The sequence below is a fragment of the Hyperolius riggenbachi genome, unplaced genomic scaffold, assembly GCF_040937935.1.
Source record: "Hyperolius riggenbachi isolate aHypRig1 unplaced genomic scaffold, aHypRig1.pri scaffold_166, whole genome shotgun sequence".
Lineage (NCBI taxonomy): Eukaryota > Metazoa > Chordata > Amphibia > Anura > Hyperoliidae > Hyperolius > Hyperolius riggenbachi.
Genome location: NW_027152377.1, coordinates 114,360 through 186,448, shown reverse-complemented (window position 1 = coordinate 186,448; position 72,089 = coordinate 114,360). Strand labels below are relative to the sequence as shown.

The 72,089-nt window shown below is 52.4% G+C and overlaps 1 protein-coding gene and 1 long non-coding RNA gene across 2 annotated transcripts; one reads left to right on the top strand and one right to left on the bottom strand.

Annotated features, from left to right (window-relative positions):
• Positions 1–17,628: 17,628 nt before the first annotated feature.
• Positions 17,629–56,410, bottom strand: LOC137543690 (SUMO-interacting motif-containing protein 1-like). The gene is made up of 3 exons (XM_068264812.1): positions 56,252–56,410; positions 25,153–26,454; positions 17,629–18,780 (listed from the first exon to the last, which is right to left on the bottom strand). Exons 1-3 carry the CDS (start codon positions 56,292–56,294, stop codon positions 18,407–18,409), a joined length of 1,719 nt encoding a protein of 572 aa, XP_068120913.1. The 5' UTR covers positions 56,295–56,410; the 3' UTR covers positions 17,629–18,406.
• A 27-nt stretch (positions 56,411–56,437) lies between these two features.
• LOC137543691 (uncharacterized) lies at positions 56,438–68,376 on the top strand. Its single transcript, XR_011025568.1, has 3 exons — positions 56,438–56,548; positions 68,153–68,214; positions 68,290–68,376. It is a non-coding gene; the product is annotated as an uncharacterized lncRNA (long non-coding RNA).
• The last annotated feature ends 3,713 nt before the right edge of the window (positions 68,377–72,089 follow it).

Genomic DNA, 72,089 nt, shown 5'->3' with positions numbered 1-72,089 from the left:
TGCAGGATCAGTACAGCCCCAATGAGATTACTGACAAGTCATTGGAGGGTCTCCTAGCTGCATGCACAGTAGCATGGAGCCACTGATGTACAAGCAGCTCAGGCTTACTGCCCAGGTTCTGCTGTACTTGTGCAGGATCAGTACAGCCCCAATGAGATTACTGACAAGTCATTGGAGGGTCAGTGAGCTGCATGCACAGTAGCATGGAGCCACTGATGTACAAGCAGCTCAGACTTACTGCACAGGTGCTGCTGTACTTGTGCAGGATCAGTACAGCCCCAATGAGATTACTGACAAGTCATTGGAGGGTCTCCGAGCTGCATGCACAGTAGCATGGAGCCACTGATACACAAGCAGCTCAGGGTTACTGCACAGGTTCTGCTGTACTTGTGCAGGATCAGTACAGCCCCAATGAGATTACTGACAAGTCATTGGAGGGTCAGTGAGCTGCATGCACAGTAGCATGGAGCCACTGATGCACAAGCAGCTCAGGATTACTGCACAGGTGCTGCTGTACTTGTGCAGGTTCAGTACAGTCCCAATGAGATTACTGACAAGTCATTGGAGGGTCAGTGAGCTGCATGCACAGTAGCATGGAGCCGTTGATGTACAAGCAGCTCAGGCTTACTGCACAGGTTCTGCTGTACTTGTGCAGGATCAGTACAGCCCCAATGATATTACTGACAAGTCATTGGAGGGTCAGTGAGCTGCATGCACAGTAGCATGGAGCCACTGATGTACAAGCAGCTCAGGGTTACAGCACAGGTGCTGCTGTACTTGTGCAGGATCAGTACAGCCCCAATGAGATTACTGACAAGTCATTGGAGGGTCTCCGAGCTGCATGCACAGTAGCATGGAGCCACTGATGCACAAGCAGCTCAGACTTACTGCACAGGTTCTGCTGTACTTGTGCAGGATCAGTACAGCCCCAATGAGATTACTGACAAGTCATTGGAGGGTCAGTGAGCTGCATGCACAGTAGCATGGAGCCATTGATGTACAAGCAGCTAAGACTTACTGCACAGGTGCCGCTGTACTTGTGCAGGATCAGTACAGCCCCAATGAGATTACTGACAAGTCATTGGAGGGTCTCCGAGCTGCATGCACAGTAGCATGGAGCCGTTGATGTACAAGCAGCTCAGACTTACTGCACAGGTTCTGCTGTACTTGTGCAGGATCAGTACAGCCCCAATGAGATTACTGACAAGTCATTGGAGGGTCAGTGAGCTGCATGCACAGTAGCATGGAGCCGTTGATGTACAAGCAGCTCAGGCTTACTGCACAGGTGCTGCTGTACTTATGCAGGTTCAGTACAGCCCCAATGAGATTACTGACAAGTCATTGGAGGGTCACCGAGCTGCATGCACAGTAGCATGGAGCCACTGATGCACAAGCAGCTCAGGATTACTGCACAGGTGCTGCTGTACTTGTGCAGGTTCAGTACAGTCCCAATGAGATTACTGACAAGTCATTGGAGGGTCAGTGAGCTGCATGCACAGTAGCATGGAGCCGTTGATGTACAAGTAGCTCAGGCTTACTGCACAGGTGCTGCTGTACTTATGCAGGTTCAGTACAGCCCCAATGAGATTACTGACAAGTCATTGGAGGGTCTCCTAGCTGCATGCACAGTAGCATGGAGCCACTGATGTACAAGCAGCTCAGGGTTACTGCACAGGTTCTGCTGTACTTGTGCAGGCTGAGTACAGCCCCAATGAGATTACTGACAAGTCATTGGAGGGTCAGTGAGCTGCATGCACAGTAGCATGGAGCCACTGATGCACAAGCAGCTCAGGCTTACTGCACAGGTGCTGCTGTACTTGTGCAGGATCAGTACAGCCCCAATGAGATTACTGACAAGTCATTGGAGGGTCAGTGAGCTGCATGCACAGTAGCATGGAGCCACTGATGTACAAGCAGCTCAGGCTTACTGCACAGGTGCTGCTGTACTTGTGCAGGATCAGTACAGCCCCAATGAGATTACTGACAAGTCATTGGAGGGTCTTAGAGCTGCATGCACAGTAGCATGGAGCGACTGATGTACAAGCAGCTCAGGGTTACTGCACAGGTGCTGCTGTACTTGTGCAGGATCAGTACAGCCCCAATGAGATTACTGACAAGTCATTGGAGGGTCTCCGAGCTGCATGCACAGTAGCATGGAGCCACTGATGTACAAGCAGTTCAGGCTTACTGCACAGGTTCTGCTGTACTTGTGCAGGATCAGTACAGCCCCAATGAGATTACTGACAAGTCATTGGAGGGTCTCCGAGCTGCATGCACAGTAGCATGGAGCCACTGATGTACAAGCAGCTCAGGGTTACTGCACAGGTTCTGCTGTACTTGTGCAGGATCAGTACAGCCCCAATGATATTAGTGACAAGTCATTGGAGGGTCAGTGAGCTGCATGCACAGTAGCATGGAGCCACTGATGTACAAGCAGCTCAGACTTACTGCACAGGTTCTGCTGTACTTATGCAGGTTCAGTACAGCCCCAATGAGATTACTGACAAGTCATTGGAGGGTCAGTGAGCTGCATGCACAGTAGCATGGAGCCACTGATGTACAAGCAGCTCAGGGTTACTGCACAGGTGCTGCTGTACTTGTGCAGGATCAGTACAGCCCCAATGAGATTACTGACAAGTCATTGGAGGGTCTCCGAGCTGCATGCACAGTAGCATGGAGCCACTGATGCACAAGCAGCTCAGGGTTACTGCACAGGTTCTGCTGTACTTGTGCAGGATCAGTACAGCCCCAATGAGATTACTGACAAGTCATTGGAGGGTCAGTGAGCTGCATGCACAGTAACATGGAGCCACTGATGTACAAGCAGCTCAGGCTTACTGCACAGGTGCTGCTGTACTTGTGCAGGATCAGTACAGCCCCAATGAGATTACTGACAAGTCATTGGAGGGTCAGTGAGCTGCATGCACAGTAACATGGAGCCACTGATGTACAAGCAGCTCAGACTTACTGCACAGGTGCTGCTGTACTTGTGCAGGATCAGTACAGCCCCAATGATATTACTGACAAGTCATTGGAGGGTCAGTGAGCTGCATGCACAGTAGCATGGAGCCATTGATGTACAAGCAGCTCAGGCTTACTGCACAGGTGCTGCTGTACTTGTGCAGGATCAGTACAGCCCCAATGAGATTACTGACAAGTCATTGGAGGGTCTCCGAGCTGCATGCACAGTAGCATGGAGCCACTGATGCACAAGCAGCTCAGACTTACTGCACAGGTTCTGCTGTACTTGTGCAGGATCAGTACAGCCCCAATGAGATTACTGACAAGTCATTGGAGGGTCAGTGAGCTGCATGCACAGTAGCATGGAGCCATTGATGTACAAGCAGCTCAGGCTTACTGCACAGGTGCTGCTGTACTTGTGCAGGATCAGTACAGCCCCAATGAGATTACTGACAAGTCATTGGAGGGTCTCCGAGCTGCATGCACAGTAGCATGGAGCCACTGATGTACAAGCAGCTCAGGCTTACTGCACAGGTTCTGCTGTACTTGTGCAGGATCAGTACAGCCCCAATGAGATTACTGACAAGTCATTGGAGGGTCTCCGAGCTGCATGCACAGTAGCATGGAGCCACTGATACACAAGCAGCTCAGGGTTACTGCACAGGTTCTGCTGTACTTGTGCAGGATCAGTACAGCCCCAATGATATTACTGACAAGTCATTGGAGGGTCAGTGAGCTGCATGCACAGTAGCATGGAGCCACTGATGTACAAGCAGCTCAGGCTTACTGCACAGGTTCTGCTGTACTTGTGCAGGATCAGTACAGCCCCAATGAGATTACTGACAAGTCATTGGAGGGTCAGTGAGCTGCATGCACAGTAGCATGGAGCCACTGATGTACAAGCAGCTCAGACTTACTGCACAGGTTCTGCTGTACTTGTGCAGGATCAGTACAGCCCCAATGAGATTACTGACAAGTCATTGGAGGGTCAGTGAGCTGCATGCACAGTAGCATGGAGCCACTGATACACAAGCAGCTCAGGCTTACTGCACAGGTGCTGCTGTACTTGTGCAGGATCAGTACAGCCCCAATGAGATTACTGACAAGTCATTGGAGGGTCTCCGAGCTGCATGCACAGTAGCATGGAGCCGCTGATGCACAAGCAGCTCAGGCTTACTGCACAGGTGCTGCTGTACTTGTGCAGGATCAGTACAGCCCCAATGAGATTACTGACAAATCATTGGAGGGTCAGTGAGCTGCATGCACAGTAGCATGGAGCCACTGATGTACAAGCAGCTCAGGGTTACTGCACAGGTGCTGCTGTACTTGTGCAGGATCAGTACAGCCCCAATGAGATTACTGACAAGTCATTGGAGGGTCTCCGAGCTGCATGCACAGTAGCATGGAGCCGCTGATACACAAGCAGCTCAGACTTACTGCACAGGTTTTGCTGTACTTGTGCAGGATCAGTACAGCCCCAATGAGATTACTGACAAGTCATTGGAGGGTCTCCGAGCTGCATGCACAGTAGCATGGAGCCGCTGATACACAAGCAGCTCAGGGTTACTGCACAGGTTCTGCTGTACTTATGCAGGATCAGTACAGCCCCAATGAGATTACTGACAAGTCATTGGAGGGTCTCCGAGCTGCATGCACAGTAGCATGGAGCCACTGATGTACAAGCAGCTCAGGGTTACTGCACAGGTGCTGCTGTACTTGTGCAGGATCAGTACAGCCCCAATGAGATTACTGACAAGTCATTGGAGGGTCAGTGAGCTGCATGCACAGTAGCATGGAGCCACTGATGTACAAGCAGCTCAGACTTACTGCACAGGTGCTGCTGTACTTGTGCAGGATCAGTACAGCCCCAATGAGATTACTGACAAGTCATTGGAGGGTCTCCTAGCTGCATGCACAGTAGCATGGAGCCACTGATGCACAAGCAGCTCAGGGTTACTGCACAGGTGCCGCTGTACTTGTGCAGGATCAGTACAGCCCCAATGAGATTACTGACAAGTCATTGGAGGGTCTCCGAGCTGCATGCACAGTAGCATGGAGCCACTGATGTACAAGCAGCTCAGGCTTACTGCACAGGTGCTGCTGTACTTGTGCAGGATCAGTACAGCCCCAATGAGATTACTGACAAGTCATTGGAGGGTCTCCGAGCTGCATGCACAGTAGCATGGAGCCACTGATGTACAAGCAGCTCAGGGTTACTGCACAGGTTCTGCTGTACTTGTGCAGGATCAGTACAGCCCCAATGAGATTACTGACAAGTCATTGGAGGGTCTCCGAGCTGCATGCACAGTAGCATGGAGCCGTTGATGTACAAGCAGCTCAGGCTTACTGCACAGGTGCTGCTGTACTTGTGCAGGATCAGTACAGCCCCAATGAGATTACCGATAAGTCATTGGAGGGTCTCCGAGCTGCAATGGGGGACCAGATCGTTCCATGGGATACCTCATTAGGATCCAGAGGCTTAGGTAAGTATGTGATTTTGTACTCAAACTTCAGCTCAGTGGAATGAAACTTCCCATACAAACTACAACCTGTAGTCCGTATTCCTGAGAGCTCCCCGGGGTCTGCTGTAAGAAGTGCTTGAGCCTTAGCTAAACTGACAGGGATTTGAAGGCTGCCATGTATATTTCCTTTTAAACAATACCAGCTGCCTGGTGTCTTGCTGATCTTTCATACATCAGTATTGTCTGAATCACACCTGAGCCAAGCATGTGGCAAATGCTACCAGAGCTGGATAATACACAATGTTTTATACATACCTGGGGCTTCCTCCAGCCACATGCGCACAGATCACTCCCACCCCGCCATCCTCAGTCTTCCTGCAGCTCCGATATTGGGACCTCAGCTAGTCAGGCCAGTCTATGCAGGAAAATTGCTGCTGCACAGATACGCACACAGCACACTTCACTTACGTCAGACTGGCTCCGACTGGCTGAAGTGCGCCCTCTCCACATCTCTCCAGCGGCTGCTGCACAGATACGCACACAGCGCACTTCACTTACGTCAGACTGGCTCCGACTGGCTGAAGTGCGCCCTCCACACATCTCTCCGGCGGCTGCTGCACAGATTCGCACACAGCACACTTCACTTACGTCAGACTGGCTCCGACTGGCTGAAGTGCGCACTCCACACATCCCTCCGGCGGTTACTGCACAGATACACACACAGCACACTTCACTTACGTCAGACTGGCTCCGACTGGCTGAAGTGCGCCCTCCACACATCTCTCCGGCGGCTGCTGCACAGATACTCACACAGCACACTTCACTTACATCAGACTGGCTCCGACTGGCTGAAGTGCGCCCTCCACACATCTCTCCGGCGGCTGCTGCACAGATACGCACACAGCACACTTCACTTACGTCAGACTGGCTCCGACTGGCTGAAGTGCGCCCTCCACACATCTCTCCGGCGGCTGCTGCACAGATACGCACACAGCACACTTCACTTACGTCAGACTGGCTCTGACTGGCTGAAGTGCGCCCTCCACACATCTCTCCGGCGGCTGCTGCACAGATACGCACACAGCACACTTCACTTACGTCAGACTGGCTCCGACTGGCTGAAGTGCGCCCTCCACACATCTCTCCGGCGGCTGCTGCACAGATACGCACACAGCGCACTTCACTTACGTCAGACTGGCTCCGACTGGCTGAAGTGCGCCCTCCACACATCTCTCCGGCGGCTGCTGCACAGATACGCACACAGCACACTTCACTTACGTCAGACTGGCTCCGACTGGCTGAAGTGCGCCCTCCACACATCTCTCCAGCGGCTGCTGCACAGATACGCACACAGCACACTTCACTTACGTCAGACTGGCTCCGACTGGCTGAAGTGCGCCCTCCACACATCTCTCTGGCGGCTCCTGCACAGATACGCACACAGCACACTTCACTTACGTCAGACTGGCTCCGACTGGCTGAAGTGCGCCCTCCACACATCTCTCCGGCGGCTGCTGCACAGATACGCACACAGCACACTTCACTTACGTCAGACTGGCTCCGACTGGCTGAAGTGCGCCCTCCACACATCTCTCCGGCGGCTGCTGCAGAGATACGCACACAGCACACTTCACTTACGTCAGACTGGCTCCGACTGGCTGAAGTGCGCACTCCACACATCTCTCCGGCGGCTGCTGCACAGATACGCACACAGCACACTTCACTTACGTCAGACTGGCTCCGACTGGCTGAAGTGCGCCCTCTACACATCTCTCCGGCGGCTGCTGCACAGATACGCACACAGCACACTTCACTTACGTCAGACTGGCTCCGACTGGCTGAGGTGCGCCCTCCACACATCTCTCCGGCGGCTGCTGCAGAGATACGCACACAGCACACTTCACTTACGTCAGACTGGCTCCGACTGGCTGAAGTGCGCCCTCCACACATCTCTCCGGCGGCTGCTGCAGAGATACGCACACAGCACACTTCACTTACGTCAGACTGGCTCCGACTGGCTGAAGTGCGCCCCCCACACATCTCTTCAGCGGCTGCTGCACAGATACGCACACAGCACACTTCACTTACGTCAGACTGGCTCCGACTGGCTGAAGTGCGCCCTCCACACATCTCTCCGGCGGCTGCTGCACAGATACGCACACAGCACACTTCACTTACGTCAGACTGGCTCCGACTGGCTGAAGTGCGCCCTCCACACATCTCTCCGGCGGCTGCTGCACAGATACGCACACAGCACACTTCACTTACGTCAGACTGGCTCCGACTGGCTGAAGTGCCCCCTCCACACATCTCTCCAGCTGCTGCTGCACAGATACGCACACAGCACACTTCACTTACGTCAGACTGGCTCCGACTGGCTGAAGTGCGCCCTCCACACATCTCTCCGGCGGCTGCTGCAGAGATACGCACACAGCACACTTCACTTACGTCAGACTGGCTCCGACTGGCTGAAGTGCGCCCTCCACACATCTCTCCGGCAGCTGCTGCACAGATACGCACACAGCACACTTCACTTACGTCAGACTGGCTCCGACTGGCTGAAGTGTGCCCTCCACACATCTCTCCGGCGGCTGCTGCACAGATACGCACACAGCACACTTCACTTACGTCAGACTGGCTCCGACTGGCTGAAGTGCGCCCTCCACACATCTCTCCAGGGGCTGCTGCACAGATACGCACACAGCACACTTCACTTACGTCAGACTGGCTCCGACTGGCTGAAGTGCGCCCTCTACACATCTCTCCGGCGGCTGCTGCACAGATACGCACACAGCACACTTCACTTACGTCAGACTGGCTCCGACTGGCTGAAGTGCGCCCCCTACACATCTCTCCGGCGGCTGCTGCACAGATACGCACACAGCACACTTCACTTACTTCAGACTGGCTCCGACTAGCTGAAGTGCGCCCTCCACACATCTCTCCGGCGGCTGCTGCACAGATACGCACACAGCACACTTCACTTACGTCAGACTGGCTCCGACTGGCTGAAGTGCGCCCTCCACACATCTCTCCAGCGGCTGCTGCACAGATACGCACACAGCACACTTCACTTACGTCAGACTGGCTCCGACTGGCTGAAGTGCGCCCTCCACACATCTCTCCGGCGGCTGCTGCACAGATACGCACAAAGCACACTTCACTTACGTCAAACTGGCTCCGACTGGCTGAAGTGCGCCCTCCACACATCTCTCCGGCGGCTGCTGCACAGATACGCACACAGCACACTTCACTTACGTCAGACTGGCTCCGACTGGCTGAAGTGCGCCCTCCACACATCTCTCCGGTGGCTGCTGCACAGATACGCACACAGCACACTTCACTTACGTCAGACTGGCTCCGACTGGCTGAAGTGCGCCCTCCACACATCTCTCCGGCGGCTGCTGCACAGATACGCACACAGCACACTTCACTTACGTCAGACTGGCTCCGACTGGCTGAAGTGCCCCCTCCACACATCTCTCCAGCTGCTGCTGCACAGATACGCACACAGCACACTTCACTTACGTCAGACTGGCTCCGACTGGCTGAAGTGCGCCCTCCACACATCTCTCCGGCGGCTGCTGCAGAGATACGCACACAGCACACTTCACTTACGTCAGACTGGCTCCGACTGGCTGAAGTGCGCCCTCCACACATCTCTCCGGCAGCTGCTGCACAGATACGCACACAGCACACTTCACTTACGTCAGACTGGCTCCGACTGGCTGAAGTGTGCCCTCCACACATCTCTCTGGCGGCTGCTGCACAGATACGCACACAGCACACTTCACTTACGTCAGACTGGCTCCGACTGGCTGAAGTGCGCCCTCCACACATCTCTCCAGGGGCTGCTGCACAGATACGCACACAGCACACTTCACTTACGTCAGACTGGCTCCGACTGGCTGAAGTGCGCCCTCTACACATCTCTCCGGCGGCTGCTGCACAGATACGCACACAGCACACTTCACTTTCGTCAGACTGGCTCCGACTGGCTGAAGTGCGCCCCCTACACATCTCTCCGGCGGCAGCTGCACAGATACGCACACAGCACACTTCACTTACTTCAGACTGGCTCCGACTGGCTGAAGTGCGCCCTCCACACCTCTCCGGCGGCTGCTGCACAGATACGCACACAGCACACTTCACTTACGTCAGACTGGCTCCGACTGGCTGAAGTGCGCCCTCCACACATCTCTCCAGCGGCTGCTGCACAGATACGCACACAGCACACTTCACTTACGTCAGACTGGCTCCGACTGGCTGAAGTGCGCCCTCCACACATCTCTCCAGCGGCTGCTGCACAGATACGCACACAGCACACTTCACTTACGTCAGACTGGCTCCGACTGGCTGAAGTGCGCCCTCCACACATCTCTCCGGCGGCTGCTGCACAGATACGCACAAAGCACACTTCACTTACGTCAAACTGGCTCCGACTGGCTGAAGTGCGCCCTCCACACATCTCTCCGGCGGCTGCTGCACAGATAGGCACACAGCACACTTCACTTACGTCAGACTGGCTCCGACTGGCTGAAGTGCGCCCTCCACACATCTCTCCGGCGGCTGCTGCAGAGATACGCACACAGCACACTTCACTTACGTCAGACTGGCTCCGACTGGCTGAAGTGCACCCTCCACACATCTCTCCGGCGGCTGCTGCACAGATACGCACACAGCACACTTCACTTACGTCAGACTGGCTCCGACTGGCTGAAGTGCGCCCTCCACACATCTCTCCGGCGGCTGCTGCACAGATACGCACACAGCACACTTCACTTACGTCAGACTGGCTCCGACTGGCTGAAGTGCGCCCTCCACACATCTCTCCGGCGGCTGCTGCACAGATACGCACACAGCGCACTTCACTTACGTCAGACTGGCTCCGACTGGCTGAAGTGCGCCCTCCACACATCTCTCCGGCGGCTGCTGCACAGATACGCACACAGCGCACTTCACTTACGTCAGACTGGCTCCGACTGGCTGAAGTGCGCCCTCCACACATCTCTCCGGCGGCTGCTGCACAGATACGCACACAGCACACTTCACTTACGTCAGACTGGCTCCGACTGGCTGAAGTGCGCCCCCTACACATCTCTCTGGCGGCTGCTGCACAGATACGCACACAGGACACTTCACTTACGTCAGACTGGCTCCGACTGGCTGAAGTGTGCCCTCTACACATCTCTCCGGCGGCTGCTGCACAGATACGCACACAACACACTTCACTTACGTCAGACTGGCTCCGACTGGCTGAAGTGCGCCCTCCACACATCTCTCCAGCGGCTGCTGCAGAGATACGCACACAGCACACTTCACTTACGTCAGACTGGCTCCGACTGGCTGAAGTGCGCCCTCCACACATCTCTTCGGCGGCTGCTGCACAGATACGCACACAGCACACTTCACTTACGTCAGACTGGCTCCGACTGGCTGAAGTGCGCCCCCTACACATCTCTCCGGCGGCTGCTGCACAGATACGCACACAGCACACTTAACTTACGTCAGACTGGCTCCGACTGGCTGAAGTGCCCCCTCCACACATCTCTCCGGCGGCTGCTGCACAGATACGCACACAGCACACTTCATTTACGTCAGACTGGCTCCGACTGGCTGAAGTGCGCCCTCCACACATCTCTCCAGCGGCTGCTGCACAGATACGCACACAGCACACTTCACTTACGTCAGACTGGCTCCGACTGGCTGAGGTGCGCCCTCCACACATCTCTCCGGCGGCTGCTGCACAGATACGCACACAGCACACTTCACTTACGTCAGACTGGCTCCGACTGGCTGAAGTGCGCCCTCCACACATCTCTCCGGCGGCTGCTGCACAGATACGCACACAGCACACTTCACTTACGTCAGACTGGCTCCGACTGGCTGAAGTGCGCCCTCCACACATCTCTCCGGCGGCTGCTGCACAGATACGCACACAGCACACTTCACTTACGTCAGACTGGCTCCGACTGGCTGAAGTGTGCCCTCCACACATCTCTCCGGCGGCTGCTGCACAGATACGCACACAGCACACTTCACTTACGTCAGACTGGCTCCGACTGGCTGAAGTGCGCCCTCCACACATCTCTCCGGCGGCTGCTGCACAGATACGCACACAGCACACTTCACTTACGTCAGACTGGCTCCGACTGGCTGAAGTGCGCCCCCTACACATCTCTCCAGCGGCTGCTGCACAGATACGCACACAGCGCACTTCACTTACGTCAGACTGGCTCTGACTGGCTGAAGTGCGCCCTCTACACATCTCTCCGGCGGCTGCTGCACAGATACGCACACAGCACACTTCACTTACGTCAGACTGGCTCCGACTGGCTGAAGTGCGCCCTCCACACATCTCTCCGGCGGCTGCTGCACAGATACGCACACAGCACACTTCACTTACGTCAGACTGGCTCCGACTGGCTGAAGTACGCCCTCCACACATCTCTCCGGCGGCTGCTGCACAGATACGCACACAGCACACTTCACTTACGTCAGACTGGCTCCGACTGGCTGAAGTGCGCCCTCCACACATCTCTCCAGCGGCTGCTGCACAGATACGCACACAGCACACTTCACTTACGTCAGACTGGCTCCGACTGGCTGAAGTGCGCCCTCCACACATCTCTCCGGCGGCTGCTGCACAGATACGCACACAGATACGCACTTCACTTACGTGAGACTGGCTCCGACTGGCTGAGGTGCGCCCTCCACACATCTCTCCAGCGGCTGCTGCACAGATACGCACACAGCACACTTCACTTACGTCAGACTGGCTCCGACTGGCTGAAGTGCGCCCTTTACACATCTCTCCGGCGGCTGCTGCACAGATACGCACACAGCACACTTCACTTACGTCAGACTGGCTCCGACTGGCTGAAGTGCGCCCTTTACACATCTCTCCAGCGGCTGCTGCACAGATACGCACACAGGACACTTCACTTACGTCAGACTGGCTCCGACTGGCTGAAGTGCGCCCTCCACACATCTCTCCGGCGGCTGCTGCACAGATACGCACACAGATACGCACTTCACTTACGTGAGACTGGCTCCGACTGGCTGAGGTGCGCCCTCCACACATCTCTCCAGCGGCTGCTGCACAGATACGCACACAGCACACTTCACTTACGTCAGACTGGCTCCGACTGGCTGAAGTGCGCCCTCCACACATCTCTCCGGCGGCTGCTGCACAGATACGCACACAGCACACTTCACTTACGTCAGACTGGCTCCGACTGGCTGAAGTGCGCCCTCCACACATCTCTCCGGCGGCTGCTGCACAGATACGCACAAAGCACACTTCACTTACGTCAGACTGGCTCCGACTGGCTGAAGTGCGCCCTCCACACATCTCTCCAGCGGCTGCTGCACAGATACGCACACAGCACACTTCACTTACGTCAGACTGGCTCCGACTGGCTGAGGTGCGCCCTCCACACATCTCTCCGGCGGCTGCTGCACAGATACGCACACAGCACACTTCACTTACGTCAGACTGGCTCTGACTGGCTGAAGTGCGCCCTCTACACATCTCTCCGGCGGCTGCTGCACAGATACGCACACAGGACACTTCACTTACGTCAGACTGGCTCCGACTGGCTGAAGTGCGCCCTCCACACATCTCTCCGGCGGCTGCTGCACAGATACGCACACAGCACACTTCACTTACGTCAGACTGGCTCTGACTGGCTGAAGTGCGCCCTCCACACATCTCTCCGGCGGCTGCTGCACAGATACGCACACAGCACACTTCACTTACGTCAGACTGGCTCCGACTGGCTGAAGTGCGCCCCCTACACATCTCTCTGGCGGCTGCTGCACAGATACGCACACAGGACACTTCACTTACGTCAGACTGGCTCCGACTGGCTGAAGTGCGCCCTCCACACATCTCTCCGGCAGCTGCTGCACAGATACGCACACAGGACACTTCACTTACGTCAGACTGGCTCCGACTGGCTGAAGTGCGGGGACCCGGTAGCGGCGACAGAGAAGACTGAGGACTGCGGCGTGGGAGTGATCCCTGCGTATGGGGCTGGAGGAAGCCCCAGGTATGTATAAAACATTTTATATTATCCAGCTCTGAGTCCCTTTGTGTCAAACATCTGATTTGCATGCTTGTTCAGGGTCTATGACGTAAAGTATTACAGGCAATGGTTGAGCAGGACATCCAGGCAATGAGCATTGTTTAACCAGCTCGGGACCACAGAAGTTAAAATCTATGCCACATCTGTTGCTCTCTAGTTTTGATGCAGATAGGTTCCACGGTTTTCTACAGTCCCAATCTGGTCACTGCTCGCTGAGGCTTCCTCCTATCGGTAAAGAGCCAATCACAGTGATCACTCAACGGCTGCACGTAAAAAAAAAGCTCTGGTCCTTAAGGGGCCAGATAGATAAATGTATACTATTACCTGTGTCCTTGTATCAAGCTAGTTGGCAAGTGACAGGAAACTCTCTTCTTGTCATAGCTCACGCCTCCTCCATCGTAGACACGCTCACATAGCAACGGCTGATGCACCCATTCAGAAACGGACCTAAAGTTTGTGGCTTGCCACTGCCCCGATAACGCTGTCAGGTACTGTGACATCAGTGCTGTTGGGCCAGTGGGAAGCCACATGGTTCATGTCCATTTGTCAATGATGTTTCTCTATGAAGGAGGAGGCAAGAGCTATGATGAGAGAGCTTCCTGTCACTTGACCACTTCCTTGATAAAGGCAATGTACAGGCAATGGCACAGGTAATTGTATGAATGTATTTATTTATCAAAATAGTTGTTAGGGAGAACTATGTTACACTAATATTCTGGATTTTTCAATATGCAATTTCATCCCACTTTAAAGGACCACTGAAGAGAGAGGGATACAGAGACTGCCATATTTATTTCCTTTTACACCATGCGTATTGCCTGACTGTCTTGTCTCTCATACATTTAGCCACCGACCCTGAACAAGCATGCAGATCAGATGTCTGACTTAAGTTTGACTGGCTTTGCTGCATGCTTGTTTTCAGGTGTGATTCAGACACTACTGATGCCAGAAAGATCAGAAGGGCTGCCAGGCAACTAGTATTGCCTGACTGTCTTGTCTCTCATACATTTAGCCACCGACCCTGAACAAGCATGCAGATCAGATGTCTGACTTAAGTTTGACTGGCTTTGCTGCATGCTTGTTTTCAGGTGTGATTCAGACACTACTGATGCCAGAAAGATCAGAAGGGCTGCCAGGCAACTAGTATTGCCTGACTGTCTTGTCTCTCATACATTTAGCCACCGACCCTGAACAAGCATGCAGATCAGATGTCTGACTTAAGTTTGACTGGCTTTGCTGCATGCTTGTTTTCAGGTGTGATTCAGACACTACTGATGCCAGAAGGATCAGAAGGGCTGCCAGGAAACTAGTATTGCCTGACTGTCTTGCCTCTCATACATTTAGCCACCGACCCTGAACAAGCATGCAGATCAGATGTCTGACTTAAGTTTGACTGGCTTTGCTGCATGCTTGTTTTCAGGTTTGATTCAGACACTACTGATGCCAGAAAGCTAAGAAGGGCTGCCAGGCAACTAGTATTGCCTGACTGTCTTGCCTATCATACATTTAGCCACCGACCCTGAACAAGCATGCAGATCAGATGTCTGACTTAAGTGTGACTGGCTTTGCTGCATGCTTGTTTTCAGGTGTGATTCAGACACTACTGATGCCAGAAAGATCAGAAGGGCTTCCAGGCAACTAGTATTGTTTAAAAGGAAATAAATATGGCAGCTCCCACATCCCTCTTTCTTCAGTTGTCCTATAAACATGCAAAGGCTCAAGAAGTTTTTACAGCAGACACAAATGAAGTTGTCCCTCACACGAAGGGCTGGTTCATGCTGCAAGAGCTTTTGAAGCGCTAGTGATATGAAAAGCACTTACTAATGCAATGCTATGCGGGATTTTTACAAAATCACATATTTGAAGTGAGAACACACATGCAGGATAACATTATATCACAAAGTGCTCAGAAAATCTCTCAGCGTGACGAGCCCTAAGGGCCTCTTTTTGTTAGGGCCAAATAAGGCCTGAATCGGCAGCATTTCCCCACAGGTGAGTCAGACGGTGAAACGCTGCCTATACTTTCAATTGTTTGCCGCCTGAATGGCACTGTGGTGTAATTTTGGACGGCATGGTGCAGATTTGCAGCACGCACCTGAATCGCATAGCCATGGCAAGCGATCCTGAAAGACACACGCCGGATAGTGGAAACCTTAGCAGATGAAGACATGCAGACACTCTGTTCCCCTGTGATGTCATCCCCTGATCCCTGCAACAGTGCAGAGGCCAGAGGACAGACATGGAAGAGGGTATGGCACCATCATTGCCAAGTCCCTATAACTGCCTTCCCAGTGGGGACCAGACAGGGTACATATTGTTTTCCATAACAGGCAGTAACAGCATAACGGCTCTCTTCAGCCAACAACAGATTACCAACTGGTAAACTAAAACATTGATAGGTAACATTTTATGCAGAAAACCTTGTCTTTGTTTTTACCTTCTAATCCTAAATGGAAAAGATACCTGGACAACTTTGTGCTTTTTTTTCAATATGTCCTTCAGTTATTTATTTATCAAGTGCAATTCAGGCTAGTGATGGTCGTGTCTAAGAGAAATCCCGGAGAAGCATGTGATCATCAGTTTGGTCAGGTGATAGATATGTAAGTCTCTGATTTGCTAGTCAAGATTATGTGCTAAAGCAGCATGTGATCCCAGCAAATCAGAGCTTTGTAAATCTATCAGCTGAACAAACAAATCACATGCTTCTCTATGACTTCTCCTAGACACGACCACCACTAATCGAGACTCAGTTTTCTTAACCAGCTGAGCGGTCTGGACGAGCTCAGCTCGTCCAACACCGCCAAAGGCTGCCGCTCAGGCCCTGCTGGGCCGATTTTCACCAAATAAAAAGCAGCACACGCAGCCGGCACTTTGCCAGCCGCGTGTGCTGCCTGATCGCCGCCGCGTGCAGCGGCGAAAGAGGGTCCCCCCAGCCGCCCGAGCCCAGCGTAGCCGGAACAAACAGTTCCGGCCAGCGCTAAGGGCTGGATCGGAGGCGGCTGACTTCAGGACGTCGGCTGACGTCCATGACGTCACTCCGCTCGTCACCATGGCGACGAGGTAAGCGAAACACGGAAGGCTGCTCATTGCGGCCTTCCGTGTTACTTCTGGCCGCCGGAGGCGATCGGAAGAACGCCTCCGGAGCGCCCTCTAGTGGGCTTTCATGCAGCCAACTTTCAGTTGGCTGCATGAAATAGTTTTTTTTTTTATTTAAAAAAAACCCTCCCGCAGCCACCCTGGCGATTTAATCAGAACGCCAGGGTGGTTAAAGTACTTCCCCCACGGCTGTGGTGGGATCCTCAGCCGGGAACATCCTGGGTTTCCCATATATGTATGCCCAGAACTGTGCACGGCCATTCAGGCAAGTAGATGGCACACGGATAGAGAAAAAGCATACAACCCACTCCAACTGGGTTTAGTTGGAGCTCTGAATGGGGGGGCAATACATGCAAAGTGGAGGGGAGGCTGATGAAACTGAGAGGTCGCAGAGCTTATGGGGCACCAAAGAAGCCACAGATATAGGCAACTCCTATATGTTTGCTTAGTTCAGGTACCATTTAAATGCACTGAAAGAGAACCCGAGGTGGGTTTGAAGAATATTATCTGCATACAGAGGCTGGATCTGCCTATACAGCCCAGCCTCTGTTGCTATCCCAAACCCCCCTAAGGTCCCCCTGCACTCTGCAATGCCTCATAAATCGCAGCCACGCTGCTGACAAACAGCTTGTCAGAGCTGGCTGTGTTTATCTCTATAGTGTCAGTCTGCTGCTCTCCCCGCCTCCTGCAGAACTCCAGTCCCCGCCTGCATCCCTTCCCTCCCTGCTGATTGGAGGGAAGGGACGGGGGCAGGGACCGGAGCTATGCAGGAGGCGGGGGAGCAGTTGAGACTGACACTACAGATGTAAACACAGCCTCACAGCACGGCTGTGATTTATGAGGGATTGCAGAGTGCAGGGGGACCTTAGTGGGGTTTGGGATAGCAACCGAGGCTGGGCTGTATAGGCAGATCCAGCCTCTGTATGCAGATAACATTCTTTAAACACACCTCGGGTTCTCTTAAACAGAATATTATTTAAAACCAATTATGCATTAAAGGAGTTTTAGAAGAAACACAGTTTTGACGAAATAAACTTTAATACTATATCTGCTGAACCAATTCAAATACACTCATCTCCTCCTCAGTGACTTACAGCTGCCTGATCATCTCCAATCAGTCTAAACCACACCCCTTCCAGTCACATGGACATGCAGGAGAGTCATGGTGAAGCCCCGCCTCCCTACTGGCCAGACTATTCTGGCTGTCAATCTATCAGAGAGAGGTGTGGTTTCAGGGTGGCGGACCCGTGAACTGGTATTATCCTATTTTATTTGCATATATCGCAATACTTACACAACTTTTAGTTCATTATTAATTCAAAGCCCAACTTCAGGCACCGTTTATATGCAGGTAGATACATTTAGCAGATTTTGTTATATGAATTATGCATATACAGTAATACATTTTGTAAAATGCAGGTTTTTTAGTAGGGAAACAGCTGCTGTGGCAATGGAAAAATTCTCATTTGCTCAGCAATCTCCTACTGCCTGCCCACTCTCTCTTCTAGTCAGTGTCAAGCTATGATAGGCTACCCATCAGCAGAGGGGTGTGGCTTCAGATTACAGCACTCTCACTCTTTAGGAATAAAGGGGGAGGGGTTCAGACTGGCTGGGTGTGAGCTGGCGTCTGTCAGTCTATGAGATTGGCATACTCCTTTAGGAACTAATATTCTTTATGCATAATTCATTTAAAATAAAATTGCACCAGATGCATCTAAGAACGGTGCTTGAAGTTGGGTGCTGGAATGGCGCCCTTTAGTGTGGCGGCAAATCGCTCAGGAAGTCCCACATACTGTCCTATGAGATCTGGTTCATCTCCTCCTGCCGATTGTTCTCCTCCTGCAGCTGCCTGCATGTTTCCTGGAGCATTCGGATGTAGGCGATGGCGTTCCTCAGAATGAGGGTGCGAGAGGCCCGCTTCAGACCTGCGGTCGCTGGAATACTTTGCTTCAGCAGAGCAAACCTTGCCTTGAGCTCTTGATTGAAGAACCACCCATTGGTAAGTTTGGCAGTGGGAGGAGTCTGCGGCACCACCCCGGGCTGAATGATAGGATGCTCTGTGCCACCTGCACTAGCCTGCTCTACAGCGCCCGCAACTGATTGGGAATAGAAGATATTCTTCAGCATTTGACTGGGAGTGTCACCACCTGAACGACGAATGTCCTGTTCACCTGAAAGGATGAAACAAACAAGCAGGTTTATTACAATGGGCTTGGTTCACAAAAGGGTGCTAACTTAGCACGCCTAAAAGCCCCTTAGCACGCCTAAAGCCCTTTAGGGCACGCTAAGTTTTGCGCGCTAAGTTTAGTGCTGCCCATAGCTAAAGAGAAACGTTGCATCGGGTGTGCCAAAAACATTGCACCGGGTGCGCCTGAAACTTCACACTATGCGACGTTTCGGGCGCACTCGGTGCGACGTTTTTGGCGCACCCAGTGCAACGTTTCGCGCGATACGGGCAACGCTAAAGTTTGCGTGCGATCAATAAAAGCTTTAGGCGTGCTAACTGCTTAGCACCCTTTTGTGAATTGAGCCCAATATCTTTTATAAAACTTGTGCCATTTGTATTCACTCTGACACTAACAGAAACTTCTCAAATACTTCAAAGCTTCAATACTTTCTGCAAAGACAAGAAGTTTTAAACCAGGATAATACCATTTATTGGCTAACTAAAAATGAATAAAAATAAGCAAGCTTTCGGCCTTGCAGCCTTCGTCGGGCTTATATCCTGTTAGTTTGTAGGCTGGTGGTACTGACAGCTATATACATGCAACATCAAAAGGGAAAACAGTTTTTTTTTCAGCATAAATACATGTCATTAAGATGCCTTAGAAACTTTCTGCTACTACTTCTGCAAAGACAGTGATGTTATCTACCCTGCAATGCTACATGTCTTAGTCATCAAAAGTAGGTAAATTTTGTTGCCCGATTATTGGCAATCATTTTGCGGAAATGCATGCTGCTATTTGCCCTTCTGCAAGCCCCGGCACCCGGGATTCTATCAGGCGACAATATTTAAAATGATTGCCGGGAAAAAAGGCTTTCTTTCCTTCCAAAATGTACCTACTTTTGCAACATATCGCTGCCTCGCAGGGGGAAGTAAAGGTTTAGGGGTCAATAGGAAGGGGGGGGGGGGTAGGGACCACTAGGGGATGTCTTAGTATTAGGCACCACGGGGGGAGGGGGGTGTTAGGTAAATCAAGGAGGGTCTTAGGGTTAGGCACCACCGGGGGAGGGGGTCTTAGGGTTAGGCAAATGCAGAGGGGTCTTAGGGTTAGGCACCACTGGGGGGGGGCGTCTTAGGGTTAGGCAAATGCAGAGGGGTCTTAGGCACCACTGGGGGGGTCTTAGGGTTAGGCACATCCAGGGGAGGGTCTTAGGTCTAGGCACCACTGGAGGGGGTCTTACGGTTAGGCAAATGCAGAGGGGTCTTAGGTTAGGCACCACTGGAGGGGGTCTTAGGGTTAGGCACATCCAGGGGAGGGTCTTAGGGCCAGGCACCACTGGGGGGGGGGGGGGGGTCTTAGGGTTAGGCAAAACCAGGGGGATCTTAGGTTTAGGCACCACTGGGAAGGGGGGGTGTTAGGGTTAGTTATTGGTAGAGGGAGGGGCCTGTGTGAGTGTATGGTTAGATTAGCCATAGTAAAGTATCGGTAAACATTAGTGATATTTTACTATCAGAATCCAGCAGTAGAATATCACTAACATTAGCAAGATTCTAGTAGCGGCAATCCCCTGCACTCTATTTTCCAGGCACCTTTTTTCATGTGGAGTGAGGCTCTGCACATTACTGGGACACAAGAAGCTGAAAAGGTTTTGCTTCAAATATTTGGTAAAACAAACCTCTCTCCAAACATCTTACATTTCCCAAAATGATCCTACCTATGTCTGACCCAAAGTAATGATCCTACCCTGTAGCCTCTAAGTAATGTCATCAGTGTAAAACACAAAGGCACAGCAAACCATTCCTCAGTGTAATAACAGCCTGGTGGACCCCTCCCCCCAATGCAGAGTAGGGCAGCTGAGCACACATACCTGCTCTAGTATCAGGTACTCTGCTCTACAGCTACTCACCCTACTGCAAGCATAAGGCTTGCAATGCATGCTGTACAATGGTAAATGCCATCATAGCATGCATTTTGTCAAGACATGGCAGGGGTGAAGGAATACAACTGATGGCTGGATGGTGTAATGGTTAAGGGCTCTGCCTCTGACACAGGAGACCAGGGTTCCAATCTCGGCTCTGCCTGTTCAGTAAGCCAGCACCTATTCAGTAGGAGACCTTAGGCAAGTCTTCCTAACACTGCTACTGCCTATAGAGCGTGCCCTAGTGGCTGCAGCTCTGGCGCTTTGAGTCCGCCAGGAGAAAAGCGTGATATAAATGTTATTTGTCTTGTCATGTCAGAATTTTGACCAAAAACATAGACCTAAGTAAACCCTGTAAATTAAAAAAAAAATGCAGGGGTTTGGTGAGATCCGACAATTAATTGAAGGATCCTTCCAGGGTACAAAGGTTGAGAAAGCCTGGGTTACTCACTATCGAGCCACATGCCCAACCTGTTTTTATTGCTGGAGGCCTGGAAAACCAGCAGATCTTCCAGAGACAGAGAGAAAAGTGCAGGAGAAACCAGGAGCTCCTTATAGTGTGCTATGTTATTGCTAGGTACACAATATTCAATGTGCCATCAGATCCACAGGTCCAAACGATTATTTCCGACATGACCGATCAGATTCTGATCAACAATGGGATAGATTTTGTGCAGTAGTGATCTGAAAATCGACCATAATTGACAGGGCTATGGAGTCGGAGCAATTGTGGGTACCTGGAGTTGGTGGTTTCAATAAACTGAGGAGTCGGATGATTTTTGAACCAAATCCATAGACTTTGTAAAAATTAGACTAAGGAGTCTGAGTCGGTAGTCAGAGCAATTGTGGGTACCTGGAGTTGGAGTCGGTGGTTTCATAAACGGAGGAGTCTGAGTCCGATGATTTTTTTTTACCGACTCCACAGTTATTGATCAGGAGTAGATCGGAAATGTTGGAAATTATCGGTACGACCCGTCAATCTGACGAAAAACAATACAAAATGGTACTCACAAATTCAGGTTGGGTAACTGCAACCACTTTAAAGGCTTGGGTGTGGTGGCTCTGACCATCCCAATAGGTTTGGTGGCGCTACAGAAAGGCGCATAATTGGGGTCAATGAAAGGATGAAAACCGCAAATGGCCTGTAACGATCGGTGTAACACAGAGAGGGTCTGATTACCGGTGATCTGCAGTATCACCGAGAATGCAGATATATACCCGATTATTGATGATCTGCAGTATCACCGAGAATACAGATATGTACCTGATTATTGATGATCTGCAGTATCACCGATAATCAGATATATCTCTAACCTCTGGACACCTGAGTAGAGAGAGTGTTTGGTGCAACAGTAATACTTTGAGGACTGCACCTGAGACGCAGATGCACAGCAGTAAGGAGTACTGCACAAACGCACTTTCCTTCCGTTAGCCTGGACTCTCCCGGGGGAGGAGTCAGGCTGAGCGTAGGAAGGACGGAACGTGAGTGACACCAATGAGGGAGTGTCACTAACAGATTTGGGAACTGTCTCTGACAGAGCAGACAGGTTTCGAGGTCGAGCAAGCCAGGTCGTTAACACACAGACAGATCAGGTACAGAATCGGGAGACAGATGTGGAGTCCAATGGACGAGCAGAGTTTGGCAACAGAGTATCAGAATAACTAGGTACAGAATCAGGAGGCAGATGCAGAGTCCAGGAACGAGCAGAGTTTGGCAACAGAGTATCAGAGGAGCAAAGTACAGAATCAGAGTTCAGAAGAATGGTCAGGTAAGCAGAAGGTCATAACAGATAATCACAATTCCTAGACTAAGGTGTGAGATCCTTGGCCGTCAACACCTAGGAAACTGGTCTAGATACAAATACAGATAATAACAGAATCACTAGACTAAGGTGTGAGATCCTTGGCCATCAACACCTTGGGAACTGGTCTAAATAACAACACTGATAATAACACAGAACTGACAAGGTCTGAGTGCTACCATGTAGTGATCACAACGCCAGACACCAGCTGAATGACCAGCACCCAGTATATATACTAGAGCGCTCACCAGCACCTCCCCTAAGTGCTGGACCAATGAGAAGTGGTGGAATTGTCAGCTGACCAGCTTGGTCAGCTGACCTTCTTCTGACTGTCATATAAACTCTGCCTCTCGTCCTTCTGAACCTGTGTGGACTATCAGTCCCAGCCACACCAGACATGTTTTGCAATGTATCCGCTGACTCGGGCGCGGGACCCGCCGCGCTGCTCTCCAAGCAAGCGGCGGCCTCCCCGTGTCCAACCACACTGTCAGTAACATTGTCATGCGCACAATCTGCCGCATCCAACGCGGACTCCACCGCTCTGCCCATGCGGCATGCGGCGGTTTCTCCGCGTTGTGCCGCTATGTTGGACGCGGAAACAGCCGCCTCACTCTGAGTACTTGCGGCGGCTTTTCCGCGTTTCCTCACATGGCCCAAACGAAGCAGTTTTTCAATTTTACCCCTACCGTTTCACCTCTTAAAGCGGTATAAAACCCCGACATAATATTCAATAAAAACATGTTTTCCTACTTTTTATTTGCTATATGGTTATCGTATTTGCTTTTGTGCATTAGTATTATTATTCATTTAGAAATGATACATTCCTAAAGTAGAGACAAAAAACACAAGGACGTCGGGAGCCCACTATCGTGTATTATCGTACGACTAGTTGGTTTAAAGAATAAGTATTTAGTATTATACTCACAAACGTGGGTTGCTTTTGACGGCAACCACTAGACTGTGCGTGTGAAGAAGTACCGTCTCCACTCGGCCTTGTCAGTCGCAGCTCCGGAAAAAACTCAGCCCTAAAGCTGTAGTGGCGAGTACCCTACTAAGTAGGGTGAAAATCAGCAACAGACACTATTGGAGGCGCCCTTAGGAGTTATATAAATCCAAATTTATAATGGTAGCAAACGGTAAGAAGGATGATTTCTTACCTTGTAAGAATACTCATGGGTCAATTAAAAATCGAACAATTTATTTATAATTGCACAGACAACGCATTTCACAACCTTACAGTTGCTTCATCAGGTCAAATAAGGTACTTTAGGAAAAAAAGAAAGAAGATGGCGCTCAGGCTAAATTGAGTGTTAAAAACAGCATCTAAAAGAGCCCTACTTTCCTAAAGTACACTAATGTTACTCTGAGAGCTGACTTTGCATTTTATTTATAACTGCTTTATTCATCCTCTAACTTAATCAGAAAGCATTTATGCTTGTCTCACAGTCCTTGTGAGACCCTGTGGTGTGAGAGAAGCCTTTGTTTACATTCCTGACTTGATACAATTAAACACTAGATAACATTATGTAGTTTCGGAAGCGGCCAGCTCTGAAGGCATTGAAGCTTCTAAAGCCTGTGTTAACCCTTTGAATGCAGTTCTAGTAAAAAAAAATTGCTGGTTGTGTATAATATGCTGTAAACAATCTATTAGAGCAAAGTAGAAATGCTGGATTTCATTCCGCTTTAAGGTAAGTTCCTCTTACCTTTTACACTGTTTTAAGTGTTTTATATTTAAGCAGCACCCCCTTCCCTTCCAATGTTTTTTTTTTTTTTTGTTGTCTTATTTCCCTATTTTGAAAATGTTCCTGACTTCCTGCATAGACATGTCAAAGGCAACAAATTATAACAAATTTTTGTACAGTGAGAAAGAGTTAGAAATTTTAAAGGAAGCGTCAGGCAATCTATGCTCCCCCCAGATCTACTTACCCGGGGCTTCCTCCAGCCCCTCACAGCCGACATGTCCTAGTCACAACTCTGCTCCCAGCCGCCGGCCCGGGTCCACGCCAGTTCAGAGGCCAACCTCACAAGGTCGTCCTTTACTGCGCGGAACACTCCAGCCCACAGGTGTGGGATTGACAGCAGCGCTTGCGCAGTAGAGGACGACCTCGCCCTATGCACCAACAGGGACCCCAGGCCAGTGGCTGGGAGCAGAGCTGCGATGAGGGACATGTCGGATGCAAGGGGCTGGAGGAAGCCCCGGGTAAGTAGATCGGGGGGTAGCATAGATTGCCTGACGTTTCCTTTAACAAATGTGTATTGCAGTCCCCCTTTTCCGGTTTTAAATATAAACTCACAAAGTTTTGTATAGATAGATCCGAGACAGAAGGCGAGAGAAAATATCTTCAGTGAAAACACAAACGACAATAATTCTAACATTTCCATGTTAATCAAAAAAAGACATAAAAAATCTGGTCAATCATTACTTTTATTTACAGTAATCACCGTAAGTAAAAAAATAAAGTTGTACATTTTCTAAAAAAGGGTTTTCTCTGAAGTTCTACTTTAGAGGTTATTATTGATTTTTGTTGTCTTATTTCCCTATTTTGAAAATGTTCCTGACTTCCTGCATATACATGTCAAAGACAACAAATTACAACAATTTTTTGTACATTGAGAAAGAGTTAGAAAGAGTTGTCAAAGAACATTTGATACACATACCTGATGGCATAGCAGAGATTGAAGGCTCAGTGGATGCCCAATGGAAACTCAAAACCCCTCCATAACTGTAGGTGGTACCTTGTGGTGGAAGAGATTTGCTTGTGTGACCAGTATAAGAGTCAGCAGTTGCCCCTTGAGCACATAAGACTTCTCTGTAACTTTGGCAGGCGCTTTGTGGTGGAAGGTATTCACTTGTGTGACTTGTGTAAGGCTCAGCAGATGCCCCCTGGGAATGTATGACTCCTCCATGACTTTGGCTGGTGCCTTGTGGTGGAAGATATAGACTTGTGTAAGGCTCAGCAGATGCCCCCTGGGAATGTATGACTCCTCCATGACTTTGGCTGGTGCCTTGTGGTGGAAGATATAGACTTGTGTAAGGCTCAGCAGATGCCCCCTGGGAATGTATGACTTCTACATGACTTTGGCTGGCGCTTTGTGGTGGAAGATGTAGACTTGTGTAAGACTCAGCAGATGCCCCCTGGGAACGTATGACTTCTCCATGACTTTGGCCGGTGCCTTGTGGTGGAAGATATAGACTTGTGTATGGCTGAGCAGATGCCCACTGGGAATGTATGACTTCTCCATGACTTTGGCTGGTGCCTTGTGGTTGAAGATGTAGACTTGTGTAAGGCTCAGCAGCTGCCCCCTGGTTATGTATGACTTCTCCATAACTTTGGCCGGTGCCTTGTGGTGGAAGATATTCACTTGTGTGACTTGTGTAAGGCTCAGCAGCTGCCCCCTGGTTATGTATGACTTCTCCATAACTTTGGCTGGTGCCTTGTGGTGGAAGATGTAGACTTGTGTAAGGCTCAGCAGCTGCCCCCTGGGAATGTATGACTCCTCCATGACTTTGGCCGAAGCCTTGTGGTGGAAGATGTTCATTTGTGTAAGGCTCAGCAGCTGCCCACTGGGAATGTATGACTCCTCCATGACTTTGGCTGGTGCCTTGTGGTGGAAGATATAGACTTGTGTAAGGCTCAGCAGATGCCCCCTGGGAATGCATGACTTCTCCATGACGTTGGCCGGTGCTTTGTTGAGGAAGATATTTGTTTTCTATCTTTGTGTTTATGGAAAGTCCACTCTGCATGCATTCTCCTCTCAATAAGATTTGGTTCATGGGCCCTAGCAATGCACCAGACTGCTGAGATGAGACAGTCAGAGAACAGGTGCCAGCATTTGGATTCTCAGACGGGTCTGTAGACAGACCCTGGTAGTTCGGGACTAGTCCATAGCTTAGACTTCCACCTGAAAAAGATTGCCATTCTGCATCTTCCAGCATCGTCTGAGCAATGATACCACCACCTAAAACACACAAAACCCCACAGCCTTTCATCATTAATGTACATATGATTTAAGGGGACCTGAAGTGACATGTAACATGATGGAATAAACATGTGTATGTACAGTCCCAAAACTATATAGAACTAGCCTGTGTTTCTGTCTTTTTTTCTCAGAGGGTGCCACATACATACAATAGGGGGCTCTCGGATAAAGCTGACCAGTCAGGGCTGTCTCTCAGACACTACTGCACCCAAAAATATCAGCAGGGCAGCCAGGCAACTGGTATTGCTTAAAAGGAATAAACATGGCAGCCTCCATATAGTCCTCGCTACAGGTGCCCTTTAAAGAAAACATCAGGCATAATAATAAAAACCAGATTTACTTACCTGGGGCTTCCTCCAGCTCCATGAAGCTTATGTGTCTCTCGCCACAGCTCCACTCCTTACTGCACACGCGCCGGTACTGTGTCTGTGCAAAATGCAGCGGGAGCGTGACCATGAGCAGCCACTGGGTCGACAGCAGCTAAGGAAGGGACCCGAGTGGAGCTGTGTCCCCTCCCCATAGTGCCTGCCTCCCTCCCTATGCAGTGTCCCAAGCTCTCAGTATTTCAGTGACGAGATCTTCCTTCAGTCGGGACACCACTAGGTACTTAATGCTGAGGGTACCTCTGGCTACCTCATGCTAAGGGACCCGAGTGGAGCTGTGTCCCCTCCCCATAGTGCCTGCCTCCCTCCCTATGCAGTGTCCCAAGCTCTCAGTATTTCAGTGACGAGATCTCCCTTCAGTCGGGACACCACTAGGTACTTAATGCTGAGGGTACCTCTGGCTACCTCATGCTAAGGGACCCGAGTGGAGCTGTGTCCCCTCCCCATAGTGCCTGCCTCCCTCCCTATGCAGTGTCCCAAGCTCTCAGTATTTCAGTGACGAGATCTCCCTTCAGTCGGGACACCACTAGGTACTTAATGCTGAGGGTACCTCTGGCTACCTCATGCTAAGGGACCCGAGTGGAGCTGTGTCCCCTCCCCATAGTGCCTGTCTCCCTCCCTATGCAGAGTCCCAAGCTCTCAGTATTTCAGTGACGAGATCTTCCTTCAGTCGGGACACCACTAGGTACTTAATGCTGAGGGTACCTCTGGCTACCTCATGCTAAGGGACCCGAGTGGAGCTGTGTCCCCTCCCCATAGTGCCTGCCTCCCTCCCTATGCAGTGTCCCAAGCTCTCACTATTTCAGTGACGAGATCTTCCTTCAGTCGGGACACCACTAGGTACTTAATGCTGAGGGTACCTCTGGCTACCTCATGCTAAGGGACCCGAGTGGAGCTGTGTCCCCTCCCCATAGTGCCTGCCTCCCTCCCTATGCAGAGTCCCAAGCTCTCAGTATTTCAGTGACGAGATCTCCCTTCAGTCGGGACACCACTAGACACTTAATGCTGAGGGTACCTCTGGCTACCTCATGCTAAGGAAGGGACCTGAGTGGAGCTGTGTCTCCCCTCCCCATAGTGCCTGCCTCCCTCCCTATGCAGTGTCCCAAGCTCTCAGTATTTCAGTGACGAGATCTTCCTTCAGTCGGGACACCACTAGGTACTTAATGCTGAGGGTACCTCTGGCTACCTCGTGCTAAGGAAGGGACCCGAGTGGAGATGTGTCCCCTCCCCACAGTGCGTGCCTCCCTCCCTTTACAGAGTCCCAAGCTTTCAGTATTTCAGTGACGAGATCTCCCTTCAGTCGGGACACCACTAGGTACTTAATGCTGAGGGTACCTCTGGCTACCTCATGCTAAGGATGTTGGATTATTATGGCTCTGTACATATTAACAAGCTGACACATCATTGCATTCCAGCGGTTCTGGAGGTGTGTTTAGCTTCTAAGGGTACAATAGTTAATTTGCATATATTCAGCAGTGGTGCCTGGGAGACATCTCGAGCTCACTCCAACCTGAATTATCGCAAATTCTTTCTGTTTTAGGAAAACAAACTTTTGTTTTTGTTCATGCTAAGGAAGGGACCCGAGTGGAGCTGTGTCCCCTCCCCATAGTGCCTGCCTCCCTCCCTATGCAGTGTCCCAAGCTCTCAGTATTTCAGTGACGAGATCTTCCTTCAGTAGGGACACCACTAGGTACTTAATGCTGAGGGTACCTCTGGCTACCTCATGCTAAGGGACCCGAGTGGAGCTGTGTCCCCTCCCCATAGTGCCTGTCTCCCTCCCTATGCAGTGTCCCAAGCTCTCAGTATTTCAGTGACGAGATCTTCCTTTAGTCGGGACACCACTAGGCACTTAATGCTGAGGGTACCTCTGGCTACCTCATGCTAAGGAAGGGACCCGAGTGGAGCTGTGTCCCCTCCCCATAGTGCCTGCCTCCCTCCCTATGCAGTGTCCCAAGCTCTCAGTATTTCAGTGACGAGATCTTCCTTCAGTCGGGACACCACTAGGTACTTAATGCTGAGGGTACCTCTGGCTACCTCATGCTAAGGGACCCGAGTGGAGCTGTGTCCCCTCCCCATAGTGCCTGTCTCCCTCCCTATGCAGAGTCCCAAGCTCTCAGTATTTCAGTGACGAGATCTTCCTTCAGTCGGGACACCACTAGGTACTTAATGCTGAGGGTACCTCTGGCTACCTCATGCTAAGGGACCCGAGTGGAGCTGTGTCCCCTCCCCATAGTGCCTGCCTCCCTCCCTATGCAGTGTCCCAAGCTCTCAGTATTTCAGTGACGAGATCTCCCTTCAGTCGGGACACCACTAGGTACTTAATGCTGAGGGTACCTCTGGCTACCTCATGCTAAGGGACCCGAGTGGAGCTGTGTCCCCTCCCCATAGTGCCTGCCTCCCTCCCTATGCAGTGTCCCAAGCTCTCAGTATTTCAGTGACGAGATCTCCCTTCAGTCGGGACACCACTAGGTACTTAATGCTGAGGGTACCTCTGGCTACCTCATGCTAAGCGACCCGAGTGGAGCTGTGTCCCCTCCCCATAGTGCCTGCCTCCCTCCCTATGCAGTGTCCCAAGCTCTCACTATTTCAGTGCCGAGATCTTCCTTCAGTCGGGACACCACTAGGTACTTAATGCTGAGGGTACCTCTGGCTACCTCATGCTAAGGGACCCAAGTGGAGCTGTGTCCCCTCCCCATAGTGCCTGCCTCCCTCCCTATGCAGTGTCCCAAGCTCTCAGTATTTCAGTGACGAGATCTCCCTTCAGTCGGGACACCACTAGACACTTAATGCTGAGGGTACCTCTGGCTACCTCATGCTAAGGAAGGGACCTGAGTGGAGCTGTGTGTCCTCCCCATAGTGCCTGCCTCCCTCCCTATGCAGTGTCCCAAGCTCTCAGTATTTCAGTGACGAGATCTCCCTTCAGTCGGGACACCACTAGGTACTTAATGCTGAGGGTACCTCTGGCTACCTCATGCTAAGGAAGGGACCTGAGTGGAGCTGTGTCTCCCCTCCCCATAGTGCCTGCCTCCCTCCCTATGCAGTGTCCCAAGCTCTCACTATTTCAGTGCCGAGATCTTCCTTCAGTCGGGACACCACTAGGTACTTAATGCTGAGGGTACCTCTGGCTACCTCATGCTAAGGGACCCAAGTGGAGCTGTGTCCCCTCCCCATAGTGCCTGCCTCCCTCCCTATGCAGTGTCCCAAGCTCTCAGTATTTCAGTGACGAGATCTCCCTTCAGTCGGGACACCACTAGACACTTAATGCTGAGGGTACCTCTGGCTACCTCATGCTAAGGAAGGGACCTGAGTGGAGCTGTGTCTCCTCCCCATAGTGCCTGCCTCCCTCCCTATGCAGTGTCCCAAGCTCTCAGTATTTCAGTGACGAGATCTTCCTTCAGTCGGGACACCACTAGGTACTTAATGCTGAGGGTACCTCTGGCTACCTCATGCTAAGGAAGGGACCCGAGTGGAGATGTGTCCCCTCCCCACAGTGCGTGCCTCCCTCCCTTTACAGAGTCCCAAGCTTTCAGTATTTCAGTGACGAGATCTCCCTTCAGTCGGGACACCACTAGGTACTTAATGCTGAGGGTACCTCTGGCTACCTCATGCTAAGGGGCCCGAGTGGAGCTGTGTCCCCTCCCCATAGTGCCTGCCTCCCTCCCTATGCAGAGTCCCAAGCTCTCAGTATTTCAGTGACGAGATCTCCCTTCAGTCGGGACACCACTAGGTACTTAATGCTGAGGGTACCTCTGGCTACCTCATGCTAAGGATGTTGGATTATTATGGCTCTGTACATATTAACAAGCTGACACATCATTGCATTCCAGCGGTTCTGGAGGTGTGTTTAGCTTCTAAGGGTACAATGGTTAATTTGCATATATTCAGCAGTGGTGCCTGGGAGACATCTCGAGCTCACTCCAACCTGAATTATCGCAAATTCTTTCTGTTTTAGGAAAGCAAACTTTTGTTTTTCTTAACATCTTAGTAAGGGGGCTTTTAGGACCATTGTAGTCCCTTACACACCCCAATGAGTTCTGGGTCACCATGAGCTTGCTGGTTAGTCTGTGCCTCTCGGATTTACAAGCCCTACTCCATAGAGCCAAATTAATCCATGCCATGCACTGATGAGGATCAAACAATCCGAAACAGTCTGTATGCATGTTGGATTATTATGGCTCTGTACATATTAACAAGCTGACACATCATTGCATTCCAGCGGTTCTGGAGGTGTGTTTAGCTTCTAAGGGTACAATAGTTAATTTGCATATATTCAGCAGTGGTGCCTGGGAGACATCTCGAGCTCACTCCAACCTGAATTATCGCAAATTCTTTCTGTTTTAGGAAAACAAACTTTTGTTTTTGTTCATGCTAAGGAAGGGACCCGAGTGGAGCTGTGTCCCCTCCCCATAGTGCCTGCCTCCCTCCCTATGCAGTGTCCCAAGCTCTCAGTATTTCAGTGACGAGATCTTCCTTCAGTCGGGACACCACTAGGTACTTAATGCTGAGGGTACCTCTGGCTACCTCATGCTAAGGGACCCGAGTGGAGCTGTGTCCCCTCCTCATAGTGCCTGCCTCCCTCCCTATGCAGTGTCCCAAGCTCTCAGTATTTCAGTGACGAGATCTTCCTTCAGTCGGGACACCACTAGGTACTTAATGCTGAGGGTACCTCTGGCTACCTCATGCTAAGGGACCCGAGTGGAGCTGTGTCCCCTCCCCATAGTGCCTGCCTCCCTCCCTATGCAGTGTCCCAAGCTCTCAGTATTTCAGTGACGAGATCTTCCTTTAGTCGGGACACCACTAGGTACTTAATGCTGAGGGTACCTCTGGCTACCTCATGCTAAGGGACCCGAGTGGAGCTGTGTCCCCTCCTCATAGTGCCTGCCTCCCTCCCTATGCAGTGTCCCAAGCTCTCAGTATTTCAGTGACGAGATCTCCCTTCAGTCGGGACACCACTAGGTACTTAATGCTGAGGGTACCTCTGGCTACCTCATGCTAAGGGACCCGAGTGGAGCTGTGTCCCCTCCCCATAGTGCCTGCCTCCCTCCCTATGCAGTGTCCCAAGCTCTCAGTATTTCAGTGACGGGATCTCCCTTCAGTCGGGACCCCACTAGGTACTTAATGCTGAGGGTACCTCTGGCTACCTCATGCTAAGGGACCCGAGTGGAGCTGTGTCCCCTCCCCATAGTGCCTGCCTCCCTCCCTATGCAGAGTCCCAAGCTCTCAGTATTTCAGTGACGAGATCTCCCTTCAGTCGGGACACCACTAGGTACTTAATGCTGAGGGTACCTCTGGCTACCTCATGCTAAGGGACCCGAGTGGAGCTGTGTCCCCTCCCCATAGTGCCTGCCTCCCTCCCTATGCAGTGTCCCAAGCTCTCACTATTTCAGTGACGAGATCTCCCTTCAGTCGGGACACCACTAGGTACTTAATGCTGAGGGTACCTCTGGCTACCTCATGCTAAGGGACCCGAGTGGAACTGTGTCCCCTCCCCATAGTGCCTGCCTCCCTCCCTATGCAGTGTCCCAAGCTCTCAGTATTTCAGTGACGGGATCTCCCTTCAGTCGGGACACCACTAGGTACTTAATGCTGAGGGTACCTCTGGCTACCTCATGCTAAGGAAGGGACCCGAGTGGAGCTGTGTCCCCTCCCCATAGTGCCTGCCTCCCTCCCTATGCAGTGTCCCAAGCTCTCAGTATTTCAGTGACGAGATCTCCCTTCAGTCGGGACACCACTAGGTACTTAATGCTGAGGGTACCTCTGGCTACCTCATGCTAAGGAAGGGACCCGAGTGGAGTTGTGTCCCCTCCCCATAGTGCCTGCCTCCCTCCCTATGCAGTGTCCCAAGCTCTCAGTATTTCAGTGACGAGATCTCCCTTCAGTCGGGACACCACTAGGTACTTAATGCTGAGGGTACCTCTGGCTACCTCATGCTAAGGGGCCCGAGTGGAGCTGTGTCCCCTCCCCATAGTGCCTGCCTCCCTCCCTATGCAGTGTCCCAAGCTCTCAGTATTTCAGTGACGAGATCTGGCTTCAGTCGGGACACCACTAGGTACTTAATGCTGAGGGTACCTCTAGCTACCTCATGCTAAGGGACCCGAGTGGAGCTGTGTCCCCTCCCCATAGTGCCTGCCTCCCTCCCTATGCAGTGTCCCAAGCTCTCAGTATTTCAGTGACGAGATCTCCCTTCAGTCGGGACACCACTAGGAACTTAATGCTGAGGGTACCTCTGGCTACCTCATGCTAAGGGACCCGAGTGGAGCTGTGTCCCCTCCCCATAGTGCCTGCCTCCCTCCCTATGCAGTGTCCCAAGCTCTCAGTATTTCAGTGACGAGATCTCCCTTTAGTCGGGACACCACTAGGTACTTAATGCTGAGGGTACCTCTGGCTACCTCATGCTAAGGGACCCGAGTGGAGCTGTGTCCCCTCCCCATAGTGCCTGCCTCCCTCCCTATGCAGTGTCCCAAGCTCTCAGTATTTCAGTGACGAGATCTCCCTTCAGTCGGGACACCACTAGGTACTTAATGCTGAGGGTACCTCTAACTACCTCATGCTAAGGAAGGGACCCGAGTGGAGCTGTGTCCCCTCCCCATAGTGCCTGCCTCCCTCCCTATGCAGTGTCCCAAGCTCTCAGTATTTCAGTGACGAGATCTCCCTTCAGTCGGGACACCACTAGGTACTTAATGCTGAGGGTACCTCTGGCTACCTCATGCTAAGGGACCCGAGTGGAGCTGTCTCCCCTCCCCATAGTGCCTGCCTCCCTCCCTATGCAGAGTCCCAAGCTCTCACTATTTCAGTGACGAGATCTCCCTTCAGTCGGGACACCACTAGGTACTTAATGCTGAAGGTACCTCTGGCTACCTCATGCTAAGGGACCCGAGTGGAGCTGTGTCCCCTCCCCATAGTGCCTGCCTCCCTCCCTATGCAGTGTCCCAAGCTCTCAGTATTTCAGTGACGAGATCTCCCTTCAGTCGGGACACCACTAGGTACTTAATGCTGAGGGTACCTCTGGCTACCTCATGCTAAGGGACCCGAGTGGAGCTGTGTCCCCTCCCCATAGTGCCTGCCTCCCTCCCTATGCAGTGTCCCAAGCTCTCACTATTTCAGTGACGAGATCTCCCTTCAGTCGGGACACCACTAGGTACTTAATGCTGAGGGTACCTCTGGCTACCTCATGCTAAGGGACCCGAGTGGAGCTGTGTCCCCTCCCCATAGTGCCTGCCTCCCTCCCTATGCAGTGTCCCAAGCTCTCAGTATTTCAGTGACGAGATCTCCCTTCAGTCGGGACACCACTAGGTACTTAATTCTGAGGGTACCTCTGGCTACCTCATGCTAAGGGACCCGAGTGGAGCTGTGTCCCCTCCCCATAGTGCCTGCCTCCCTCCCTATGCAGTGTCCCAAGCTCTCACTATTTCAGTGACGAGATCTCCCTTCAGTCGGGACACCACTAGGTACTTAATGCTGAGGGTACCTCTGGCTACCTCATGCTAAGGAAGGGACCCGAGTGGAGCTGTGTCCCCTCCCCATAGTGCCTGCCTCCCTCCCTATGCAGTGTCCCAAGCTCTCACTATTTCAGTGACGAGATCTCCCTTCAGTCGGGACACCACTAGACACTTAATGCTGAGGGTACCTCTGACTACCTCATGCTAAGGGACCCGAGTGGAGCTGTGTCCCCTCCCCATAGTGCCTGCCTCCCTCCCTATGCAGAGTCCCAAGCTCTCAGTATTTCAGTGACGAGATCTCCCTTCAGTCGGGACACCACTAGGTACTTAATGCTGAGGGTACCTCTGGCTACCTCATGCTAAGGGACCCGAGTGGAGCTGTGTCCCCTCCCCATAGTGCCTGCCTCCCTCCCTATGCAGTGTCCCAAGCTCTCACTATTTCAGTGACGAGATCTCCCTTCAGTCGGGACACCACTAGGTACTTAATGCTGAGGGTACCTCTGGCTACCTCATGCTAAGGGACCCGAGTGGAGCTGTGTCCCCTCCCCATAGTGCCTGCCTCCCTCCCTATGCAGTGTCCCAAGCTCTCACTATTTCAGTGACGAGATCTCCATTCAGTCGGGACACCACTAGGTACTTAATGCTGAGGGTACCTCTGGCTACCTCATGCTAAGGGACCCGAGTGGAGCTGTGTCCCCTCCCCATAGTGCCTGCCTCCCTCCCTATGCAGTGTCCCAAGCTCTCACTATTTCAGTGACGAGATCTCCCTTCAGTCGGGACACCACTAGGTACTTAATGCTGAGGGTACCTCTGGCTACCTCATGCTAAGGGACCCGAGTGGAGCTGTGTCCCCTCCCCATAGTGCCTGCCTCCCTCCCTATGCAGTGTCCCAAGCTCTCAGTATTTCAGTGACGGGATCTCCCTTCAGTCGGGACACCACTAGGTACTTAATGCTGAGGGTACCTCTGGCTACCTCATGCTAAGGAAGGGACCCGAGTGGAGCTGTGTCCCCTCCCCATAGTGCCTGCCTCCCTCCCTATGCAGTGTCCCAAGCTCTCAGTATTTCAGTGACGAGATCTTCCTTCAGTCGGGACACCACTAGGTACTTAATGCTGAGGGTACCTTTGGCTACCTCATGCTAAGGAAGGGACCCGAGTGGAGTTGTGTCCCCTCCCCATAGTGCCTGCCTCCCTCCCTATGCAGTGTCCCAAGCTCTCAGTATTTCAGTGACGAGATCTCCCTTCAGTCGGGACACCACTAGGTACTTAATGCTGAGGGTACCTCTGGCTACCTCATGCTAAGGGACCCGAGTGGAGCTGTGTCCCCTCCCCATAGTGCCTGCCTCCCTCCCTATGCAGTGTCCCAAGCTCTCACTATTTCAGTGACGAGATCTCCCTTCAGTCGGGACACCACTAGGTACTTAATGCTGAGGGTACCTCTGGCTACCTCATGCTAAGGAAGGGACCCGAGTGGAGCTGTGTCCCCTCCCCATAGTGCCTGCCTCCCTCCCTATGCAGTGTCCCAAGCTCTCACTATTTCAGTGACGAGATCTCCCTTCAGTCGGGACACCACTAGACACTTAATGCTGAGGGTACCTCTGGCTACCTCATGCTAAGGGACCCGAGTGGAGCTGTGTCCCCTCCCCATAGTGCCTGCCTCCCTCCCTATGCAGAGTCCCAAGCTCTCAGTATTTCAGTGACGAGATCTCCCTTCAGTCAGGACACCACTAGGTACTTAATGCTGAGGGTACCTCTGGCTACCTCATGCTAAGGGACCCGAGTGGAGCTGTGTCCCCTCCCCATAGTGCCTGCCTCCCTCCCTATGCAGTGTCCCAAGCTCTCACTATTTCAGTGACGAGATCTCCCTTCAGTCGGGACACCACTAGGTACTTAATGCTGAGGGTACCTCTGGCTACCTCATGCTAAGGGACCCGAGTGGAGCTGTGTCCCCTCCCCATAGTGCCTGCCTCCCTCCCTATGCAGTGTCCCAAGCTCTCACTATTTCAGTGACGAGATCTCCCTTCAGTTGGGACACCACTAGGTACTTAATGCTGAGGGTACCTCTGGCTACCTCATGCTAAGGGACCCGAGTGGAGCTGTGTCCCTTCCCCATAGTGCCTGCCTCCCTCCCTATGCAGTGTCCCAAGCTCTCAGTATTTCAGTGACGAGATCTCCCTTCAGTCGGGACACCGCTAGGAACTTAATGCTGAGGGTACCTCTGGCTACCTCATGCTAAGGAAGGGACCCGAGTGGAGCTGTGTCCCCTCCCCATAGTGCCTGCCTCCCTCCCTATGCAGAGTCCCAAGCTCTCAGTATTTCAGTGACGAGATCTCCCTTCAGTCGGGACACCACTAGGTACTTAATGCTGAGGGTACCTCTGGCTACCTCATGCTAAGGGACCCGAGTGGAGCTGTGTCCCCTCCCCATAGTGCCTGCCTCCCTCCCTATGCAGTGTCCCAAGCTCTCAGTATTTCAGTGACGGGATCTCCCTTCAGTCGGGACACCACTAGGTACTTAAAGAGAACCCGAGGTGGGTTTGAAGAATATTATCTGCATACAGAGGCTGGATCTGCCTATACAGCCCAGCCTCTGTTGCTATCCCAAACCCCCCTAAGGTCCCCCTGCACTCTGCAATCCCTCATAAATCACAGCCATGCTGCTGACAAACAGCTTGTCAGAGCTGGCTGTGTTTATCTCTATAGTGTCAGTCTGCTGCTCTCCCCGCCTCCTGCAGAACTCCAGTCCCCGCCTGCATCCCTTCCCTCCCTGCTGATTGGAGGGAAGGGACAGGGGCATGGACCGGAGCTCTGCAGGAGGCGGGGGAGCACCTGAGACTGGCACTACAGATGTAAACACAGCCTCACAGCACGACTGTGATTTATGAGGGATTGCAGAGTGCAGGGGGACCTTAGTGGGGTTTGGGATAGCAACAAAGGCTGGGCTGTATAGGCAGATCCAGCCTCTGTATGCAGATAACATTCTTTAAACACACCTCGGGTTCTCTTTAATGCTGAGGGTACCTCTGGCTACCTCATGCTAAGGGACCCGAGTGGAGCTGTGTCCCTTCCCCATAGTGCCTGCCTCCCTCCCTATGCAGTGTCCCAAGCTCTCAGTATTTCAGTGACGAGATCTCCCTTCAGTCGGGACACCGCTAGGAACTTAATGCTGAGGGTACCTCTGGCTACCTCATGCTAAGGAAGGGACCCGAGTGGAGCTGTGTCCCCTACCCATAGTGCCTGCCTCCCTCCCTATGCAGAGTCCCAAGCTCTCAGTATTTCAGTGACGAGATCTCCCTTCAGTCGGGACACCACTAGGTACTTAATGCTGAGGGTACCTCTGGCTACCTCATGCTAAGGGACCCGAGTGGAGCTGTGTCCCCTCCCCATAGTGCCTGCCTCCCTCCCTATGCAGTGTCCCAAGCTCTCAGTATTTCAGTGACGGGATCTCCCTTCAGTCGGGACACCACTAGGTACTTAAAGAGAACCCGAGGTGGGTTTGAAGAATATTATCTGCATACAGAGGCTGGATCTGCCTATACAGCCCAGCCTCTGTTGCTATCCCAAACCCCCCTAAGGTCCCCCTGCACTCTGCAATCCCTCATAAATCACAGCCATGCTGCTGACAAACAGCTTGTCAGAGCTGGCTGTGTTTATCTCTATAGTGTCAGTCTGCTGCTCTCCCCGCCTCCTGCAGAACTCCAGTCCCCGCCTGCATCCCTTCCCTCCCTGCTGATTGGAGGGAAGGGACGGGGGCATGGACCGGAGCTCTGCAGGAGGCGGGGGAGCACCTGAGACTGGCACTACAGATGTAAACACAGCCTCACAGCACGACTGTGATTTATGAGGGATTGCAGAGTGCAGGGGGACCTTAGTGGGGTTTGGGATAGCAACAGAGGCTGGGCTGTATAGGCAGATCCAGCCTCTGTATGCAGATAACATTCTTTAAACACACCTCGGGTTCTCTTTAATGCTGAGGGTACCTCTGGCTACCTCATGCTAAGGAAGGGACCCGAGTGGAGCTGTGTCCCCTCCCCATAGTGCCTGCCTCCCTCCCTATGCAGTGTCCCAAGCTCTCAGTATTTCAGTGACGAGATCTTCCTTCAGTCGGGACACCACTAGGTACTTAATGCTGAGGGTACCTCTGGCTACCTCATGCTAAGGAAGGGACCCGAGTGGAGTTGTGTCCCCTCCCCATAGTGCCTGCCTCCCTCCCTATGCAGTGTCCCAAGCTCTCAGTATTTCAGTGACAAGATCTCCCTTCAGTCGGGACACCACTAGGTACTTAATGCTGAGGGTACCTCTGGCCACCTCATGCTAAGGGGCCCGAGTGGAGCTGTGTCCCCTCCCCATAGTGCCTGCCTCCCTCCCTATGCAGTGTCCCAAGCTCTCAGTATTTCAGTGACGAGATCTCCCTTCAGTCGGGACACCACTAGGTACTTAATGCTGAGGGTACCTCTAGCTACCTCATGCTAAGGGACCCGAGTGGAGCTGTGTCCCCTCCCCATAGTGCCTGCCTCCCTCCCTATGCAGTGTCCCAAGCTCTCAGTATTTCAGTGACGAGATCTCCCTTCAGTCGGGACACCGCTAGGAACTTAATGCTGAGGGTACCTCTGGCTACCTCATGCTAAGGGTCACCAGTAGCTACCCATGACGGGCAAGAGAAGTAAGGGTGAAGTGACAGCTGAGACAGCAAGCACACTGGCGGTGCAGTTCAGAGGGGTTTTGTAGGTTCACGGAGGATTAAGTCTAAGGTGCCAGGACATCTGTGCCTGTAGGCTCCTGTGAGGGAAATCTGGGCCTGCATGCATGGAGGGCGGAGTCTAGGGTGCCAGGACATCTGTGCCTGTAGGCTCCTGTGAGGTAGATCCGGGCCTGCATGCATGGAGGGCGGAGTCTAGGGTGCCAGGACATCTGTGCCTGTAGGCTCCTGTGAGGTAGATCCGGGCCTGCATGCATGGAGGGCGGAGTCTAGGGTGCCAGGACATCTGTGCCTATAGGCTCCTGTGAGGTAGATCCGGGCCTGCATGCATGGAGGGCGGAGTCTAGGGTGCCAGGACATCTGTGCCTGTAGGCTCCTGTGAGGTAGATCCGGGCCTGCATGCATGGAGGGCGGAGTCTAGGGTGCCAGGACATCTGTGCCTGTAGGCTCCTGTGAGGGAAATCTGGGCCTGCATGCATGGAGGGCGGAGTCTAGGGTGCCAGGACATCTGTGCCTATAGGCTCCTGTGAGGTAGATCCGGGCCTGCATGCATGGAGGGCGGAGTCTAGGGTGCCAGGACATCTGTGCCTGTAGGCTCCTGTGAGGGAAATCTGGGCCTGCATGCATGGAGGGCGGAGTCTAGGGTGCCAGGACATCTGTGCCTGTAGGCTCCTGTGAGGGAAATCCGGGCCTGCATGCATGTAGGGCAGAGTCTAGGGTGCCAGGATATCTGTGCCTATAGGCTCCTGTGATGTAAATCCAGGCCTGCATGCATGGAGGGCGGAGTCTAGGGTGCCAGGACATCTGTGCCTGTAGGCTCCTGTGAGGTAGATCCGGGCCTGCATGCATGGAGGGCGGAGTCTAGGGTGCCAGGACATCTGTGCCTGTAGGCTCCTGTGAGGGAAATCTGGGCCTGCATGCATGGAGGGCGGAGTCTAGGGTGCCAGGACATCTGTGCCTGTAGGCTCCTGTGAGGGAAATCTGGGCCTGCATGCATGGAGGGCGGAGTCTAGGGTGCCAGGACATCTGTGCCTGTAGGCTCCTGTGAGGGAAATCTGGGCCTGCATGCATGGAGGGCGGAGTCTAGGGTGCCAGGACATCTGTGCCTGTAGGCTCCTGTGAGGGAAATCTGGGCCTGCATGCATGGAGGGCGGAGTCTAGGGTGCCAGGACATCTGTGCCTATAGGCTCCTGTGATGTAAATCTGGGCCTGCATGCATGGAGGGCGGAGTCTAGGGTGCCAGGACATCTGTGCCTGTAGGCTCCTGTGATGTAAATCTGGGCCTGCATGCATGGAGGGCGGAGTCTAGGGTGCCAGGACATCTGTGCCTGTAGGCTCCTGTGATGTAAATCCAGGCCTGCATGCATGGAGGGAGGAGTCTAGGCTGCCAGGACATCTGTGCCTATAGGCTCCTGTGATGTAAATCTGGGCCTGCATGCATGGAGGGCGGAGTCTAGGGTGCCAGGACATCTGTGCCTATAGGCTCCTGTGATGTAAATCCGGGCCTGCATGCATGGAGGGCGGAGTCTAGGGTGCCAGGACATCTGTGCCTATAGGCTCCTGTGAGGGAAATCTGGGCCTGCATGCATGGAGGGCGGAGTCTAGGGTGCCAGGACATCTGTGCCTGTAGGCTCCTGTGATGTAAATCTGGGCCTGCATGCATGGAGGGCGGAGTCTAGGGTGCCAGGACATCTGTGCCTGTAGGCTCCTGTGATGTAAATCCAGGCCTGCATGCATGGAGGGAGGAGTCTAGGCTGCCAGGACATCTGTGCCTATAGGCTCCTGTGATGTAAATCTGGGCCTGCATGCATGGAGGGCGGAGTCTAGGGTGCCAGGACATCTGTGCCTATAGGCTCCTGTGATGTAAATCCGGGCCTGCATGCATGGAGGGCGGAGTCTAGGGTGCCAGGACATCTGTGCCTGTAGGCTCCTGTGAGGGAAATCCGGGCCTGCCCCCCCCCCCTCCCCCTCCCCAACAAAAATGGTTGTCTGCATTTGTTCGCCACAGTTCACATAGCAAGCACCCATTTCTGTTGCTCTTTTTTTGGCTGCTTTGTGTAGGTGAACTCAGGACAAGTAGATCTCTGTGGCAGAGTAACCTGCGCATGGAACACACATACTGTAACTAGCTAAAAAATTCAAGGTTTATAATGTTACTCAGCCCCTAAATAAACAAACTGCTATCCTGTACCTGAGGCTACATTTCCACTGTAGTGTGACATTTTCATGTCCCAAAAATCTTATAATATTTTTCTGATTGGTGAAAATTTGCTTGTAAATTTGTACGCATTTTCATGCACATTTTTGTACGTGAAAATTTGCATTAGTCAAATATAACATAATCTGCCTAGTAACAGCTTAGCCATGGCTGCTGACATCTTCCTGTAACCATAGATTTCATTCCAATTTTCACGCAAATAATGCAAAAATTCGCATTGCTATACATTTCCTATGCATTGTACGTGAATCATACGCGATGTCCAAAAAAATGATGCAGGACCTCAGAGTTTTTCACACGTATGAATGCGTACAAACATTTGCATTGAAAATCTGACACAAAACTCACAAGTGGAAACTTAGCCTGAGACTGAAAACTTCAGGTGTGTTTTTCTTTTTTTAGTCTTTACATACAAAGACTGTGGGATTCCAGGAAAATCCAGTCTAGGAGTATATATACAATGGTTTATCTCATCAGTTCATTGTCACTTCAGGTGTAACTTTACTTTTGTTAGACTATAATCCTGCACATGTCATACATACACAAAGCATTCTGTAATATATAGCTAGTGAAATGACCTTTCCTGCTCATTTCTGAGCTGTAAATCCAAAGACAACAGTCCACAGTCCTGCACACATATCCTTTACAAATGTTCACTTTTGCATCCCCATCTCACTTGCAGGGAGGTAGTCATGTCTGCAGGGAATTTACCAGGGCTGTGGAGTCGGTCCAAAAATCCACCGACTCCGACTCCTCAGTTTAGGATTCCACCGACTCCGACTCCTCTAATTTGCATATTACAATTTTGTTGATTAAAAATATGTAACATGAAATTCGTCTCTTAACTGCCAACGCTTAGGAATTTTACAAGACAACTGAAGTGAGAAGGATATGTAGACTACTATATTTATTCCCTTTAGACTAAAACTAGTCCTTGGTAAGAGTACTTGTAAAAGGTACAAACCGGAACAAAGAACATCTATCAGGCCCTAGGCAATGTAAGTGTGGGTACATGTAAGAATGATGTGCAGGTGCTCTGCAGGGGAATGAGGAGATTGTAAACAGACAACACCTCTGTGTTCAATGTGCACCGCATTCTCAGTGGATTCCCTGCAGCTCTGTGGGGAGTGCATATGTAGAGTATAGTACTACTGTGTAACAAAGTAAACCTGAGACAGATGAAATTAAAGTTTTATACATACCTGGGGCTTCCTCCAGCCACCTTCAGGATAATCAGTCCCTCGTTGTCCTCCTCCATCACCTGGATCTTCTGCTATGAGTCCAGGTACTTGAGCCAGTCAGGCGTAGTGCGCATGCACACACTCCGCCGCCAGGAGCATACTACACCTGTGCAGCACTATTGCGCAGGTGCAGAATGTTCCTGGCTGTGGGAGCGGCATGCGGCCGGACAGCGCTGACTGGCTGAATTACCAGGACTCATAGCAGAAGATCCGGGTGGTGGAGGACAGTGAGGGACTGATTAGCCTGAAGGGGGCTGGAGGAAGCCCCAGGTATGTATAAAACTTTACTTTTCATCTGTCTCAGGTACCATTCAATTCGTAGTTACCAAACCAAATTTTAACAACATATCAAATTATTTGATTTCATCAGCAAAGGGAGTGCATACATTTGCATAAATCAGCATCAATGCAGAATTATTTCCATCTCATTGACCATCTCTATTAGTGACACAGCTACACATCAGGCTTTATTCTTACAGCATAGATGTTATTTAGTATATATAAGAGATTCCTGTGTACACATCATATATACAGTCACAATCAGATATGTATATCTGACCTTAAAAATACGGGGACTGCTTTATTGAAGCAGCACAAGTAACTCATTTTGATTGGTTTATTTCATTTTTGTGGACTAAGCACAGCTATTACTGTATATATACTGTATATATACACATTATTTTTAATGACTATTATCTGAGAAATAGAACATTTTATCATATTTTCTATTTTAATTGCAGTTACAAATTCATTAGGAGTCGGAGTCGGTGCATTTTTTCCCGACTCCGACTCCAGGCACCCAAAATTGCCCGACTCCACGACTCCGACTCCACGACTCCACAGCCCTGGAATTTACCAGGCCCAATGTCTGCTTATAGCCTGAGTGCATCTACACTCAGGCTATAAGCAGACAACAGACAATTGCCCAACAGAGAGCAAGGAAAAGGTGGTAAGCGAGTTAGGGCTGCTTCCCATGGCTTGTGCTGAGTTTAGATGCTAGCTTTTGAAGGCTTTTGGGAAGCTTTTAAGGCTAGCGGGTCAGGTCTCTGCACTTGTTTCCTGGCATTTACCGCCTCTGAAAGTAACATGTTGCCTTCTCCCTTCGCTATCCCACCCACCCCTCCGATCGCCACCGCCGGCGCAAATACCCAACAGGAAATCCCATTCTGAATGGGATTTCCTGTATGGGCTTCCCCCATCGCCATGGCGACGATCGGACTGACGTCATCGACATCATTGACGTCAGGGGGAGTCCCGATCCACCCCATAGCGCAGCCTGGCGGTAATTGGCCAGACTGCGCAAGGGGTCTGCGGTGGGGGGGCCTCTTTCACGGCGGGTAGCGGCAGATCGGCGGCAAGCGGAACAAACACGCAGCTAGCAAAGTGCTAGCTGCGTGTTTGAAAAAAAATATGCAAATCGGCCAACCAGGACCTGAGAAATCCTCCGTGGCGGCTTACCCAGTGTTCTCCCCAGGCTCTTTTAGCCGGGTGCTTCACCTGGCTAGTTTTGGTGAGCACCCGGCTGTTATCAGCTCACCTCCTCCTATGCTGTATGCAAAGTTGCACACAGAAGCACCGGCCTTGCATTCTCTCATCTCACCCCACCCGGCTAATTTTTCCTGCCACCCGGCTGGAAAAAAATTCTAGGGAGAACACTGTTACCCCGACACCATGTCGGGATTACTGCCAAGGAGGTTAAACTACAATCCTGTCACTACTTTACATTACAGAAGTGACAGCTCACTAGTCTGTACTCTGTACAGAGCCCTAAGCAAATTGCTGTCAGTATCTAGCTTTCTCCTCTCATCATCCCTGTGGAATTTACAGACAGGAAGCTTAATAACATCTACTGATCAAAAGAAAGCCTGTAACTATGTACTGTCATCCCTTTTTGTGGTGAGCTGTTCTAATAGGCACTGCACACCCTCCAGGCCAGAAAGTATGGTGGGGGCACAGTAGGCTAAGTGGAGAAATAACATGATTGGGGGGGGAGGAAACACAACTATAGGCACTAGTCAAGTTGAAGGGGGCCCAGTGGTGTAGCAGAGGGGGTGCAGAGGTTGCGACTGCTCTGGGGCCCTTGGGCCAAAGGGGCCCACCCTCAACCACAGTACTTGCTCTTTATTGGTCCTGTGCTGATGATGTTCACTTCTGTAGATGCTTTGATTGGTAGTAATCAGTAACAAGCTGTTCCCCATCCCCTTCTTGCACCTCTGACACTGTAGTTGCCATTGCCAGGGTTTAGTGCGCCATATCAATTGTTATGTATAGAGTACCTGGGGGGCCCAAATGTAAGACTTACAGCTTCTCAGCTACGCTGGTTACAAATTCGTCAACTTCACCAAATTGCCACAAGCAGGAAAGTGTCTACAATTTGACTAGCAGCCCACAACAGAGGTGCTGTCTCATGCAGAGGAGTCCCTCCAGGCACTGACGGCAGCCTCTCAGAGCTCTCCTCTGTCTGCAGCCACTATATACCTGCTGCATACATACGCAACAAGCTCGGCTGTTACTTGTGCTGCGCAGCAAAGTAATCTGTACCTGTTGCACCACTCGATACAGCCAATCAGCACGTTCCTGTCCGGCTGAGGGCGGTTCCTGACACTGCGGTGCGACGCATGAAGGGACACAGCCAATCAGCACGTTCCTCTCCGGCTGAGGGCGGTTCCTGACACTGCGGTGCGACGCATGAAGGGACACAGCCAATCAGCACGTTCCTCTCCGGCTGAGGGCGGTTCCTGACACTGCGGTGCGACACATGAAGGGACGCAGCCAATCAGCGCGTTCCTCTACTGAGGCCCTACCCAGTATCAGTATAGTGTTCCTCATAGAGGGAGGCCCTACCCAGTATTAGTATAGTGTTCCTAATAAAGGGAGACCCTGCCCAGTATTAGTATAGTGTTCCTAATAGAGGGGGGCCTACCCAGTATTAGTATATTGTTCCTAATAAAGGGGGACCCTACCCAGTATTAGTATAGTGTCCCTAATAAAGGGAGGCCCTGCCCAGTATTAGTATAGTGTTCCTAATAAAGGGAGGCCCTACCCAGTATTAGTATAGTGTTCCTAATAGAGGGAGGCCCTACCCAGTATTAGTATAGTGTTCCTAATAAAGGGAGGCCCTGCCCAGTATTAGTATAGTGTTCCTAATAAAGGGAGGCCCTGCCCAGTATTAGTATATTGTTCCTAATAAAGGGGGACCCTACCCAGTATTAGTATAGTGTCCCTAATAAAGGGAGGTCCTACCCAGTATTAGTATAGTGTTCCTAATAAAGGGAGACCCTGCCCAGTATTAGTATAGTGTTCCTAATAGAGGGGGGCCTACCCAGTATTAGTATATTGTTCCTAATAAAGGGGGACCCTACCCAGTATTAGTATAGTGTCCCTAATAAAGGGAGGCCCTGCCCAGTATTAGTATAGTGTTCCTAATAAAGGGAGGCCCTACCCAGTATTAGTATAGTGTTCCTAATAGAGGGAGGCCCTACCCAGTATTAGTATAGTGTTCTTAATAAAGGGAGGCCCTGCCCAGTATTAGTATAGTGTTCCTAATAAAGGGAGGCCCTGCCCAGTATTAGTATATTGTTCCTAATAAAGGGAGACCCTACCCAGTATTAGTATAGTGTCCCTAATAAAGGGAGGTCCTACCCAGTATTAGTATAGTGTTACTAATAAAGGGAGACCCTGCTTAGTATTAGTATAGTGTTCCTAATAAAGGGAGGCTCTACCCAGTATTAGTATAGTGTTCCAAATAAAGGGAGGCCCTATCCAGTATTAGTATAGTGTTCTTAATAAAGGGAGTCTCTACCCAGTATTAGTACAGTGTTCCTAATAAAGGGAGGCCCTACCCAGTATTAGTATAGTGTTCCTAATAAGGGGAGACAATACCCAGTATTAGTATAGTGTTCCTAATAAAGGGAGACCCTGCCCAGTATTAGTATAGTGCTCCTAATAAAGGGAGACCCTGCCCAGTATTAGTATAGTGTTCCTAATAAAGGGAGACCCTGCCCAGTATTAGTATAGTGTTCCTAATAAAGGGAGACCCTACCCAATATTAGTATAGTGTTCCTAATAAAGGGAGATTCTACCCAGCATTAGTATAGTGTTCCTAATAAAGGGAGGCCCTGCCCAGCATTAGTATAATGTTCCTAATAAAGGGAGGCCCTGCCCAGTATTAGTATAGTTTTCCTAATAAAGGGGGACCCTACCCAGTATTAGTATAGTGTTCCTAATAAAGGGAGGCCCTATCCAGTATTAGTATAGTGTCCCTAATAAAGGGAGACCCTGCCCAGTATTAGTATAGTGTTACTAATAAAGGGAGGCCCTGCCCAGTATTAGTATAGTGTTCCTAATAAAGGGAGACCCTATCCAGTATTAGTATAGTGTTCCTAATAAAGGGAGGCTCTACCCAGTATTAGTATAGTGTTCCTAATAAAGGGAGGCCCTGCCCAGTATTAGTATAGTGTTCCTAATAAAGGGAGACCCTACCCAGTATTAGTACAGTGTTCCTAATAAAGGGAGGCTCTGCCCAGTATTAGTATAGTGTTCCTAATAAAGGGAGGCCCTGCCCAGTATTAGTATAGTGTTCCTAATAAAGGGAGGCCCTGCCCATTATTAGTACAGTGTTCCTAATAAAAGGAGGCCCTGCCCAGTATTAGTATAGTGTCCCTAATAAAGGGGGGACCTACCCAGTATTAGTATAGTGTTCCTAATAAAGGGGGACCCTACCCAGTATTAGTATAGTGTTCCTAATAAAGTGAGGCCCTGCCCAGTATTAGTATAGTGTTCCTAAGAAAGGGAGGCCCTGCCCAGTATTAGTATAGTGATCCTAATAAAGGGAGGCCCTGCCCAGTATTAGTATAGTGTTCCTAATAAAGGGAGACTCTACCCAGTATTAGTATAGTGTTCCTAATAAAGGGAGGATCTACCCAGTATTAGTATAGTGTTCCTAATAAAGGGAGGCCCTGCCCAGTATTAGTATAGTGTTCCTAATAAAGGGAGACCCCACTCAGTATTAGTATAGTGTTCCTAATAAAGGGAGACCCTGCCCAGTATTAGTATAGTGTTCCTAATAAAGGGAGGGCCTGCCCAGTATTAGTATAGTGTTCCTAATAAAGGGAGACCCTGCCCAGTATTAGTATAGTGTTCCTAATAAAGGGAGGCCCTGCCCAGTATTAGTATAGTGTTCCTAATAAAGGGAGGCCCTGCCCAGTATTAGTATAGTGTTCCTAATAAAGGGAGGCCCTGCCCAGTATTAGTATAATGTTCCTAATAAAGGGGGACCCTTCCCAGTATTAGTATAGTGTTCCTAATAAAGGGAGGCCCTGCCCAGTATTAGTATAGTGTTCCTAATAAAGGGAGACCCTGCCCAGTATTAGAATAGTGTTCCTAATAAAATGAGACTTCAGCAGCCGGGACGCCCCGTGGCCAAAATTGGGACGTTTCCCGGGACATTCTGCAGCCTGGGACAGGGGACCCCGAATCCGGGACGTGTCCCGTCTAAAGCGGGACGTCTGGTCAATGTAGTACAACTGATCAATTTTATCCAATTTCTATAAAATTGGATTATTTCATTGTATCACCCGTGGCCATCTGAAAGGACTTACAAGCTGAATTGTTAAAAAAAGTTCACTAGCTGTGTCTACTTCGTGTCCACGGAAGACACCATCCACACCCTCAATATACTTCCGCCGAGTCACTGCCCTGTTACCGCCCCCTCCCCCCCCCCCCTCCCCGGTAAGCTCCCAACCCCAACACCCGGGCTCTCATTCCACCAGTAAAATGGCTGCTGGAGATTGCAGTGGCTGCACAGTCCGCATAGATGCGAGTGCGGCTGCGCAGCTGTAGAGCTCCTCCTGCTGCATCCTCACTAGAGGCTGTCTCCGGTGCATGGATCGGGGGGACGCCCTAGAGCAGCCGCAGCAAGCTCTGGTGGCCATTTTACTGGTGGGAGCTCGACCTGGGCGGTGGGGTCGGGAGTTTACCGGGGGGAGGGCGGGGGCGGTAACACAGCGGGGACCCGATGTAAGTAAATGCAGGGCGCAGATACGGGGGTAGGGGCGGTAAGAGAGTGGGGATCCTGCGGAAGTAAACAGAGGGCACGGATATGGGGGTGTGGTAACACAGCGGGGGCACGGCGGAAGTAAACAGAAGGCGCGGATATGGGGGGGAAGGGGCGGGGTGGTAACAGAGTGGGAACCCTGCGGAAATACACAGGGTGTGTGGATATGGGGGGGGGGGGGGCGGTAACAAAGTGGGGACTCTGCGGAAGTAAACAGAGGGCGCGGATATGGCGGGGGGGGGGGGGCAAGGGAGCGGGGACGCGACGGAGGTAAGCAGAGGGCGCGGATAGGGGGGCTCGGTAACAGAGTGGGGGACGGCGGAAGTAAACAGAGGGCACTAATACGGGGGGTGGTAAGAGAGCGGGGATCCTGCGGAAGTAAACAGAGGGTGCAGATACGAGGGGGTGGTAACAGAGTGGGGGACGGTGGAAGTAAGCAGAGGGCGCGGATGGGGGGGTAAGAGAGCTGGGATCCTGCGGAAGTAAACAGAGGGTGCAGATATGAGGGGGTGGTAACAGAGTGGGGGACGGCGGAAGTAAGCAGTGGGCACGGATGGGGGGGGGGTTAAGAGAGCGGGGACACGATGGAGATAAGCAGAGGGCGCGGATAGTGGGGGAGGGTAACAGAGTGGGGGACGGTGGAAGTAAATAGAGGGTGCAGATGGGGGGGTTAAGAGAGCGGGGATGCGACGGAGGTAAGCAGAGGGCACTGATACGGGGGGTGGTAAGAGAGCGGGGATCCTGCGGAAGTAAACAGAGGGCACAGATACGAGGGGGTGGTAACAGACACAGACCATTTATATCGCGCTTTTCTCCTGGCGGACTCAAAGCGCCAGAGCTGCAGCCACTAGGACGCGCTCTATAGGCAGTAGCAGTGTTAGGAAGTCTTGCCCAAGGTCTCCTACTGAATAGGTGCTGGCTTACTGAATAGGCAGAGCCGAGATTCAAACTCAGGTTTCCTGTGTCAGAGGCAGAGCCCTTAACCATTACACCGTCCAGCCACTCCTGAGTGGGGGACGGTGGAAGTAAGGAGAGGGCGCGGATGGGGGGGGTAAGAGAACGGTGACTTGGCGGAGGTAAGCAGAGGGCGTGGATACGGGGGCCGTATACAGAGCGGGGGCACAGGGCACGGATGTGGGGGGGTAACTGGACGGTGACTTGGCGGAAGTATACAGAGGGCGTGGATACGGGGGGCCGTATACAGAGCGGGGGCACAGGGCGCGGATGTGGGGGGGTAACTGGGCGGGGACCCAGCGGAAGTATACAGAGGGCGTGGATACGGGGACCGTATACAGAGCAGGGGCACGGGGCGCGGATGTGGGGGGTAACTGGACGGTGACTTGGCGGAAGTGTACAGAGGGCGTGGATACAGGGGCCGTATACAGAGCGGGGGCACAGGGCGCGGATGTGGGGGGGGTAACTGGGCGGGGACCCAGCGGAAGTATACAGAGGGCGTGGATACGGGGGGCCGTATACAGAGCGGGGGCACAGGGCGCGGATGTGGGGGGGTAACTGGGCGGGGACCCAGCGGAAGTATACAGAGGGCGTGGATACGGGGGGCCGTATACAGAGCGGGGGCACAGGGCGTGGATGTGGGGGGGTAACTGGGCGGGGATCCTGCGGAAGTATACAGAGGGCGTGGATACGGGGGGCCGTATACAGAGCGGGGGCACAGGGCGCGGATGTGGGGGGGTAACTGGGCGGGGATCCTGCGGAAGTATACAGAGGGCGTGGATACGGGGGGCCGTATACAGAGCGGGGGCACAGGGCGCGGATGTGGGGGGGTAACTGGGCGGGGACCCAGCGGAAGTATACAGAGGGCGTGGATACGGGGGGCCGTATACAGAGCGGGGGCACAGGGCGTGGATGTGGGGGGGTAACTGGGCGGGGATCCTGCGGAAGTATACAGAGGGCGTGGATACGGGGGGCCGTATACAGAGCGGGGGCACAGGGCGCGGATGTGGGGGGTAACTGGGCGGGGACCCTGCGGAAGTATACAGAGGGCGTGGATACGGGGGGCCGTATACAGAGCGGGGGCACAGGGCGTGGATGTGGGGGGGTAACTGGGCGGGGACCCAGCGGAAGTATACAGAGGGCGTGGATACGGGGGGCCGTATACAGAGCGGGGGCACAGGGCGCGGATGTGGGGGGGTAACTGGGCGGGGACCCAGCGGAAGTATACAGAGGGCGTGGATACGGGGGGCCGTATACAGAGCGGGGGCACAGGGCGCGGATGTGGGGGGGTAACTGGGCGGGGACCCAGCGGAAGTATACAGAGGGCGTGGATACGGGGGGCCGTATACAGAGCGGGGGCACAGGGCGCGGATGTGGGGGGGTAACTGGGCGGGGACCCAGCGGAAGTATACAGAGGGCGTGGATACGGGGGGCCGTATACAGAGCGGGGGCACAGGGCGCGGATGTGGGGGGGGTAACTGGGCGGGGATCCTGCGGAAGTATACAGAGGGCGTGGATACGGGGGGCGTATACAGAGCGGGGGCACAGGGCGCGGATGTGGGGGGGTAACTGGGCGGGGATCCTGCGGAAGTATACAGAGGGCGTGGATACGGGGGGGGCGTATACAGAGCGGGGGCACAGGGCGCGGATGTGGGGGGTAACTGGGCGGGGACCCAGCGGAAGTATACAGAGGGCGTGGATACGGGGGGCCGTATACAGAGCAGGGGCACAGGGCGCGGATGTGGGGGGGTAACTGGGCGGGGACCCAGCGGAAGTATACAGAGGGCGTGGATACGGGGGGCCGTATACAGAGCGGGGGCACAGGGCGTGGATGTGGGGGGGTAACTGGGCGGGGACCCAGCGGAAGTATACAGAGGGCGTGGATACGGGGGGCGTATACAGAGCGGGGGCACAGGGCGCGGATGTGGGGGGGTAACTGGGCGGGGATCCTGCGGAAGTATACAGAGGGCGTGGATACGGGGGGGCGTGTACAGAGCGGGGGCACAGGGCGCGGATGTGGGGGGTAACTGGGCGGGGACCCAGCGGAAGTATACAGAGGGCGTGGATACGGGGGGCCGTATACAGAGCGGGGGCACAGGGCGCAGATGTGGGGGGGTAACTGGGCGGGGATCCTGCGGAAGTATACAGAGGGCGTGGATACGGGGGGGCGTATACAGAGCGGGGGCACAGGGCGCAGATGTGGGGGGGTAACTGGGCGGGGATCCTGCGGAAGTATACAGAGGGCGTGGATACGGGGGGCCGTATACAGAGCGGGGGCACAGGGCGCGGATGTGGGGGGGTAACTGGGCGGGGACCCAGCGGAAGTATACAGAGGGCGTGGATACGGGGGGCCGTATACAGAGCGGGGGCACAGGGCGCGGATGTGGGGGGGTAACTGGGCGGGGATCCTGCGGAAGTATACAGAGGGCGTGGATACGGGGGGCCGTATACAGAGCGGGGGCACAGGGCGCGGATGTGGGGGGGTAACTGGGCGGGGACCCAGCGGAAGTATACAGAGGGCGTGGATACGGGGGGCCGTATACAGAGCGGGGGCACAGGGCGTGGATGTGGGGGGGTAACTGGGCGGGGATCCTGCGGAAGTATACAGAGGGCGTGGATACGGGGGGCCGTATACAGAGCGGGGGCACAGGGCGCGGATGTGGGGGGTAACTGGGCGGGGACCCTGCGGAAGTATACAGAGGGCGTGGATACGGGGGGCCGTATACAGAGCGGGGGCACAGGGCGTGGATGTGGGGGGGTAACTGGGCGGGGACCCAGCGGAAGTATACAGAGGGCGTGGATACGGGGGGCCGTATACAGAGCGGGGGCACAGGGCGCGGATGTGGGGGGGTAACTGGGCGGGGACCCAGCGGAAGTATACAGAGGGCGTGGATACGGGGGGCCGTATACAGAGCGGGGGCACAGGGCGCGGATGTGGGGGGGTAACTGGGCGGGGACCCAGCGGAAGTATACAGAGGGCGTGGATACGGGGGGCCGTATACAGAGCGGGGGCACAGGGCGCGGATGTGGGGGGGTAACTGGGCGGGGACCCAGCGGAAGTATACAGAGGGCGTGGATACGGGGGGCCGTATACAGAGCGGGGGCACAGGGCGCGGATGTGGGGGGGTAACTGGGCGGGGATCCTGCGGAAGTATACAGAGGGCGTGGATACGGGGGGCCGTATACAGAGCGGGGGCACAGGGCGCGGATGTGGGGGGGTAACTGGGCGGGGATCCTGCGGAAGTATACAGAGGGCGTGGATACGGGGGGGCGTATACAGAGCGGGGGCACAGGGCGCGGATGTGGGGGGTAACTGGGCGGGGATCCTGCGGAAGTATACAGAGGGCGTGGATACGGGGGGGCGTATACAGAGCGGGGGCACAGGGCGCGGATGTGGGGGGTAACTGGGCGGGGACCCAGCGGAAGTATACAGAGGGCGTGGATACGGGGGGCCGTATACAGAGCGGGGGCACAGGGCGCGGATGTGGGGGGGTAACTGGGCGGGGACCCAGCGGAAGTATACAGAGGGCGTGGATACGGGGGGCCGTATACAGAGCGGGGGCACAGGGCGTGGATGTGGGGGGGTAACTGGGCGGGGACCCAGCGGAAGTATACAGAGGGCGTGGATACGGGGGGCGTATACAGAGCGGGGGCACAGGGCGCGGATGTGGGGGGGTAACTGGGCGGGGATCCTGCGGAAGTATACAGAGGGCGTGGATACGGGGGGGCGTATACAGAGCGGGGGCACAGGGCGCGGATGTGGGGGGTAACTGGGCGGGGACCCAGCGGAAGTATACAGAGGGCATGGATACGGGGGGCCGTATACAGAGCGGGGGCACAGGGCGCAGATGTGGGGGGGTAACTGGGCGGGGATCCTGCGGAAGTATACAGAGGGCGTGGATACGGGGGGCCGTATACAGAGCGGGGGCACAGGGCGCAGATGTGGGGGGGTAACTGGGCGGGGATCCTGCGGAAGTATACAGAGGGCGTGGATACGGGGGGCCGTATACAGAGCGGGGGCACAGGGCGTGGATGTGGGGGGGTAACTGGGCGGGGACCCAGCGGAAGTATACAGAGGGCGTGGATACGGGGGCCGTATACAGAGCGGGGGCACAGGGCGCGGATGTGGGGGGGGGTAACTGGGCGGGGACCCAGCGGAAGTATACAGAGGGCGTGGATACGGGGGGCCGTATACAGAGCGGGGGCACAGGGCGCGGATGTGGGGGGGTAACTGGGCGGGGACCCAGCGGAAGTATACAGAGGGCGTGGATACGGGGGGCCGTATACAGAGCGGGGGCACAGGGCGCGGATGTGGGGGGGTAACTGGGCGGGGATCCTGCGGAAGTATACAGAGGGCGTGGATACGGGGGGCCGTATACAGAGCGGGGGCACAGGGCGCAGATGTGGGGGGGTAACTGGGCGGGGATCCTGCGGAAGTATACAGAGGGCGTGGATACGGGGGGCCGTATACAGAGCGGGGGCACAGGGCGCGGATGGTGTCCTCTGTGGATAGAAAATAGACACAGCAGCAATTCAGCTTGTCAGTGGTGTAAGTGATGTGACATCACAGAATGGATACAATGAATTGTTGCAGAGTATATAAGTGTAACCAGCTCCCTGATAGTCCCCATAGACAGACACGTGTGATTCCCCAGACATAAGAGGCACGCTGCATGGCTGCACTATGTACAGAGGGCGTGGATACGGGGGGCGTATACAGAGCGGGGGCACAGGGCGTGGATGTGGGGGGTTAACTGGGCGGGGACCCAGCGGAAGTATACAGAGGGCGTGGATACGGGGGGGGGCGTATACAGAGCGGGGGCACAGGGCGTAGATGTGGGGGGGTAACTGGGCGGGGATCCTGCGGAAGTATACAGAGGGCGTGGATACGGGGGGCCGTATACAGAGCGGGGGCACAGGGCGCGGATGTGGGGGGGTAACTGGGCGGGGATCCTGCGGAAGTATACAGAGGGCGTGGATACGGGGGGCCGTATACAGAGCGGGGGCACAGGGCGCGGATGTGGGGGGGTAACTGGGCGGGGACCCAGCGGAAGTATACAGAGGGCGTGGATACGGGGGGCCGTATACAGAGCGGGGGCACAGGGCGCGGATGTGGGGGGGTGACTGGGCGGGGACCCAGCGGAAGTATACAGAGGGCGTGGATACGGGGGGCCGTATACAGAGCGGGGGCACAGGGCGTGGATGTGGGGGGTAACTGGGCGGGGACCCAGCGGAAGTATACAGAGGGCGTGGATACGGGGGGGGCGTATACAGAGCGGGGGCACAGGGCGTGGATGTGGGGGGGTAACTGGGCGGGGATCCTGCGGAAGTATACAGAGGGCGTGGATACGGGGGGCCGTATACAGAGCGGGGGCACAGGGCGCGGATGTGGGGGGGTAACTGGGCGGGGATCCTGCGGAAGTATACAGAGGGCGTGGATACGGGGGGCCGTATACAGAGCGGGGGCACAGGGCGCGGATGTGGGGGGGTAACTGGGCGGGGACCCAGCGGAAGTATACAGAGGGCGTGGATACGGGGGGCCGTATACAGAGCGGGGGCACAGGGCGCGGATGTGGGGGGCTAACTGGGCGGGGACCCAGCGGAAGTATACAGAGGGCGTGGATACGGGGGGCCGTATACAGAGCGGGGGCACAGGGCGCGGATGTGGGGGGGTAACTGGGCGGGGATCCTGCGGAAGTATACAGAGGGCGTGGATACGGGGGGCCGTATACAGAGCGGGGGCACAGGGCGTGGATGTGGGGGGGTAACTGGGCGGGGATCCTGCGGAAGTATACAGAGGGCGTGGATACGGGGGGCCGTATACAGAGCGGGGGCACAGGGCGTGGATGTGGGGGGGTAACTGGGCGGGGATCCTGCGGAAGTATACAGAGGGCGTGGATACGGGGGGCCGTATACAGAGCGGGGGCACAGGGCGCAGATGTGGGGGGGTAACTGGGCGGGGATCCTGCGGAAGTATACAGAGGGCGTGGATACGGGGGGCCGTATACAGAGCGGGGGCACAGGGCCCAGATGTGGGGGGGTAACTGGGCGGGGACCCAGCGGAAGTATACAGAGGGCGTGGATACGGGGGGCCGTATACAGAGCGGGGGCACAGGGCGCAGATGTGGGGGGGTAACTGGGCGGGGATCCTGCGGAAGTATACAGAGGGCGTGGATACGGGGGGCCGTATACAGAGCGGGGGCACAGGGCGCGGATGGTGTCCTCTGTGGATAGAAAATAGACACAGCAGCAATTCAGCTTGTCAGTGGTGTAAGTGATGTGACATCACAGAATGGATAGAATGAATTGTTGCAGAGTATATAAGTGTAACCAGCTCCCTGATAGTCCCCATAGACAGACACGTGTGATTCCCCAGACATAAGAGGCACGCTGCATGGTTGCACTATGTACATATCACGCTGCATTATATCATACCTCCCAACTTTTTGAGATGTGAAAGAGGGACAGTTTAGCCACACCCCTAATCACGCCTCCAGCACACCCCTAGTCACGCATAGCATAAAGATTCCATAAGAAAAATAAGTTGTTTTATAATTCAAACCACACTGGTCCTTTCTATCCTGGTTCATTTTCCTTCAACAGTAACATTTCAAAATGAGTCATATATCAATTTAAAGGATGGGAATAAAGTTTAGTCAAAGTTTAGTTAATCAGACACATTTTTTGGTAGAAATATATCTATATTTCCATAGAAAGAGGGAGAAATGAGGAGGAAAGAGGGACAGGGGGACAGTTGGGAGCTATGTTGTATGTCTCATGTCTCCTCACCGAAGCCTGCATAGCCCAGCATTACCGTCCTGCGCCACTTCATCACAGGAGGACGGAGGGAGGGAGGGGGCGTGCCCAACACTTTCCCTCTAGCCTGATGGTCGGCCAATCAGGCGCTCCCTGCAACTTGGGCGGGGCCGATGGATGGGCTGTGGGGGAGCGTGGCCCTGTGCGGTGACTGGACACGTGATCGGAGTGACGTCACAGGCACGCAGGAGGAGGAAGCGCGCGGGTGTCTGTGGCGCAGCGTGTGATAAGAGCGAGGGAGGCTGACACGTGCGAGAGAGAAGAGCCGAGGTGAGAGGAGCAGCAATTGCCAATACATACATATAGCTTCCTAGTCTCCCTCTTTCTATGTGCCCCAGGGGTGCCCGGCACCAGACCTCGATCAGCGGGCGACCCGACCAGATAGAGCAGGCGCTAGGACCTACCGGACCCCACTGATATGCGGGAGTGACATCACTTCTGCATATACAGCGTGGTCTGTCCGCTGTTCCGACACGATATCCTACACGTCAAATTTGCCTACATTAGAGTGACCAGACGTCCCGGATTCGGGGTCCGCTGTCCCAGGCTGCATGAGGTCCCTGGAAACGTCCCGCTTTCAGCAGCAGGACGTCCCGGCCTCGGGACTCTGGTCACTCTATACTCATGAACTGGCAGCGGCGTCTATAGACGTCGTGCTAGTTCATTGCCTGCAGCCCCGCTCCAGCCTCCTGCTTCCGGTGTCTGTTTCCGACACCGGCAGGCGAGCAGGGCTATGGCAAGATGGCTGCCGAAGCCCTGTACTGGAGACTATTTGTCTCCAGTACAGGGCTTCGGGCGCCATCTTGCCGTAGCCCTGTCAGCGCGGGAGACCACAGCAGGAGGAACAAGACGGTCCCGGGACGGAGCAGCGCGCCAGAGGCCGGACACTTCTGCCAGGTGAGTAAATGCTTTCTTTTCCAGGTGAAATGTTTGCCCGCATTAGGTTTCTTTTCTAGCGAAATGTTTGCCCGCAGTGCGTTTCTTGTCTGGTGAAATGTTTGCCCGCATTGCGTTTATTTTGTACTGACATGTTGCCCGCATTGCGTTTATTTTGTACTGACATGTTTGCCCGCATTGCGTTTATTTTGTACTGACATGTTGCCCGCATTGCGTTTATTTTGTACTGACATGTTGCCCGCATTGCGTTTATTTTGTACTGACATGTTGCCCGCATTGCGTTTATTTTGTACTGACATGTTGCCCCCATTGCGTTTATTTTGCACTGGCATGTTGCCCGCATTGCGTTTATTTTGTACTGACATGTTGCCCCCTTTGCGTTTATTTTGTACTGACATGTTGCCCGCATTGCGTTTATTTTGTACTGACATGTTGCCCGCATTGCGTTTATTTTGTACTGACATGTTTGCCCGCATTGCGTTTATTGTCTGGTGAAATGTTTGCCCGCATTGCGTTTATTTTCTGGTGAAATGTTTGCCCGCATTGCGTTTGTCTGGTGAAATGTTTGCCCGCATTGCGTTTATTGTCTGGTGAAATGTTTGCCCGCATTGCGTTTATTTTGTACTGACATGTTGCCCGCATTGCGTTTATTTTATACTGACATGTTTGCCCGCATTGTGTTTATTTTGTACTGACATGTTTGCCCGCATTGCATTTATTTTATACTGACATGTTGCTCACATTGCGTTTATTTTGTACTGACATGTTTGCCCGCATTGCGTTTATTTTGTACTGACATGTTTGCCCGCATTGCGTTTATTTTGTACTGACATGTTGCCCGCATTGCGTTTATTTTGTACTGACATGTTGCCCCCATTGCGTTTATTTTGTACTGACATGTTGCCCGCATTGCATTTATTTTGTACTGACATGTTGCCCGCATTGCGTTTATTTTGTACTGACATGTTGCCCGCATTGCGTTTATTTTGTACTAACATGTTTGCCCGCATTGCGTTTATTGTCTGGTGAAATGTTTGCCCGCATTGCGTTTATTTTCTGGTGAAATGTTTGCCCGCATTGTGTTTATTGTCTGGTGAAATGTTTGCCCGCATTGCGTTTATTGTCTGGTGAAATGTTTGCCCGCATTGCGTTTATTTTGTACTGACATGTTGCCCCCATTGCGTTTATTTTGTACTGACATGTTGCCCGCATTGCGTTTATTTTGTACTGACATGTTGCCCCCATTGCGTTTATTTTGTACTGACATGTTGCCCGCATTGCGTTTATTTTGTACTGACATGTTGCCCGCATTGCGTTTATTTTGTACTGACATGTTTGTCCGCATTGCGTTTATTTTGTACTGACATGTTTGCCCGCATTGCGTTTATTTTGTACTGACATGTTGCCCCCATTGCGTTTATTTTGTACTGACATGTTGCCCCCATTGCGTTTATTTTGTACTGACATGTTGCCCGCATTGCGTTTATTTTGTACTGACATGTTGCCCCCATTGCATTTATTTTGTACTGACATGTTGCCCGCATTGCGTTTATTTTGTACTGACATGTTGCCCGCATTGCGTTTATTTTGTACTGACATGTTGCCCGCATTGCGTTTATTTTGTACTGACATGTTGCCCGCATTGCGTTTATATTGTACTGACATGTTTGCCCGCATTGCATTTATTGTCTGGTGAAATGTTTGCCCACATTGCGTTTATTTTCTGGTGAAATGTTTGCCTGCATTGCGTTTATTGTCTGGTGAAATGCAGGGCTGTGGAGTCGGTCCAAAAATCCACCGACTCCGACTCCTCAGTTTAGGATTCCTCCGACTCCTCGACTCCGACTCCTCTAATTTGCATATTACAATTTTGTTGATTAAAAGTATGTAACATGAAATTCGTCTCTTAACTGCCAACGCTTAGGAATTTTACAAGACAACTGAAGTGAGAAGGATATGTAGACTACTATATTTATTCCCTTTAGACTAAAACTAGTCCTTGGTAAGAGTACTTGTAAAAGGTACAAACCGGAACAAAGAACATCTATCAGGCCCTAGGCAATGTAAGTGTGGGTACATGTAAGAATGATGTGCAGGTACTCTGCAGGGGAATGAGGAGATTCTTCCTCTATTACACATTCTTCATGCACAATCTGAATATGGATCAGGCCCTAGGCAATGTAACTGTGGGTACATGTAAGAATGATGTGCAGGTACTCTGCAGGGGAATGAGGAGATTCTTCCTCTATTACACATTCTTCATGCACAATCTGAACCAGGTTTATGGGTGACAGACAACACCTCTGTGTTCAATGTGCACAACATTCTCAGTGGATTCCCTGCAGCTCTGTGGGGAGTGCATATGTAGAGTATAGTACTACTGTGTAACAAAGTAAACTTGAGACAGATGAAATTAAAGTTTTATACAGACCTGGGGCTTCCTCCAGCCGCCTTCAGGATAATCAGTCCCTCGTTGTCCTCCTCCACCACCTGGATCTTCTGCTATGAGTCCAGGTACTTGAGCCAGTCGGGCGTAGTGCGCATGCACACACTCCGCCGCCAGGAGCATACTACACCTGTGCAGCACTATTGCGCAGGTGCAGAATGTTCCTGGCTGTGGGAGCGGCATGCGGCCGGACAGCGCTGACTGGCTGAATTACCAGGACTCATAGCAGAAGATCCGGGTGGTGGAGGACAGCGAGGGACTGATTAGCCTGAAGGGGGCTGGAGGAAGCCCCAGGTATGTATAAAACTTTACTTTTCACCCGTCTCAGTTTCCCTTTAATTTGTAGTCACCAAACCAAATTTTAACAGCAAATCAAATTATTTGATTTCATCAGCAAAGGGAGTGCATACATTTGCATAAATCAGCATCAATGCAGAATTATTTCCATCTCGTTGACCATCTCTATTAGTGACACGGCTACACATCAGGCTTTATTCTTACAGCATAGATGTTATTTAGTATATATAAGAGATTCCTGTGTACACATCATATATACAGTCACAATCAGATATGTATATCTGACCTTAAAAATACGGGGACTGCTTTATTAAAGCAGCACAAGTAACTCATTTTGATTGGTTTATTTCATTTTTGTGGACTAAGCACAGCTATCACTGTATATATACTGTATATATACATTATTTTTAATGACTATTATCTGAGAAATAGAACATTTTATCATATTTTCTATTTTAATTACAGTTACAAATTCATTAGGAGTCGGAGTCGGTGCATTTTTTCCCGACTCCGACTCCAGGCACCCAAAATTGCCCGACTCCACGATTCCGACTCCACGACTCCGACTCCACAGCCCTGGTGAAATGTTTGCCCACATTGCGTTTATTGTCTGGTGAAATGTTTGCCCGCATTGCGTTTATTTTGTACTGACATGTTGCCCGCATTGCGTTTATTTTGTACTGACATGTTGCCCGCATTGCGTTTATTTTGTACTGACATGTTGCCCACATTGCGTTTATTTTATACTGACATGTTTGCCCGCATTGTTTATTTTGTACTGACATGTTTGCCCGCATTGCATTTATTTTATACTGACAAGTTTGCCCGCATTGCATTTATTTTATACTGATATGTTGCCCGCATTGCGGTTATTTTGTGCTGACATGTTGCCTATTGCGTTTATTTTCTGGTGTCCGGGGTAACTGTTGCTGCATTTATTATTTAATGGTCATAGATGGCTATGTTTGCTGCTTTGTGGTTACGGTATACTATTACCATCACACAGTTTCTGTACACCCATGATGCAAAGTCTCGTTTGTCCACATCATGGCGTAAACTCTGCTTTCTTATGCCTCGCTGTTACATCATTACGTTAGCTCCGCCCATACAATGTCATGGCCACGCCCATTTTTCGCCGCTGCGCACGCCGCAGCCCCCCCCGGTCTTCGCCACTGCGCGCTCCTCAGTCCTCCCCACTTTTCGCCGCGGCGCGCTATGCTGGGATAACTACTTGCTATACTGGGATAACTACTTGCTATACTGGGGTAACTACTTGCTATACTGGGGTAACTACTTGCTATACTGGGGTAACTCTACTTGCTATACTAGGCTAACTGTACTTGCTATACTGTGGTAACTATACTTGCTACACTGGGGCAGCTATACTGGGGTAACTGTACTGGCTACACTGGGACAGTTATACTGGGGTAACTGTACTGGATACACTGGGGCAGCTATACTGGGGTAACTACTTGCTATACTGTGGTAACTACTTGCTATACTGGGCTAACTGTACTAGCTATACTGGGGTAACTGTATTTGCTATACTGGGGTAAGTATACTTGCTATACTGTGGCAGCTATACTGGGGTAACTACTTGCTATACTGGGCTAACTGTACTTGCTATACTGGGGTAAGTATACTTGCTATACTGTGGCAGTTATACTGGGGTAACTACTTGCTATACTGTGGTAACTACTTGCTATACTGGGCTAACTGTACTAGCTATACTGGGGTAACTGTATTTGCTATACTGGGGTAAGTATACTTGCTATACTGTGGCAGCTATACTGGGGTAACTACTTGCTATACTGGGCTAACTGTACTTGCTATACTGGGGTAACTGTACTTGCTATACTGGGGTAAGTATACTTGCTATACTGTGGCAGCTATACTGGGGTAACTACTTGCTATACTGGGGTAACTGTACTTGCTATACTGGGGTAACTACTTGCTATACTGGGCTAACTGTACTTGCTATACTGGGGTAAGTATACTTGCTATACTGTGGCAGCTATACTGGGGTAACTACTTGCTATACTGGGGTAACTACTTGCTATACTGTGGTAACTGTATTTGCTATACTGGGCTAACTGTACTAGCTATACTGGGGTAACTGTATTTGCTATACTGGGGTAACTATACTAACTATATTGGGGTAACTATACTACTTAACTAACTATACTGGGGCAACTGTAGTCCTTATACAGGGGCAACTATACCTAGATACCTACTTACCTATATACTACACTCAAAATCGGGGAAAAAAGGGGGGGGGGGCTGCCACTAACCATTATTCCATATTGAATTGGATAGATCACCCTGAGGTGTTTAGATCTAAAGTGTCTATATCAATAGCCTCATGCTGGCTTACCACTACAAATGCTCTGCAAATAGGCTACCTGCGGCTAGCAAATCAGCCAATGGCAGTTACAGTTAATATTGAACTTCCGGTTGATGTATTGAGGCATATTTGCGGGTATCTCTGTTCATCCGGGGTGAGTGATCCAGTCCTCTCTGCTGGTAGATGTGAGTCGGAGCTCCAGCCGGTAGCTCTACAAGTCCTTCCGCCTTCCTCTGTGTAGCATGCCGCATCGTGTTCAAATCCAGTGCTTGTGGCTACTACTTCCGGGCCACGGCGGTTCACTCCTGGTGACGTCACCTCCAGATGACCATCTCTGGATCGTCAGATTACAGTGTGATGGCTGCAATTCTGACTTGTATCAGCTAAGGTGTGACCCAGGAAGTACCTCCCAGGTTGCTGCTTAGCTTCCCATTGGAGGAAGCTAACGGAGGCAGGGACAGAGGCGGGGGAGTGCTGACTAATTGACAGGCTGCAGGTAAATACAAGGCTAGCAACAAGCAGATTATCACTAGCCTGGCGCTTTTTACAGGGGGGGCACGTCAGACCTACCTGGGGAGAGGGGGGGGAGACACAGGGGCATGTCATTGTGCAAAAGACATGCCTCTGTGTGCTCTTAAGATTTAAAATACCCGCCTCGGTTTCACTTTAAACTGGAAGGGAAGAGGTCCACTACTAGACCACCACGGAAAGGTATTGGGTGGAGGGCCACTAGACCACCACGGAAAGGTATTGGGTGGAGGGCCACTAGACCACCACGGAAAGGTATTGGATGGAGGGCCACTAGACCACTACGGAAAGGTATTGGGTGGAGGGCCACTAGACCACCACGGAAAGGTATTGGGTGGAGGGCCACTAGACCACCACGGAAAGGTATTGGATGGAGGGCCACTAGACCACTACGGAAAGGTATTGGGTGGAAGGCCACTAGACCACCACGGAAAGGTATTGGGTGGAGGGCACTAGACTACCACGGAAAGGTATTGGATGGAGGGCCACTAGACCACTACGGAAAGGTATTGGGTGGAGGGCCACTAGACCACCACGGAAAGGTATTGGGTGGAGGGCCACTAGACCACCACGGAAAGGTATTGGATGGAGGGCCACTAGACCACTACGGAAAGGTATTGGGTGGAAGGCCACTAGACCACCACGGAAAGGTATTGGGTGGAGGGCACTAGACCACTACGGAAAGGTATTGGATGGAGGTCCACTACTAGACCACCACGGAAAGGTATTGGGTGGAGGGCCACTAGACCACCACGGAAAGGTATTGGGTGGAGGGCCACTAGACCACTACGGAAAGGTATTGGGTGGAGGGCCACTAGACCACTACGGAAAGGTATTGGATGGAGGGCACTAGACTACCACGGAAAGGTATTGGGTGGAGGGCCACTAGACCACCACGGAAAGGTATTGGGTGGAGGGCCACTAGACCACTACGGAAAGGTATTGGGTGGAGGGCCACTAGACCACCACGGAAAGGTATTGGATGGAGGTCCACTACTAGACCACCACGGAAAGGTATTGGGTGGAGGGCCACTAGACCACCACGGAAAGGTATTGGGTGGAGGGCCACTAGACCACCACGGAAAGGTATTGGATGGAGGGCCACTAGACCACTACGGAAAGGTATTGGGTGGAAGGCCACTAGACCACCACGGAAAGGTATTGGGTGGAGGGCACTAGACTACCACGGAAAGGTATTGGATGGAGGGCCACTAGACCACTACGGAAAGGTATTGGGTGGAGGGCCACTAGACCACCACGGAAAGGTATTGGGTGGAGGGCCACTAGACCACCACGGAAAGGTATTGGATGGAGGGCCACTAGACCACTACGGAAAGGTATTGGGTGGAAGGCCACTAGACCACCACGGAAAGGTATTGGGTGGAGGGCACTAGACTACCACGGAAAGGTATTGGGTGGAGGGCCACTAGACCACTACGGAAAGGTATTGGGTGGAGGGCCACTAGACCACTACGGAAAGGTATTGGATGGAGGGCACTAGACTACCACGGAAAGGTATTGGGTGGAGGGCCACTAGACCACCACGGAAAGGTATTGGGTGGAGGGCCACTAGACCACTACGGAAAGGTATTGGGTGGAGGGCCACTAGACCACTACGGAAAGGTATTGGATGGAGGGCACTAGACTACCACGGAAAGGTATTGGGTGGAGGGCACTAGACTACCACGGAAAGGTATTGGGTGGAGGGCCACTAGACCACCACGGAAAGGTATTGGGTGGAGGGCCACTAGACCACCACGGAAAGGTATTGGATGGAGGTCCACTACTAGACCACCACGGAAAGGTATTGGGTGGAGGGCCACTAGACCACCACGGAAAGGTATTGGGTGGAGGGCCACTAGACCACCACGGAAATGTATTGGGTGGAGGGCCACTAGACCACCACGGAAAGGTATTGGGTGGAGGGCCACTAGACCACCACGGAAAGGTATTGGGTGGAGGGCCACTAGACCACTACGGAAAGGTATTGGGTGGAGGGCCACTAGACCACTACGGAAAGGTATTGGATGGAGGGCACTAGACTACCACGGAAAGGTATTGGGTGGAGGGCACTAGACTACCACGGAAAGGTATTGGGTGGAGGGCACTAGACTACCACGGAAAGGTATTGGGTGGAGGGCCACTAGACCACCACGGAAATGTATTGGGTGGAGGGCCACTAGACCACCACGGAAAGGTATTAGGTGGAGGGCACTAGACCACCACGGAAAGGTATTGGGTGGAGGGCCACTAGACCACCACGGAAAGGTATTGGGTGGAGGGCCACTAGACCACCACGGAAAGGTATTGGGTGGAGGCCACTAGACCACCAGGCCTACCTTAAAGCGGAATAGGGGACCACCAGACTAAACAGAAACAATATGTGAAGAGGAGGGGGACCAATACACCCCAAGAAAAGCTCCTCAAGACCCCAGAGAAAAATTGAAATAAGAGCTGGGACCAAAATGTCCCTATGACAAGCTATAAAACAAATAGGTGGCTATTACTTCAAAATGGCATTTAGCCACAACGTATGGCCCCACCCACTTTTGAAAGCAAGCCACCTGCATACAAAGCAACTAATTACACTTTTTAAATGCCATTTATTTCCCCATTTACTTTAAGACATGTTTTTTTTTATCATCATTGCTGTGCTACAAAAATAAAAAAGACATTGGGCTCGATTCACAAAGCGGTGCTAACCCAGTTAGAGACTTTAGGCGTGATAACCATTGCACCACGCTGGTGAAAAGCCAGTTTAGGTGTGATAAGTTTAGGTGTGATAAGTTTAGGTGTGATAAGTTTAGGCATGCTCAGTGTTCTCCCCAGAATTTTTTTCCAGCCGGGTGGCATAAAATAGTAGCCGGGTGGCATGAAAAAGTAGCCGGGTGGGGCGAGTTGACAATGCAGGGCAACTGTGCTTACAGCATAGGAGGTGGTGAGGAGGTGAGCCGATGACAGCCGGGTGGTCACCAAATCTAGCCGGGTGGAGCACCCGGCTAAAAGAGCCTGGGGAGAACACTGATGCTAAGTTTAGATAAGTTTAGATCGCACGCAAAGTCCCGCACGCAAAGCAGCGCCATTAAACTCTATGCAAAGTGCACCAGACTTTGCTAGCGCAAAACTTTTGATCAGCTGTGCACTGTGGTGCTAACGCAGTTGGTGATTAAACTTATCATGCCTAAACTTATCACACCTAAACTTATCATGCCTAAACTTATCACACCTAAACTTATCATGCCTAAACTGAGTTTAGGCATGATAAAGGGCTTTTCACCAGCGTGCTAACTGTTTGCACCGCTTTGTGAATCAGGCCCCATTGACATAATACAGAACAATAGACATTTATTACAAAATTTAATATCATCACCATACATTGTAGCAGCTACAACATTTAAGTGTTTTACTCAAGGGGTTAAAAAGCCAGGTTGAATTGGGGTTTATTATCTATAGCAGCACAATTTATTTTAACCACCTTACAACCGCCTAACGCCAATTGGCAGTTGCAAGGTGGCTTCCCCAGGACCGCGTAACAGCAATTGGCGTTAAAGGATACCACAACTGAAAAAAAAGATTGCTGCATTGTGTGGGGGGTTAAAAGTACATACCATTAGCTCCTGCTGCCCCCCCTCCGTCTGCCGACGTTAGTGTAATATACATGCCGGGACCGGCGACTTGATTGACCCCCCCCAAACCGGACATACTGCGCCCTCTGTGCGCATCATGTCCTCCTCTGTTCACTTCTGTCCGGCGCATAGCGATCGGCTCAGAAGCACGCTGACCTCTCTTCCTAGTCTGGGCTGCGTGAACGCTCCATTACACTAAGCGTCACATGCTAATCATGTGACGCTAATCATGTGACGCTTAGTATAATGGAGCGTTCACGCAGCCCAGACTAGGAAGAGGGGTCAGCGTGCTTCTGAGCCGATCGCTATGCGCCGCCAGAGGTGAACAGAGGAGGACATGATGCGCACACAGGGCGCAGTATGTCCGGTTGGGGGGGATCAATCAAGTCGCCGGTCCCGGCATGTATATTACACTAACGTCGGCAGACGGAGGGGGGGCAGCAGGAGCTAATGGTATGTACTTTTAACCCCCCACACAATGCAGCAATCTTTTTTTTTTTTTTTCTTTTTTTTTCAATTGTGGTATCTTTTAAGTCCTGGGGGAGTGGTTTGCAGGGGATTGCGCACGAATCTCTTCTTGAATGACGGAACTCCGCACCATCAACAGTCTCCCAGCTGCGATCACCGCTATAAGAGTGTTAGACGGTGAAACCGCCATCTATTTATATTGTACAGCGCTGTGATCTACGGCAGCGCGGTACTGGGGAGAGCAGCCGTGTCACTCGGCTCTCCCCCTGGGGAGGCTCAGAGAGCGATTGATGCCTATGAGAGCTGATCGCTGTGATTGGCTGTTGGAGGGGGGAGGAGGGCTAAATAAATAAAAATACACATTTTTATTCAAAATTCAATAACATAAATGAATAATAAAGCAAAAACAAATCCAGCAGCAGCGATCAAACCCCACCAAGCTATGTTGTTGGGCAGAAAAGGGGGGGATCATATCCGTGCTGCATCGTATGGCTCTGCAGCTAGCACTGAAAGCTGCAGAGCACTTTTTTATAAAAAGAAACGCCTGGTCACTTTAGGGGGAAAAGACTGTGGTCCTGAAGTGGTTAAAATAATGATGGGGAAAAATGAGCCATGTATTTTTTCATTATTTTTCGACTTTTTTTCTAACATATGACAGATATAAAGCCCGCACGTGCTGTAAACCCAGCCCGCCACTAGGCAGCCGGATTCCTCTCCCTCCTCCCTGCAGAGTCACGGGTGATATTGCCTCTCCCAGCATCGTGCTCTCCATGGCAACAATATGTCACATGTCATACCATCTGGGCGTGGCTTCATGTAATACGCTGGGATATCCCGACAGCGTGGGTGTCACGTCATGCTTTGTTGCCATGGAGACCGCAATGCTGGATCAGGTGAGTGTTAACACCTCAGTAACAGTAAGTGAGTAGCGGATATGTTGAGGGAGAGTGTTCCAGAGGAGGGGAGAGGATGGAGAGAAGTCTTGTAAGAGGGAGTGGGAAGAGGTGACCAGGAAAGAAGACAGGAGAACATTATTGGAACATTATTAGAAAACTAGCAGAGAGTTGGAGATGGGGATGGTATAAGAGATGCTAATAGAATGAATACAAATCTTATGCAGGTTGGAAACAGGTAGTGTGTTGGATTGGTCCTTTCCCAATCTGCATACAATTTGCATGAATTTTGAGGCAAGCTGGAACTGACATGTTGCTGACCATTTGTGCTGGAAGACTTGACAGATTTACTGTAATGGAATGTTTATGTTACAGATATGGCGAATGAACCCAGAAAGCGGTTGCTTAATGAGGAGGAGGAGGTCTTCACCATCCAGGTATTTTATAGCTTAAACCTTTGCTTCCCATTGCCTCTCCCATTCTTTATCTAATGTAGCTCCGCCTTTCTGCAGATAAGAGGGAGAGACCGCTATGAAATGTTAAAGAAGCTTAATAATGCGATGGAGGCGCAAGATCGACGAGAACATCAGAAAGCGTAAGTTCCCTCCATTCTGCTCTCTCTGTGTCACAGCTTGCCATTCAGTCCTCACACACTGGGGCCCACATTCTGCTCTCTCTGTGTCACAGCTTGTCATTCAGCCCTCACACACTGGGGCCCCCATTCTGCTCTCTCTGTGTTACAGCTTGTCATTCAGCCCTCACACACTGGGGCCCACATTCTGCTCTCTGTGTCACAGCTTGTCATTCAGCCCTCACACACTGGGGCCCCCATTCTGCTCTCTCTGTGTCACAGCTTGTCATTCAGCCCTCACACACTGGGGCCCACATTCTGCTCTCTCTGTGTTACAGCTTGTCATTCAGCCCTCACACACTGGGGCCCACATTCTGCTCTCTCTGTGTCACAGCTTGTCATTCAGCCCTCACACACTGGGGCCCCCATTCTGCTCTCTCTGTGTTACAGCTTGTCATTCAGCCCTCACACACTGGGGCCCACATTCTGCTCTCTCTGTGTTACAGCTTGTCATTCAGCCCTCACACACTGGGGCCCACATTCTGCTCTCTCTGTGTCACAGCTTGTCATTCAGCCCTCACACACTGGGGCCCACATTCTGCTCTCTCTGTGTCACAGCTTGTCATTCAGCCCTCACACACTGGGGCCCACATTCTGCTCTCTCTGTGTCACAGCTTGTCATTCAGCCCTCACACACTGGGGCCCACATTCTGCTCTCTCTGTGTCACAGCTTGCCATTCAGCCCTCACACACTGGGGCCCACATTCTGCTCTCTGTGTCACAGCTTGTCATTCAGCCCTCACACACTGGGGCCCACATTCTGCTCTCTCTGTGTTACAGCTTGTCATTCAGCCCTCACACACTGGGGCCCACATTCTGCTCTCTGTGTGTTACAGCTTGTCATTCAGCCCTCACACACTGGGGCCCACATTCTGCTCTCTCTGTGTTACAGCTTGTCATTCAGCCCTCACACACTGGGGCCCACATTCTGCTCTCTCTGTGTCACAGCTTGTCATTCAGCCCTCACACACTGGGGCCCCCATTCTGCTCTCTGTGTTACAGCTTGTCATTCAGCCCTCACACACTGGGGCCCACATTCTGCTCTCTCTGTGTCACAGCTTGTCATTCAGCCCTCACACACTGGGGCCCACATTCTGCTCTCTCTGTGTCACAGCTTGTCATTCAGCCCTCACACACTGGGGCCCACATTCTGCTCTCTGTGTCACAGCTTGTCATTCAGCCCTCACACACTGGGGCCCACATTCTGCTCTCTGTGTCACAGCTTGTCATTCAGCCCTCACACACTGGGGCCCACATTCTGCTCTCTCTGTGTTACAGCTTGTCATTCAGCCCTCACACACTGGGGCCCCCATTCTGCTCTCTCTGTGTCACAGCTTGTCATTCAGCCCTCACACACTGGGGCCCACATTCTGCTCTCTCTGTGTCACAGCTTGTCATTCAGCCCTCACACACTGGGGCCCACATTCTGCTCTCTCTGTGTTACAGCTTGTCATTCAGCCCTCACACACTGGGGCCCACATTCTGCTCTCTCTGTGTCACAGCTTGTCATTCAGCCCTCACACACTGGGGCCCACATTCTGCTCTCTCTGTGTTACAGCTTGTCATTCAGCCCTCACACACTGGGGCCCACATTCTGCTCTCTCTGTGTCACAGCTTGCCATTCAGCCCTCACACACTGGGGCCCACATTCTGCTCTCTGTGTCACAGCTTGTCATTCAGCCCTCACACACTGGGGCCCCCATTCTGCTCTCTCTGTGTCACAGCTTGTCATTCAGCCCTCACACACTGGGGCCCACATTCTGCTCTCTCTGTGTCACAGCTTGTCATTCAGCCCTCACACACTGGGGCCCACATTCTGCTCTCTGTGTCACAGCTTGTCATTCAGCCCTCACACACTGGGGCCCACATTCTGCTCTCTCTGTGTTACAGCTTGTCATTCAGCCCTCACACACTGGGGCCCACATTCTGCTCTCTGTGTCACAGCTTGTCATTCAGCCCTCACACACTGGGGCCCACATTCTGCTCTCTGTGTGTCACAGCTTGCCATTCAGCCCTCACACACTGGGGCCCACATTCTGCTCTCTCTGTGTCACAGCTTGTCATTCAGCCCTCACACACTGGGGCCCACATTCTGCTCTCTCTGTGTCACAGCTTGTCATTCAGCCCTCACACACTGGGGCCCCCATTCTGCTCTCTCTGTGTTACAGCTTGTCATTCAGCCCTCACACACTGGGGCCCACATTCTGCTCTCTGTGTCACAGCTTGCCATTCAGCCCTCACACACTGGGGCCCACATTCTGCTCTCTCTGTGTTACAGCTTGTCATTCAGCCCTCACACACTGGGGCCCACATTCTGCTCTCTCTGTGTCACAGCTTGTCATTCAGCCCTCACACACTGGGGCCCACATTCTGCTCTCTCTGTGTTACAGCTTGTCATTCAGCCCTCACACACTGGGGCCCACATTCTGCTCTCTCTGTGTTACAGCTTGTCATTCAGCCCTCACACACTGGGGCCCACATTCTGCTCTCTCTGTGTCACAGCTTGCCATTCAGCCCTCACACACTGGGGCCCACATTCTGCTCTCTGTGTCACAGCTTGCCATTCAGCCCTCACACACTGGGGCCCACATTCTGCTCTCTCTGTGTCACAGCTTGCCATTCAGCCCTCACACACTGGGGCCCCCATTCTGCTCCTTCTGTGTCACAGCTTGTCATTCAGCCCTCACACACTGGGGCCCACATTCTGCTCTCTCTGTGTTACAGCTTGTCATTCAGCCCTCACACACTGGGGCCCACATTCTGCTCTCTCTGTGTCACAGCTTGTCATTCAGCCCTCACACACTGGGGCCCACATTCTGCTCTCTCTGTGTCACAGCTTGTCATTCAGCCCTCACACACTGGGGCCCACATTCTGCTCTCTGTGTGTCACAGCTTGCCATTCAGCCCTCACACACTGGGGCCCACATTCTGCTCTCTCTGTGTTACAGCTTGCCATTCAGCCCTCACACACTGGGGCCCACATTCTGCTCTCTCTGTGTCACAGCTTGTCATTCAGCCCTCACACACTGGGGCCCACATTCTGCTCTCTGTGTCACAGCTTGTCATTCAGCCCTCACACACTGGGGCCCACATTCTGCTCTCTGTGTCACAGCTTGTCATTCAGCCCTCACACACTGGGGCCCACATTCTGCTCTCTCTGTGTCACAGCTTGTCATTCAGCCCTCACACACTGGGGCCCACATTCTGCTCTCTCTGTGTCACAGCTTGTCATTCAGCCCTCACACACTGGGGCCCACATTCTGCTCTCTCTGTGTCACAGCTTGTCATTCAGCCCTCACACACTGGGGCCCACATTCTGCTCTCTCTGTGTTACAGCTTGTCATTCAGCCCTCACACACTGGGCCCACATTCTGCTCTCTCTGTGTCACAGCTTGTCATTCAGCCCTCACACACTGGGGCCCACATTCTGCTCTCTCTGTGTCACAGCTTGTCATTCAGCCCTCACACACTGGGGCCCACATTCTGCTCTCTCTGTGTCACAGCTTGCCATTCAGCCCTCACACACTGGGGCCCACATTCTGCTCTCTCTGTGTCACAGCTTGTCATTCAGCCCTCACACACTGGGGCCCCCATTCTGCTCTCTCTGTGTCACAGCTTGTCATTCAGCCCTCACACACTGGGGCCCACATTCTGCTCTCTCTGTGTCACAGCTTGCCATTC

Excerpts from the sequence above, each read along its gene's own strand:
- LOC137543690 (XM_068264812.1), bottom strand. The coding sequence starts at position 56,294 with ATGAAGTGGCGCAGGACGGTAATGCTGGGCTATGCAGGCTTCG. Across the intron at positions 26,455-56,251 it reads GCTGGGCTATGCAGGCTTCG|GTGGTGGTATCATTGCTCAG; the intron begins GTGAGGAGACAT and ends TGTGTGTTTTAG. Across the intron at positions 18,781-25,152 it reads AATCTCTGCTATGCCATCAG|GTGAACAGGACATTCGTCGT; the intron begins GTATGTGTATCA and ends TCATCCTTTCAG.